A 67,080-nucleotide genomic window follows, 5' to 3' on the forward strand; every position below is an offset into this window, starting at 1 on the left:
TTATAACAATAACAACAGTTCAGTGGGAAGTTTTCATGCTTGTAAACTGTTTAATAAATGTAACCAAACCAGTCAAAGATTGAGGAAAGATGTACACGTTTGTAAGTGCTTGCGTAAGTGCTTTCGCGAATCTGGCCCCCTGGCTTCTTACAAGTCGGTGTTCGATCTCCGGTGATCCAATTGGTTGGGTACCGTTCCTTCCCCTCTGTCCTCATGTCCCAGCTCCTATCCTTTCATCAACTCGTTCTCATAGGCAAAGGTCAAATGACGTTCTAACATTTCTTGAACAGTGCTTCGAAGACCGACCTCTGACCGAACCACAACGCTGTAAATGGTTCACCCACGTATTTCAAATATAAATAATTGCCAACAATAGGTAAACACCTAACTTAACCTAACCTAATCTAACCTAACCTGACCTAACCTAATCTAACCTAACCTAACTTAATCTAACCTAACCTAACCTAATCTAACCTAACCTAATCTAACCTAATCTAACCTGAGCTACCTCTAATCTAACCTAACTTAATCTAACCTAATCTAACCTAACCTAATCTAACCTAACCTAATTTAACCTAACCTAACCTAATCTAGCCTAACCTAACCTAACCTAAACTAACCTAACCTAATCTAACATAACCTAATCTAACCTAACCTAATCTAACCTAACCTAACCTAACCTAACAATACATAGAACGTAAATATGTCATAATAATAATCTTGTATAAATGAGAAACTCATTTTGCTGTCCCCGTATCCGTCCCCAGTGCAGTCCCTCCTCCCGAGGGCCCCCAACGTCAAGAAACTGTCGTACTATGTCGTACTAAAGTGCCCTTATCCTAACCTACCAGAGGACCCAAAAGAGAAAACGGGGACAGTATATCACTCAGTGCCATACCGCCATCCCGACTTAGTGTTTTTCTCCTCATTAATTCCTTCTGGCTATGGTGTATATATATATATATATATATATGTCGTACCTAGTAGCCAGAACTCACTTCTCAGCCTACTATTCAAGGCCCGATTTGCCTAATAAGCCAAGTTTTCCTGAATTAATATATTTACTATAATTTTTTTCTTATGAAATGATAAAGCTACCCTTTTCACTATGTATGAGGTCAATTTTTTTTTATTGGAGTTAAAATTAACGTAGATATATGACCGAACCTAACCAACCCTACCTAACCTAACCTATATATATAGGTAAGGTTAGGTTAGGTAGCCCAAAAAAGCTAGGTTAGGTTAGGTTAGGTAGGTTAGGCAGACGAAAAAGCCTTAATTCATGAAAACTTGGCTTATTAGGCAAATCGGGCCTTGCATAGTAGGCTGAGAAATGAGTTCTGGCTACTAGGTACGACATATATATATATATATATATATATATATATATATATATATATATATATATATATATATATATATATATATGTCGTACCTAGTAGCCAGAACGCACTTATCAGCCTACTATGCAAGGCCCGATTTGCCTAATAAGCCAAGTTTTCATGAATTAATGTTTTTTCGACAACCTAACCTACCTAACCTAACCTAACCTAACTTTTTCCGCTACCTAACCTAACCTAACCTATGAAGATAGGTTAGGTTAGGTTAGGTAGGGTTGGTTAGGTTCGATCATATATCTACGTTAATTTTAACTCCAATAAAAAAAAATTGACCTCATACATAATGAAATGGGTTGCTTTATCATTTCATAAGAAAAAAATTTGAGAAAATATATTAATTCAGGAAAACTTGGCTTATTAGGCAAAAAGGGCCTTGCATAGTAGGCTGATAAGTGCGTTCTGGCTACTAGGTACGACATATATATATATATATGTCGTACCTAGTAGCCAGAACTCACTTCTCAGCCTACTATTCAAGGCCCGATTTGCCTAATAAGCCAAGTTTTCCTGAATTAATATATTTACTATAATTTTTTTCTTATGAAATGATAAAGCAACCCTTTTCTCTATGTATGATGTCAATTTCTTTTTATTGGAGTTAAAATTAACGTAGATATATGACCGAACCTAACCAACCCTACCTAACCTAACCTAACCTATATTTATAGGTAAGGTTAGGTTAGGTAGCCAAAAAAAGCTAGGTTAGGTTAGGTTAGGTAGGTTAGGTAGACGAAAAAACATTAATTCATGAAAACTTGGCTTATTAGGCAAATCGGGCCTTGAATAGTAGGCTGAAAAGTGAGTTCTGGCTACTAGGTACGACATATATATATATATATATATATATATATATATATATATATATATATATATATATATATATATATATATATATATATATATATACGCCTGCATATACGAAGATAACATAAGCATTTTAATGCGACGATGTCACATATTGTGTAGGATATACCAGGAAGTATAAAATCACACCTGCTTCAAATATACGCATATAATAAATATATGCAAAATGCACATACACCTTATATGCAAATAACGATTTTTTTTTTCACAAGGATTTACCCTGTTTTGGTCGATCTGTGAACCCCATGACCTTATGGAAGCGATTGTTTACCTCACTGCGTTAGGATACTTCAGGCACTACGATGCACTAACTAACAATTATTGAAACATGAATTGATGAATTGAGTGAATAATATAATTTCTTATATACATCCTGACGCTTCTGTATTTATCGTCCCCTTTCAAAGTCCAAAACATAAAGCTATATGTGCTACAAGATCGCGCACACACACACACACACACACACACACACACCTCTCATGTGTCTCATATGTCTCACCTGTTGATTGACGGTTGAGAGGCGGGACCAAAGAGGCAGAGGTCAACCCCCGCAAACACAACTAGGTGAGTACACACACACACACACACACACACAAGTGAGGTCCAAGAGCTAAAGCTCGATCCTGCAGACACAAACAGTCGAGTACACATACACATAAACAATCATCCCTAAAGAAACCTCCCTGTACGGGTTACACTATTGAGGTGCCTCGACACCTTCCCCCTATGTATTCCCAAACAAAATCCTTCCTCTCCCAGAACAACACTTTTTGCTACGCTGATTTAGGGCTCTTCGCTTCCTCGTTCTATTTGTTGATGTCACACCCCTTCCCCCTCCCCGAGTGTCTTCAGGGGAGTGCGTCTCAAGGCAGTGACGTCGTCTCTGCTTGCCCTTGACCCTGGGGGAAGGGGGAGGGTTGTTGATCGGTCCCGCACTGACAACAGAATCGACTCTAAATGTCTACCACATGCCTAGTCCTTATGGACCGTATGTCGACGGTATGGTTGGCCTCGCCCCGCTCCCTGGTCGTATCGTATGTCGACTGTATGGTTGGGCCCTCTCCAGGTCGTACTGAATGTCGACTGTATGGTTGCCCCCCCCCTGGTCGTCGTACCGTATGTCGACTGTATGGTTGGGCCCTCTCCAGGTCGTACTGAATGTCGACTGTATGGTTGCCCTCCTCTGGTCGTCGTACCGTATGTCGACTGTATGGTTGGGCCCTCTCCAGGTCGTACTGAATGTCGACTGTATGGTTGCCCCCCCTGGTCGTCGTACCGTATGTCGACTGTATGGTTGCCCCCCCCCCCTTGGTCATATTGTATGTCGACTGTATGGTTGGCCCCTCCTCTCCCCCACCTGGTCGCACCGTATGTCGACTGCTTGTTATGGTAGGTGTTTAGGTTCTGTTGGCGCTTATTTGTAATTTTAGTACATGTGTGAAGCATTTGCAGCGTTGGAATTCGAGCAGGCATCGTCAGCAAAGCACTGTTTGAGAAATGTTCGAATGTCATCAATTGTGAGTTGTGCGTAAACCGTTTTTAATTCATAAATTAGGGGTCTGTTGGCTGGATTAAAGACAATTTAGCCTTTGTTGATGAGGACAGGCTGTAACGCGGGCTGCATTATTGCAACCAGTCCTCAGACCAGGTCTATTCCATCTAGCGGTCGACCCCACAGACGCATTCATCCCTTTTAACGTCCTGTTCATTCAAAATGGGAATTTTATCAAATCTAAATATATATATTTATATATTTATTGTTATATATTAGCATAGTGTCCATATTTAGGCATTGGTTAGATTAGGTTAGGTGTTTAGGTTCTGTTGGCGAATATTTGTATTTGTAGTACGTGGATGAAGCATTTACAGCGTTGTGGTTCGAACAAAATTCGTCAGTGAAGCACTTGTTTCGGAAGTGTTCGAACGTCAGCAGTTGTGAGTCGTGTGTGTAAACCGTTTATCATTCATAAACAGGGGGGGGGGGGGGGTTTGGCGGGTGCATGGAATAGAATTTGCCTTTTGTTTATGAGGACGGGATGACTATTGCGATGAAGATTTGAAGTAGATTCAGAAAGTTCTCGATCCTCGCACTCGCGAGATGTGCGGACTGGATGTCTGTAGTGTTGTAGGTTCGAGCTTCTTTGACCCTGTTGATCCCTGAACTGATGACATTTTCAAAGCTAATGTATCGCAGGCATTTGTGAGTGGAGCTGTTCATTACTTGTCTAGGAATAGCTCATGGGAAAATGTGGGTGGATCTACTGTGCTGGCAGCCTCGAATCATATCACTGGCAACACCAGACGTGAATCAGGCTGGTTTAGACTTCAAAAGCCTTAATAGGGAAATGATGCAAGTTACATCGTACACAGGACGGTTTTCCAACCAAACTTAATCCAACCGAGCCTAACACAGGTTGGATTAATCCAACCCAAGCCATAATCCAACCTAATCCTAACCTAAACTAATGCATCCTAACTTAAGCTAATACAGCCCAACCTAAGCTAAAACAGCCTAACCTAACGATAAATACGGTTTTGACAATCAGAAAACCAGCTGTGTCAATCTGTCTTAGATACCAATGGACTATATCTCACGTGAAAGACCGCAGAACGATGATAGTAGAGTTACCCATCAAAATATATATATAGACCTAACACTCCCAACCTCCGCAAAACAATATTTAACACCACGAGCGCCATCTATTGACGAGGTTCACAACTAATGATGCCTGTTGCTGAGGACAGGACGCCTGGTGCTTCAGCTTGTCTAGGTCAGCGCCTGACCTTCCGCAGGATGTAATCCCCACGACAGATGGTGAACTCCGGGTACCAATTTACTGCTAGGTGAACAGCGGCATCAGGTGCTTGCTTGCTAATAGGTATATATATATAGGCATTAGGTGAGAGGAAACGAACCCCCAATCGTTTCTGTCTCATTCGGGGACAGAAACTGAGTGTATGTACACCAGCTGAGTGCACACGCAGTTAGTGAGTGTACACGACGATGGTGCAAAATGTTATTCAGGTGCTCAGGTCAGTAGTTGCATGTGCACACCGGTAGTCGAGTGCTCAGGTCAGCGGTTTTGGCAACTTCCGCCGCTGAGCTCAGATCCCGGCTCGCTGCTGAACGGTTGCCCTGTGTCTTTGTTCACTTTGTTTCTTTGTTTCAGACAACACTCACCCCCCCCCCCCACACATACACAACACCTCGCCCAACCACTTGGACAGGACGGTAGAGCGAGGGGGTCATACTACATGCAGGTCGACTTTCAATTCCCGACCATCCAAGTGGTTGGGCACCATTCCTTCCCCTTCCCTCCGTCCCATCCCCAATCCTTATCCTGACCCCTTCCCAGTGCTATATAGTCGTAATGACTTGGCGCTTTCCCCCTGATAATTCCCTTCCTCCCTCCATACATCATTTACATCATTTCCAGCATTATCATTTACAGTAGTATACCTAATAGTATTATCACTTACAGTATCAAGTAATGAATCAGGAAGAAAATTAGGAGTACACGAACAAATCCACAAGGGCCGTGACGAGGATTCGAACCTGCGTTCGGGAGCATCCCAGACACTGCCTTAATCACCTGAGCTACGACAGGGTAAACAGAGTTGAAACCGAAGTTCTACGGAACTTATTGGATACCGATTCATTTGATGCATCACGTTAGTGTGATCTCTGTGTGTTAGGAGTACACCTAATAATTCAATAAAATGTACCTTTTCCTCCCTAGTAGCAATATCTGGTTAAGCCCTCCCAGATGAAGCTGTACTGTGCGTAATTACAAATTAAAATCTCTTTTTGTTATTAATTTTTGCAGATCAATATAAAAATTGAGACAGTTGGCCAGGAATACAGAAACAAAAGAGAAGTTTCTGTAATTATCTCTCCTTCCTGAATCATTCGCTGTACTGAGAGAGAGAGAGAAGATTAAGCCACCCAAAAGGTGGCTTGGGCATGAATAGCCCGTAAGTGGTGGCCCTTTTGAGCCATTTCCAGTATCAATAGATGATACTGGAGATCTGTGGAGGTGCGAATGCACCCTGCAAGACGGGAGATGTCTCCCTTGCGAATGTGTTAAGATGAAGATTAAGCCACCCAAAAGGTGGCACGAGCATGAATAGCCCGTAAGTGGTGGCCCTTTTGAGCCATCACCAGTATCAATAGATGATACTGGAGATCTGTGGAGGTGCGACTGCACCCTGCGTGACGGGAGATGTCTCCCGTGATTGACCCATACGTGGCAGCAACTATTAATATCCACCCAAACTGTACTTCTGAACCCCAGTATATATAGTGGGCATCAATCAGTCTCAGGCACCGCTCCTGTGCCTGGTAAGTCCACTACGGCTCACCATAGCCCGTGCTACTTGGAACTTGTTCCGAGTAGTTGAATCTATAACATTAGTCTCAGGAGACTATGGTGTTACGCTCTGGTTGTCGGTCTGGAGTGGCCTCATCAGGGCGCAAAGCCATGGTAGGTTGACATGGAGGAGAAGCTGTTACCCATGCAGCAGCTCACCCCTCTCTACGGCGCCGAAAGTCTCCAATGGAAAGGCAAACGCCAATACGATTGGTTCCAGCGCCGTCGCAGGAACTGTGAGTTCCGGGGTTGACCTCGAAGTTGGTGAAAAAAGGCACAGAGACTCCAAACCCGGAGACCGCCGTGGTCGGGGCCGGGGAAGAACCACCCCATCAAGGGTATGAACGACCCCAGCCTCCTGAAGGAGAGCCTGGGGGGCCGCACGAGCCCCAGGAGGTGGACGTCCCGGTCCCGCACTTACGGGTCCCAGACAGAGATCATCGCAGCCCCTCTTTCACCCGAGGTCGGCTTCCTTCATGACCAAGCAGAAGGAAGAGTGATAATTATTAATTATTTACATTATTATTATAATAATTATTATAATAATAATTGTTGTACTTAATAATTATCATATATGTATATATATATATATATATATATATATATATATATATATATATATATATATATATATATCTGGTTCACGTTTAAACCTTTTTTTTTAACTTTTAAGGATTTTCCCTAATTGAGGGGGGGGGGGGGCCGGGCCTTGGGTGATCACCGAAAATGTTCTCTCGGGTATTGAACACCTCTCTGTTGAATTTGAAAGAATTAATATATGTCTAATGGATGTGTGAATTAATATGGTTAACGTATATATGAATTAATTTGCCTAACGTATATATATATGAATTAATATGCATGTTGTATGTATAATGTATATGTGAATTAACATGTATGATTTTCACGAATTCATGGTGAGTCTGAACACCTTCACTTTGTACTTTATTGTTCATTTTAACTACAAAAGGTGGTATATATATCCTGGAAATTGAAAATACTTCTAATAGATCGGATTCAATGCCGTGAGAATTTTCAGAGCAGAATATAAATGGTCTTCTAAAGCAACACTTTGAAAATACAAAATATAATCGTTCAATGGCTCTTAAATCCTGTCCACTAAATACACTCGTGGTACGGTAAAGTGTACCACTCCTGTGCAAAACGTACCACCAAATACACCCCTGGTACGGTAAAGTGTACCACTCCTGTGCAAAACGTACCACCAAATACACCCCTGGTACGGTAAAGTGCACCACTCCTGTGCAAAACGTACCACCAAATACACCCCTGGTACGGTAAAGTGTACCACTCCTGTGCAAAACGTACCACCAAATACACCCCTGGTACGGTAAAGTGTACCACTCCTGTGCAAAACGTACCACCAAATACACCCCTGATACGGGAAAGTGTACCACTCCTGCGCAAAATGTACCGAAATAAGACTTATGTGTTTTCCCCTATAACATGGAAGCCACAGTACCGCCAGCTTCAAACTGTACCATGCTGGTACAATTGTATCCCAGGTTTACATCAGTCCACCTCCCCCAATATCATCATGAACGGAACCAATTTCAACGCATTTAAGTATAGAACAGCAAATTGAGAACAGAGAAATTGAGTAATAAGAGTTCAAGCCACACAGGTCACAACAAGGGGGCAGAGTTACCCATTGAGTGTGGCAGGACAAAGTTGTCATACATAAGAACATAAGAACAAAGGTAACTGCAGAAGGCCTATTGGCCCATACGAGGCAGCTCCTATTCTATAACCACCCAATCCCACTCATATACTTGTCCAACCCGTGCTTGAAACAATCGAGGGACCCCACCTCCACAATGTTACGCGGCAATTGGTTCCACAAATCAACAACCCTGTTACTGAACCAGTATTTACCCAAGTCTTTCCTAAATCTAAACTTATCCAATTTATATCCATTGTTTCGTGTTCTGTCCTGTGTTGATACTTTTAATACCCTATTAATATCCCCCCGGTTATGTCCATTCATCCACTTGTAAACCTCTATCATGTCACCCCTAACTCTTCGCCTTTCCAGTGAATGCAACTTAAGCTTTGTTAATCTTTCTTCATATGAAAGATTTCTAATTTGGGGAATTAACTTAGTCATCCTACGCTGGACACGTTCAAGTGAATTTATATCCATTCTATAATATGGCGACCAAAACTGAACTGCATAATCTAAATGGGGCCTAACTAGAGCAAGATATAGCTTGAGAACCACACCAGGTGTCTTGTTACTAACGCTGCGATATACAATAGAATGAAAATTAAAAACCCGTGATAAAAAAGTAAACCCGTGTCAAAAGTAAACCCATGTCAAAAATAAACCCGTAACAAAAATGAAACCTGTGCCAAGAGTAAATCCGTGTCAAAGTAAACCCATGCCAAAAGTAAACCCGTACCACAAGTAAACCCGTACCAAAAGTAAACCTGTGTGGAAAGTAAACCCGTGTCAAAACTATACTCCAAAATGAGCTGTGTGTGGGGGGAGGGAGGAGAGCGCATGTGCCTTTTCAATATAAACCAAATATGTAAGTGATCGTCTAAATATTTTTATAGTTTAAAATAATACTCAATTGTAACATTTTTCTTTAATTAATATTTAAGAACTGTTTTGCCTGTAGGCTTGACGCTCGTCCGACAGATTAAAACGTGGAATTAATTTGGCGTAAGGAAAGATGTGATGGGAAAGATGTGTGGCAACTTGAGTGCGCGGGTCTGTCGGACCTTTGAGTGCGCGGGTCTGTCGGACCTGATCAGCTGCCTCAGCGCTCGCTAGTTGGCTGGCAAGGTCGAGCGCCGCTACACGCTTCGGCCGCTGCACGCTGTACCGAGGCTGCACGCTGTACCGAGGCTGCACGCTGTACCAAGGCTGCACGCTATACCGAGGCTACATGCGCCGTCGCACACTGCACGCGTCACACACGCAAACACCCACACACGCACCCCTCCTCACCACAGTACGCCCTCCTTACTCAACACCGCCGGCGACGCGCGAATTCCTTCGCCGATATTCGCAGCGAATCTTTGTTGTCGTAAGATAAAAGCATCAAGAACACGTGTCGTCTCGTGTCGGTGTTGTTTTGTTTAGGAAAGGATGAGACATCAGGGCAGCCACCACAGCAAACTGGGCCTGCCGGTCATGGTGCCCTGGTTGGTGATGTGGTGGGCGGTGGTGGGCAGCCAGGGGGCATCGCTGGGCACCCATACGGCGCCAGCAGGAGGGAGGTGCACGCCTTGTAACGCAACAGTGAGGGTTGAGAGCCGGGACCTTCCTGCCGTAGGGTTCCTCTGTCCCGGCGCGCCCCATCACCATCACCCCTACACCTGTCTCGTCTTCTTCGACCAGCCTCACAACCTCACCATCCATCTCCACCATTTCTACCCGGACCAGTTCTCCGTGAGTTGGGTTCTCTTGCACAGCTGTTGTCGCCAGTTGGGTTCGCCAGCAGGTGTTTAATTGGCTCTACTATTTCGGTGTGATTCTCTAAAATCGGCTTAATTCTCCAGTGGATAGGACAGAATATCGTTTATTTGCAGGGTTCTAATTGAGAGAACCTCGCTTGTGTTCCAGGTGGTGTTGTGTAGCATGATCTACTTCACCTCCTGACCGGATCTGGTGGGTTCGGAGCAACAACACTGCTTCAACATGCAACATCTCATACGGTTTCGGGACGTGGGCCAACCGGTTTACCTGAATATCTCCTCCCTCTCACCAGGCCCCACCCACCACAGCCTCCCAGACCAGCTCCGAGACCAGCATCTGGTCCAGTCCTCCTCCCATCATGGTCAGTCTCTCTCTTTCTCTCTCTCTCCCTCTCTCTCTCTCTCTCTCTCTCTCTCTCTCTCTCTCTCTCTCTCTCTCTCTCTCTCTCTCTCTCTCTCTCTCTCTCTCTCTCTCTCTCTCTCTCTGCCTCCTTGGTAGAGCGTTATTCGGACGTAGGCACCTGTGGTTGGCTGCAATGTTTATCTTTTCCTACACTCGTCTTTGACTGGAAAGATTGGATACATTGTAGGAAGATTAGATTCATTAAAGACCTGAGTAGATGATGGTTTGGAAAATAGGGTTGTTGATTTATGGCATAAGTCACCAGGTAATATAATAGACGTGGGACTGTTGAGTTGTTTCAAGCGTAGGTTAGACATATAAAAGTCTGAGTGGATATAAATAAGGAGCAATCTCGTATAGGCCAATTGTAGTTGTTTTTATATTCTTATGTGTTTATGTTCTTGTTACCCACTTTTGTTGAAACATTTCCACCTTTTAACCTGACACCAGAGGATTATGGTATTCTTATCTCAAACTGCTTCGAGGGTTTGTGGTCAGCTGGCCTCTCTCTCTCTCTCTCTCTCTCTCTCTCTCTCTCTCTCTCTCTCTCTCTCTCTCTCTCTCTCTCTCTCTCTCTCTCTCTCTCTCTCTCTATCTATCTCTCCCTTATACCTTCTCCCTTCAGCTAGTTGGTATATCTACCCTCTTACAGCTGATCTCTCCCCTCAGACACGGCCATAGAGGGGAAAGAATTCAACTTCACCTACGAAATGAGGCAGCTGGGATCTCACGAACCAGCTGTTGAAGGCCTCGACTACGCCCACCTGCAGGACTGCCACTACAACGGCGTTCCTGTCCTCCACCAGCTGTCTGACAGGTGGGTCACGTATCCACCAGCTTTCTTGCAGATGTGTCAAGTCTAAACATCACTTATCCTGAACACATCAGTGATACCAACACCACCAGGAAATATATCACCAACAGGAAACACGGCATCAGCGCCAGACAAAACACTAGCGTCATTGTCAGCTAGCAGAGAGCAGAATAAGCTGAAATATATTATTGCTTGATTAATGCATTTATGATTCGACTCGTCGTGTGTGTGTGTGTGTGTGTGTATGTGTGTGTGTGTGTGTGTGTGTGTGTGTGTGTGTGTGTGTGTGTGTGTGTGTGTGTGTGTGTGTGTGTGTGTGTGTGTGTGTGTGTGTGTACTCACCTATTTGTGCTTGCAGGATCGAGCATTGACTCTTGGATCCCAAAGCATTGATCTCTTGGATCCATTGACTCTTGGAGGTGTGTGTGTGTGTGTTTGTGTGTGTGTGTGTGTGTGTGTGTGTGTGTGTGTGTGTGTGTGTGTGTGTGTGTGTGTGTGTGTGTGTGTGTGTGTGTGTGTGTGTGTCCCCTCGTCCTTGTCCCTCCCATGTACTCTGTTCGGTCAACTTTTTGAGATATCTGGGAATCTTTTACGACGGAATCATATGCCTTCAATGTTTTTTTTTTCCTTCGTTTAGCTGTGTTGGATGGTCGAGTTTCACCTTATTGGACCTGCCTTTCGAGCTGTCGCTAGATACATGGCCTTAACTGCATCCCCCTTCTAACTTATTTTTAATTATTTCCCTATGGCGGTGTGTATTCCCCTTCATCTTTTTAATCTAATTTCTGTAAAATCTTTTATATGTCCCAATCATGCCTGTGTCACGTTTTCTGTAACATTTTGAGGTTAAGGTTCATTTGTCCTCGTATCCCAGACCTTTCTGTTCCGGGACCAGCTTCGAAGCAAGTCAGTTTTTGTATTTATGAGGTGAGGGATCCTTGCCTAGGTGGGGCTTATGCATGTCCTCTCACTTAATGCTTATTTTTTTATAAATTCGACCATGTTTCTTAGATCAACAAAGAAAACGGATTCCATAGATCAACAAAGAAAACGGGTTTCATAGATCAACGAAGAAAACGGTTTCCATAGATCAACACAGATTACGCGTTCCCTAGATCAACAAAGAAAACGGGTTCCCTACATTAACAAAGAAAACGGGTTCCCTAGATCAACAAAGAAAACGGGTTCCCTACATTAACAAAGAAAACGGGTTCCCTAGATCAACAAAGAAAACATGTGCCACAGATAAACACAGATAACATGTTCCACAGATCAACATAGATAACATGTTCCACAGACCACCCGCATTAGTTGTTCACTGTTCTGACTGTAGGGAGCTCTTATTCTGCCAGCTCACATTCTTTGTCAAGTGCTGAGGTTCATGTCAAACAAGCTACGTCAGCAGTGTGTTCAAGTCTGCAGTCGTGTCGTGTTCTTTCTCGTGGAGGTTTTATCGTACTTTTTCCTTGTTCTCATAACATGATGTGTGTGTGTGCGTGTAGGAGAGAGAGAGAGAGAGAGAGAGAGAGAGAGAGAGAGAGAGAGAGAGAGAGAGAGAGAGAGAGAGAGAGAGAGAGAGAGAGAGAGAGAGAGAGAGAGAGAGAGAGAGAGAGAGCACCAGTATCCCAGACACAATACACCAGACCTGTTTATTGCTATCATGATGCTGGATGAGTCTTTGATCAAGTTTGATTAATTTATTAAGTTATATTATAAACAACTCATTGCACCGCGTCTTCCTCACCCCTTCCCCTTGAGCTGTACAGGCAAACAGGGTTATAAATACTTACAAAAATACCCAGAAACTGCAAAGTAGTGGAAACCCTAAGTAGAGGAGCAGAGCACCAAGTGAATCTTTGGGGCCCAGCCTCGTCGTTTCAGATTGGCATCTGCGTTCCCCTGTCTACCATTGTTCCCGTTGAAATTTCGTCGACGTGGCGTGCTTGTTAGAGGATAAAGGGGGTGTTGTGGGGGGGAAGATGGAAGGGGGAGGGGAGATGCTCGTAATGGGGGTGTGGTCCATTGTGGGGGTGTGGTCCATTGTGGGGGTGTGGTCCCTTGTGGGGGTGTGGTCCCTTGTGGGGGTGTGGTCCATTGGGGGTGTGGTCCGTTGTGGTGAAGGGGATCTCTCCCACACTAGGGACAACACTGTTGGGGAGGTGGTGGTGGTGGTGGGGACATGCTGTGTGAAGATGTAATATGCTTGTATTACATTAGTCTGTCTCTGTGGGTCATTCATCAGCGCTTTCCCCCCGTAAGTAGAAGCTCTGTTTAGGGTTGGATCCAGTTAGTTGTTGGGCTGTATGATTTATTTTTGATGTATACACATTTATTTTTTCTAAGGCGAGAGAAAACGGCATGTAATTGCCATTTGTAAACAAATGACAGGATAGCAGGCTGTGATTGGTCAAGAGGTAAACAAAACAAGAGAGATAACAAATCAACAATGAGCTCAATTAAATGTAAACAATACCGGAGGCCAAGCATCTGATTGGCTCTTGGGAATACACTCGATGTCCTACTTCTGATTTTTTTTCCTTTATGAAATTGCTACATTGTAAATGCTGGAATTATGTCCACACCCAAGTCTTTTTTTTTAACTTTACGATTCCTGTGTAATTCTTTTCTCCTTTTAATGTTGATTCACTCTGGTCTCTTATCTAACATTTTTATTTTCATTACCTTACAGATATTAGGGTTGAACTTTAACAGCCATTTGTGTGGCCACTCGTGGAATTTATCAGAGATTTTCCTGCAGCACCTCAATACAGTTCTCCTCTGTTCTTACATTCCTGTTTTATTCCTTGTTTAAAAACTTAAATCGGTAAGGTGGGAAAAATGATAACTTTCAATGGGACTCGTGACCTTGCTAACACACATTGCTTCGTATGTTGTTATAGATTCAGCTACTCGGAACAAGTTCCAAGTAGCACGGGCTATGGTGAGCCCGTAACAGCTGCTTCGTAACGTGGGCAAGCATTAGGGGGATAATTTGGATATCTGTGATTGGCCCAGAGGTGGAATAACAGCTTAGCCAATTATCGTGGAGCTTGATGTCAATGGTTCTCTAGAGTTCACTTGATGTCGCATCTTTGCATGGAGCCCCAAGCACTCAGTCAGGCCATATAAGAGCCCCAAACACTCAGTCAGGCCATATAAGAGCCCCAAACACTCAGTCAGGCCATATAAGAGCCCCAAACACTCAGTCAGGCCATATAAGAGCCCCAAACACTCAGTCAGGCCATATAAGAGCCCCAAACACTCAGTCAGGCCATATAAGAGCCCCAAGCACTCAGTCAGGCCATATAAGAGCCCCAAGCACTCAGTCAGGCCATATAAGAGCCCCAAACACTCAGTCAGGCCATATAAGAGCCCCAAGCACTCAGTCAGGCCATATAAGAGCCCCAAGCACTCAGTCAGGCCATATAAGAGCCCCAAGCACTCAGTCAGGCCATATAAGAGCCCCAAGCACTCAGTCAGGCCATATAAGAATCCCAAGCACTCAGTCAAGCCATATAACAGCCCCAAGCACTCAGTCAAGGCATATAAGAAAACGTCTGATATTACAGTCAATATATAATCGATACGATTTCGACTTAAACCTGAAGGAGAAGAATATTCAGAAGACTTCAGAAGTACTGAAGTTTTCAGAACTGTGCATAAGACGGAGAGGTGTTTCTGAAGACATTTCGGGCAGCGTAGAGGGTCAGAGACACACAGACGTGTATCTGTGTACCAACACTGTTCACCAACTATGTACCAACTGTGTACCAACTGTGTACCAACCATGGCGTTACGGGAACAATGGCCTTACTGGCGTCCTAAGAACCACCCAATTAATTAAGCGTGTTGATGCTTAACTCCATTATAAGACAGACGGGTATATATAAAACTGACGTAAGCACTTGGAGAGGCTTGGAGAGGCTTGGAGAGGCTTGGAGAGGTTTGGAGAGACCTTGATCTCTTGTAGGTGGTGAGAGCATTTATTGTCGCTCTTGTAGGTGGTGAGAGCATTTATTGTCGCTCTTGTAGGTGGTGAGAGCATTTATTGTCGCTCTTGTAGGTGGTGAGAGCATTTATTGTCGCTCTTGTAGGTGGTGAGAGCATTTATTGTCGCTCTTGTAGGTGGTGAGAGCATTTATTGTCGCTCTTGTAGGTGGTGAGAGCATTTATTGTCGCTCTTGAAGGTGGTGAGAGCGTTTGTTGTCGCCCTTGTAGGTGGTGAGAGCATTTATTGTCGCTCTTGTAGGTGGTGAGAGCATTTATTGTCGCTCTTGTAGGTAGTGAGAGCATTTATTGTCACCCCCCAGTCCACATGCTCATGTTGGCCCCCCTGGCCACATGCTCATGTTGCCCCCCTGGCCACATGCTCATGTTGGCCCCCCTGGCCACATGCTCATGTTGCCCCCCTGGCCACATGCTCATGTTGCCCCCCTGGCCACATGATAGGGGTAACTCACCAAGACCTGGGCTTCGTCGTATTGAACCCCTTTATGTATATGAGGGAGAGTCCTCTCCACCTCCCACCTATCCATCTCCCCTTTACTCTCTCCCTTACCCTTTAACCATCCACCTCTCCACCCACCCCCTTTGCCACCTACGATACCCACACACTCGCTGCCTCACTCCCCACTCTTTAACCTTCCAGACTCTGGCCGCTGACGAACGATCTGGATTTTTGTTGATATGTGCAACTAAAGACGCCAGAAATCCTCTCAATATAGTGATAGACGGATCCGGTCCCTCTCCAGAACGGCTGACTGAAGGAATTAGCGTCGGGAGAAGACAGGCGTCTAAGACTATTTTTTTAGACTATTTTTCGGCCTTTAAATATGTGTAAGGCTTTCCAATTCTACCGACTTGTTCCCTATTACAACAAATTGTGTTTTGCGGATATATTAAGGGACCCTGTAGCTCACAGCGCAAAATTAAAAGGAGCCTAAATGTGTTGTGTTTTGAGTTTGATGTGGGATAAGGGGAGCTGTTGCTATGCCGGCACCCATAGGGGGAGAGAGATATGGTGAGGGGTGGCGTGGCGGGGGGGGGGGGTTATTTTGGTGGGGGGGCTGGGCCCCCGGTGGGGGGTCGTAAAGCCCAGCAGGCGAACGCGGATTATTTAAATTTATATCCTGTATTATGCCCTGTATATACTGTATTATGCCCTGTATATACTGTATTATGCCCTGTATATACTGTATTATGCCCTGTATATACTGTATTATGCCTTGTATATATTGTATTATGCGGTGTATACATTCAAATATATCACAAACATACAGATCAAGCTTCATTAATATAAATGGCTTTTGAAGGCCCAACTGAATACCATAAAATAGCCAGAGGCCCGCCCCAACCCGTTATAGTATAGGTATATATATATATATATATATATATATATATATATATATATATATATATATATATATATATACATATATATATATATATATATATATATATATATATATATATATATATATATATATATGTCGTACCTAGTAGCCAGAACGCACTTCTCAGCCTACTATGCATGGCCCGATTTGCCTAATAAGCCAAGTTTTCATGAATTTATTGTTTTTCGACTACCTAACCTACCTAACCTAACCTAACTTTTTTGGCTGCCTAACCTAACCTAACCTATAAAGATAGGTTAGGTTAGGTAGGGTTGGTTAGGTTCGGTCATATATCTACGTTAATTTTAACTCCAATAAAAAAAAATTGACCTCATACATAATGTAATGGGTAGATTTATCATTTGATAAGAAAAAAATTAGAGAAAATATATTAATTCAGGAAAACTTGGCTTATTAGGCAAATCGGGCCTTGCATAGTAGGCCAAGAACTGCGTTCTGGCTACTAGGTACGACATATATATATATATATATATATATATATATATATATATATATATATATATATATATATATATATATATATATATACATATATATATATATATATATATATATATATATATATATATACATATATATATATATATATATATATATATATATATATATATATATATACATATATATATATATATATATATATATATATATATATATATATATATATATATATATATATATATATATATATGTGGTATAGATAGCATAAATTGTATAGAAGACATCTACTGTATGTATCCAGGCAAAGAATTCTCAGTTTCTCCCGGAGGCCATGTGAAGCCTGGCCCACCACCTCCTGCAGGCCCACATATTTGTTTTATTTATAAAATATAAATATGTTCTTACATTTTTGTAAAGACACAAGCACGCGTAGCGTTCCGGGCAGGTCCTTAATCCTAATTCCCCCCCCTGCCCCCCCCCCCTTTGCCCCCCCCTCCCCTGGAAAACGACTCGCTAAATAGCTTATAACAACCAGGTACGCATTCACTGCTGGGTAAACAGAGGCTACAGTTTAAGGACTGGCGCCCAGTCAATCTTCCTCGGGAAGGATGCGAACCCAGGCCAAAGTGCTCGCGAAGTGTTTTACCACCGCGCCACGGGGATATATTTATTACGGTGCAGGGGAAGGGGGGGGGGGGGAGGGGGGGAGGGGGGTGTTCGAACATTAACAGTATTCAATCGTCCCAATGTTCGAATTCAAGTCATGTCTCCTGTTGAATTGAGCGGTTCCATGGAGTTATAACAACTTGCCCACAGTTATTAGATCTTGCGTTAAACTGCCCAATTGCCATGAATTATTGGAACATAGAAGGTCGTCAGCTATTCAGCATATCCTCCCAGCAAGCATATGTAGTATAACCAGAAGAAAAGTGGACGTTTTCGAGGCAAAATTTGACATACTCCTTCAGGAAGTGTCTGATCGACCGAGCTGTGGTGGGTATGTTAACCTGCGGAGCGCTTCAAACAACAGCTTATTGGATCAAGTGATCACAAGTCAAGCCTGCCCCGAGAAATCTCAGAACCCACTTTAAGTATACTCAGTGAGTATACTCCAGGTATACTCAATGAGTATACTCCAGGTATACTCCACGTTTATACATATAAAGGTTTATGTGTACCAAATATTTAAATGTTTGCATGTTGTCCCTTTTTCATATTTTCCTTTCTCTTATTGTTGTTCCTTGCTTCCTATACCTACTTCTGTTCTTGCTTTTCCTCTCTCTCTCTCTCTCTCTCTCTCTCTCTCTCTCTCTCTCTCTCTCTCTCTCTCTCTCTCTCTCTCTCTCTCTCTCTCTCTCTCTCTCTCTCTCTCTCTCCCCCCCCCTCCTTCAGATGTTGCTCTAGCTCCCGTCCTCCTCCTCCTCCTGTACCCTGGAAAAGCCTCTTCCTTAGAGACAGTGTGACATGGAGGCTGAGTAAGCTCTGGGGGTTGAGAGAGAGAGAGATATACATATGAACAATAAGCCCGGGGTGAGGTCTGTAGGTCTGGGAGGCTGGGGCGGGGAGCAGCAGCAAGAACACCTCCCCGTGGACGACAACCATTAATCATGGCCACTACCGCCTCTCCCCATAATCTCCTCCCCCTCCCCAAAGGGGGCGGGCCTCCGGAACGGCGCCCCTAGCAACACCCACACTAGAGAGGGGGGGTCAAAGGGAAAGCATGGAAAGGGAGGGAGAGAAACGAGAGGGAAGGGAATGAGAGAGACAATAATGTAGGGAGAAGACGTGAAACGCAACAATGAATAGACAATGAATGAAAACAGGAGAATTAAGCGTCATTATATACGGAGATTGAAGGGTAGGGGGGGGGGCGAGTCTTAGGCATGATGAATGACCCAGCTTAGCAGCGAATCTTCCTCTTTACAGCTACGGTTGCGCGACAAGCGATAGACCGACGCACTCGCGGGACAAGCGATAGACCGACACACTCGCGGGACAAGCGATAGACCGCCACACTCGCGGGACAAGCGATAGACCAACGCACTCGCGGGACAAGCGATAGACCGCCACACTCGCGGGACAAGCGATAGACCGCCACACTCGCGGGACAAGCGATAGACCGCCACACTCGCGGGACAAGCGATAGACCGACGCACTCGCGGGACAAGCGATAGACCGCCACCCTCGCGGGACAAGCGATAGATCGCCACACTCGCGGGAAACGCGATAGACCGACAACACTCGCGGGACACGCGATAGACCGACAACACTCGCGGGACACGCGATAGACCGACAACACTCGCGGGACAAGCGATAGACCGCCACCCTCGCGGGACAAGCGATAGACCGACGCACTCGCGGGACAAGCGATAGACCGCCACACTCGCGGGACAAGCGATAGACCGACGCACTCGCGGGACAAGCGATAGACCGCCACACTCGCGGGACAAGCGATAGACCGCCGCACTCGCGGGACAAGCGATAGACCACCACACTCGCGGGACAAGCGATAGACCGCCACACTCGCGGGACAAGCGATAGACCGCCACACTCGCGGGACAAGCGATAGACCGCCACACTCGCGGGACAAGCGATAGACCGACGCACTCGCGGGACAAGCGATAGACCGCCACCCTCGCGGGACAAGCGATAGATCGCCACACTCGCGGGACACGCGATAGACCGACAACACTCGCGGGACACGCGATAGACCGACAACACTCGCGGGACACGCGATAGACCGACAACACTCGCGGGACAAGCGATAGACCGCCACCCTCGCGGGACAAGCGATAGACCGCCACACTCGCGGGACAAGCGATAGACCGCCACACTCGCGGGACAAGCGATAGACCGACACACTCGCGGGACACGCGATAGACCGCCACACTCGCGGGACAAGCGATAGACCCCCACCACGCTACTTCAACAATGATGCCAACCTTGAAATGACCGAAAAATTTAAGCTAGTGAACATTTGCCTAGTTCATTGTGTTCATTCTGACCTCAAAGGCGCCCATTGGGATCCACCTCTATAATCTCCACCTGTGGCCATCAGGGGAGACATGATCACCACGTACAAAATTCTCATGGGAATAAAGGGGATAGACACGGGCAGATTATTAAGTATACTGTATTAACTTCGAAATGTTTGGAAAGTGGGGGATTGGGAGCTTGTAGGTGACCCTACAAACATACTTAGGCGAGTACAGTCTCAACAAATATATATATAGGCCCTAACGTCCCCCACACCAAGTCCAGTCCCAAAGCAAGACCGGCCCCACACCAAGACCTACCCCTATACCATATATGTGGGGGCTGGACCCCCACACCAGCCCTTTATCCTTAACTTCTCACCCCCACTCCGTCTCCCCCACCGAACAAGAGCTGGACCTTAACTCCTCCACACACACAAATAGGTCAACTGGGACGCACGCGCGTGCACCATTGACTCCTCCCCCAGCAACAACAGCAACAACGTCTTCCTGGGTCAGGAGTATTAGTTGCTTCAGGTAAAAATAATATTGATATTCCTGTAATTGTTGCCAACAAATTCTAAACGCTCCTTTCTCCAGGCCTTCCCACTGTGGAGGCGTCTCAGTGGGTCCCTTCCCACTGTGGAGGCGTCTCAGTGGGTCCCTTCCCACTGTGGAGGCGTCTCAGTGGGTCCCTTCCCACTGTGGAGGCGTCTCAGTGGGTCCCTTCCCACTGTGGAGGCGTCTCAGTGGGTCCCTTCCCACTGTGGAGGCGTCTCAGTGGGTCCCTTCCCACTGTGGAGTCGTCTCAGTGGGTCCCTTCCCACTGTGGAGTCGTCTCAGTGGGTCCCTTTCCTTCAGTGGCACACCTTAGCTGGGGACCTCTCACCATCTGTCCCACGCCATGTACGGTACAAGTTCTATATTCCTTGTTATAACACTTTCTTGCCTGTTCACCTCTCTCTCTCTCTCTCTCTCCCTCTCTCTCTCTCTCTCTCTCTCTCTCTCTCTCTCTCTCTCTCGCATTCGTCCTTCCTTTCCTCCCTTTTTTTATTTCTATATGAGGAACATCTCACTTTATTCATCTTTCGATACATCTCTGTCCCATTTTCCATTATGTTCCGTTATATCAGTCTCTCTCTTCTCTCGAACACTATTTACACTCTCAGGCCTTCTCTTTTATGTAACATAACCTTCCCTTCCTTTTCCACTGTTGTACCATATCTCCTTCGCTTCCTTTCCTGTTCCATCGCCATTTTTTATATTATTGTTCGCTCCCTTTCCATTTATTTAGTATACTTTCGTTTTTCTTCCTACGTCTCTCTATCTCCCTTTTTTCAAAGAATATCTCCCTTCTTCTCTCTTTTTCACTCGCCTATGCAAACTATTTTCTTCCTTTTTGAAGTGCAAGGAGCTGCACTCGGTGTCGGACGACGGGGTCGAGTGTAAGGTGACACTGATTTGATCGACAAGTGTCCCTTCACTTGAGTGACAGGTAAGGGCTTGGATGGGTAGTTTGCAATGGCAGTTATGACAAGTCGACAGGTGACTGGTTTAGTCAATAAAACTTGTAGGGGCTGCACTTGGCACCACTTGGACTTGGCACCAGCTGGACTTGGCACCAGCTGGACTTGGCACCAGCTGGACCTGGCACCAGCTGGACTTGGCACCAGCGACTACCATCTTTCTTGGTGTAGGTAATTAGTCTCCACCACGACCTCTTGTCTCACCTGTCTCTCTGACGCCGAAAGGTATTGTCCCAAACAATGAAAGGTGTTCATTAGGATGTTATGGCTGTGTGTGTGTGTGTGTGTGTGTGTGTGTGTGTGTGTGTGTGTGTGTGTGTGTGTGTGTGTGTGTGTGTGTGTGTGCTCACCTAGATGCGTGTACAGCGTCGAGCAATAGCTCCCTAGCCCCACCTCCTGATTAGTTAAAGCAATGACACCCATTCCCCCTCCCCCCCCCTCATTTACCTGCCTCGTTTTCCCTTTACAATGCGTAATGAATGTCCCTCAACACTCTTTTTTTTCTGTGTTCTCTCTACTTGCTACTAAAGAAGTTTATCCTGACGGCTCTATCCCAAGACTTATCTTGTCTTATCTTACCTTCTCTTCTCCAGCTCATATGTGTATCCATTACGGGCTATTCGTGCCCGTGCCACCTTTTGGGTGGCTTAATCTTAATCTATCAATCTGTGTATCCAGCTTCCGTGCCTATTGGATCCCCCCTGTTTCTCCTTTTTAGAACTTTGAATCGTGGTCCACCCTCTCAATTCCCTTGAGTATCTTGTACGTCGTTATCATATGTGCTCATGTTAGACTTTGTAACAAGTAACAGCTTTGTAACAAGTCTGGTCGCATATCTGTAATTGTTATTCATTTATTTGATGCCTTTGTCAGGTGTGGATTCCCATGCTGGTGCTGCTTACTCAAGGGCTGGTCTTACGTAGGTTGTATATAGTGCTATGAAGGGGCTCCTTGTCAAGGTGCTTCAAGGGCTATCTTGATATTTAGCAGTTGATTGTATGCCGCTGATGTTATTTTGTGACTGTGTCCTCAGATGTCACATTAAAATAAGGCATGGTGGTGATGATGTGGGTATTGGTGGTGATGATGTGGGTATTGGTGGTGTTGATGTGGGTATTGGTGGTGATGATGTGGGTATTGGTGGTGATGATGTGGGTATTGGTGGTGTTGATGTGGGTATTGGTGGTGATGATGTGGGTATTGGTGGTGTGGATGTGGGTATTGGTGATGTTGATGTGGGTATTGGTGGTGATGATGTGGGTATTGGTGGTGTGGATGTGGGTATTGGTGATGTGGATGTGGGTATTGGTGGTGTTGATGTGGGTATTGGTGGTGTTGATGTGGGTATTGGTGGTGTGGATGTGGGTATTGGTGGTGTTGATGTGGGTATTGGTGGTGTGGATGTGGGTATTGGTGGTGATGATGTGGGTATTGGTGGTGTTGATGTGGGTATTGGTGGTGATGATGTGGGTATTGGTGGTGTTGATGTGGGTATTGGTGGTGATGATGTGGGTATTGGTGGTGTGGATGTGGGTATTGGTGGTGTGGATGTGGGTATTGGTGGTGTTGATGTGGGTATTGGTGGTGTTGATGTGGGTATTGGTGGTGTGGATGTGGGTATTGGTGGTGTGGATGTGGGTATTGGTGGTGTTGATGTGGGTATTGGTGGTGTTGATGTGGGTATTGGTGGTGTTGATGTGGGTATTGGTGGTGTGGATGTGGGTATTGGTGGTGTGGATGTGGGTATTGGTGGTGTGGATGTGGGTATTGGTGGTGTTGATGTGGGAATTGGTGGTGTTGATGTGGGTATTGGAGGTGTAGATGTGGATTTTGATGTGAATGCGGGTATTGGTGATGTGGGTGCGGGCATTGGTGGTGACCGTAGATGCTGGTACTATTATTCAAAATAATCTCATTCTGTGCTATATACAGTTTTTTAAAACAGAGTTATACATTTTACATATAAAACATTTAAATCACATATGTGAAAATTCTCCATTAAACCACACAAATTCTTAAATAAAACTTGGTATCTAAAATGTATGAGAAACAAATATCTTTATGATAGCAATAAGACGGTCAAGATGACCATCAAGATGGTACTAAGGAGCACGTGATTGCATGCCTACGAACAAGCAGGGAAGTTGACTAACAGCCAAACGACCTCTCATCAGGTGTCGAGTGATCGACTGCCCTTAGTTCAGAACTAATGTCCATTAACTTCCTTACAAATACATTATGAGCATTATTAATTCAGTTCAAAAGCCATATGGAAAAAAAATCCTCAAGAATAACAAGGGGGGGAACCTTTGTCAAGCCGCCGGCTTTCTGTCTCCGTCGTGTTCCCTAGAGAGAGAGATGGTGGCCCTTGGGTACCTTGAGGTTACCTTGAGGTGCTTCCGGGGCTTAGCGTTCCCGCGGCCCGGTCGTCGACCAGGCCTCCTGGTTGCTGGACTGATCAACCAGGTAAATAAATTAAGGTAAATTCAGGTAAATGAACTGATAAATAATATCATGACGAATCGATATGATAAGAAACAAAAATAGATGGAGAGAATATTCCCCCCCCCCCCCCCGTCTCTACTTGTGTTGGCTGGCATTGGAGATTTTAGCATGGGAGGGTTGATGGGAATGTGATCAACTATGGATGTGTGGGTTGTGGTGGGTTGTGGGGGGAAGTGCTCCGTCCTGCCCACACACTAATCACATTACCTGACGACGTAAACAGATCCATCTTCTCAGGTGACATCTTCTTCCTCCGTCAGTGTATCTGTAACTATTACTCTGTTTCATCTCTCGCTGCTTCTGTGTCACGCTCGCTATCTGTCTTTCTCTTTCTCTCTCTCTCTCTGATTCTCTCTCTCTCTCTCTCTCTCTCTCTCTCTCTCTCTCTCTCTCTCTCTCTCTCTCTCTCTCTCTCTCTCTCTCTCTCTCTCTCTCTCTCTCTCTCTCTTTCCAGTTATGGCCTCGTTATGTTGCCAAGATACTTTTCAGTATTCTCTCTTTTATTGGAAATAACCACTTAATTGAATGATGAGAGTTTGTGATTTTCTTGCACACACACACACACACACACACACACACACACACACACACACACACACACACACACACACACACACACACACACACACACACACACACTAAAGTTAGCAGGTCGAACTGCTTACTTTAGTGTCTTCTCCTTCAGACACTGGCTGAGCAAACGCAAGTTACCAGCTATAATACATATGTATATACATAGATATATCTATGTATATCAATGCAAGTATATATATTCTATATCCATGCATGCCAGAGATGGAAGCGAAAGATGACCAATTATCTTGAAATAGGCTCGTAGCGCCCGGGCAGCTCGGCTGTCTCCGTCAGCGATCTGGCCGTTTTCTCTGATCGCCATGTTATAGGGGGAAACTGAAGTCACTCACTATACATGATCTATTTGCTGCTGTACACGATCTATATGCTGCTATACATGATATATTTGCTGCTAGGTAGACAGAAGCATCAGATGAAAATAAATATGTCCAACAATTTCTGTTCCTGCCTGGGGATCGAACCCAGGATTGCCAACTGTGAGACGAGAACGTAAACCGTAGGACATTATTAAGTCCCCGTGGCATAGTGATAAGACGCTCGCCTGGCGTTTCGCGAGCGCTTTGTATTGGGTTCGTATCCTGGCCGGGGGAGGATTGACTGGGCTCCAATCCTTAGTTTTAGTTTAGTTAATTTATTATGCATCCAGTCCTTAACTGTAGCCTCTGTTCTCCCAGCAGTGAATGGGTACCTTGTTGTTAAACGATTTGGGGTCGTATTTCGGGGGAAAAATTTCGGATTAAGGACTTGCCCAATACGCTATGCGTGCTAGTGGGTTTACAAGATTGTAAGAACTCTTGTATATAAAATAAATATATATAAACAGTCCTTGTCGTGCATTGCGTTGAAGGTCATAGTTTACCCTATGATAATCCACCCACACGTTTTCTTTGGTAGCGTTGCATTTGATTGGCTGTGCTCCCTAGACCTAAGGATAATTAAATAATAATGATAATAATAATAATTTTAAATTTACCAGAAGGTACAATGGGGTTTGTGAGATTACATATGACTGGTATTTTTACATTCTTGTCGGAGCCACCAGCACATATAACGATTCGGACAGGTCCTTAAAGCTAACTAACCAGGAAAGATAAAAAAAAAGGTACATTGTAGCAAATTTTGTATCGGCATATAACTTCAATATAAACTGACAGAGGTGATTATTCTGAGTTTTACAGCCCCGATCCTGTGCCAGGTAAGTCCACTACGGGCTCACCATAGCCCGTGCTACTTGTAACTTTTGGTTCCAAGTAGCGAATCTTAAACAACAACAACAACGATTATTCTGGTGAAGATATATATCTTAATGTACTAATATTTGGGGAAGTGGGTAGTAAGACACAGTGTGAGTTTGAAGCACAAGGAGGTATAGGCTCTCGTCTTAATTCTCGTTGTCGGGGACAGGAAGGCTGAGCATATACATACACTCTAGACTTGTATCGAGGTCGAGCTACTGAACCTTCCCCCAGGATGCAACCCCCCCACAACAGTTGCCACTTCTATCCCGCCTGGGAATCGAACCCAGCATCTACGATCGTCAGACGAGAACGAGACCCCCTTGCCACCCCCTTCCCCCCCTCATCTTCCCTTTGTCCCCCCCCATCCCCCCATTAGCCCCCCATCCCACATTTTCACTACAAACAAGTGCATCTTTCGCGAAGAATTGTGAAGGAATATGTCTTGGCAGATCTCCATTTTGGGGGACGAAGGGTGGGGGGTAGAGGGGGGAGGGGTGAAGGAGTGGGGGAGGAAGTTAATCAGGAGAAAGAGTAAGATATACGATGCTCTCTGATGACTGGCTAGGGAGACTATGTGTATGGATAGGGAGACTGGTGTGTATGGATAGGGAGACTGGTATGTATATAGAGAGGAAGTGTTGTATGTATACAGTATCAAGTAATCAGGTTCGATAATAATACAGCCCGTCCGCCTAACAGAACGTCGCATTTTGACGTATAGTCCACCTAAGGCCAAAAAATCGTCGTACTAGAAAATGGCAGCTTCTCCCGAAATTGACATACTGTCCCGTTTTCTGTTTTGGATCCTCTGGTAGGTTAGGATAAGGGGGCACTTTAGTACGGCAGTTTCTTGACGTTGGGAAACTATAGGAGGACAGGCAGGTGATAATGATAATGACCCGAAATATTGACCCCCCAAAACTTTTACCACGATAGCACAGCTTCGCCACGATAGCACGGCTTCACCACGATAGCACAGCTTCGCCGCGATAGCACAGCTCCGCCACGATAGCACAGCTTCGCCGCAATAGCACAGCTCCGCCACGATAGCACAGCTTCGCCGCGATAGCACAGCTCCGCCACGATAGCACAGCTTCGCCACGATAGCACAGCTTCGCCACGATAGCACAGCTTCGCCACGATAGCACAGCTTCGCCACGATAGCACAGCTTCGCCACGATAGCACAGCTTCGCCACGATAGCACAGCTTCGCCACGAGATCAAAGTGTATGCGTCTCCCTACAGGAAGTTCCGGTTCACCTGCGAGTGTGCAGCTGGGGCGTCGGGCGCCAGCTGCCAGCTGGGAGGCCTCTGTTCCAGCGACAACCTTCGCAGCTGGTGCTCTGATCACGGCGAGTGTAGGTGAGTACTGACAGTCTCAGTCCCAAGGTGGTCCCCATGGTCTTAGTGGCCCCCCCCAAGGTGGTCCCATGGTCTTAGTGGCCCCCCAAGGTGGTCCCATGGCCTTAGTGGCCCCCCAAGGTGGCCCCCCATGGTCTTAGTGGGCCCCCAAGGTGGCCCCCATGGTCTTAGTGGCCCCCCAAGGTGGTCCCATGATCTTAGAAGCCGAAGGTATTCCCAGTAGTCTCAGGGGCGCCCCCAAAGTGGTAAAAATAGCCTAATTAGCCCCTGGGTAGTCCAACAGCCTTATGAACTCCGAAGAGATCCAGTAGTCTGAGGTCACCCCCGGTGTTCCACTATTCTTATGATCCCCCTGTGGCCCAGTAGTCACAAAAGCCCCCCCCCAAAGTGGCCCACCTGTAGTACACAAGGGAACCCCACCAGGGGGCAGAAAGCACCCCTGGGAGAGAGAGGGGTCACTAATGCTGAGATTGTTGACCTCATCACAGATACGTGGCAGGGGAGAGTATCTGCGTGTGTGAGGGGGGCTACCGGGGCGCCTCCTGCGAGCATCACTTCACTACCATACCTTCCTATGACAGAAGTTAGTGTCTGTTCCTGACTTGTGAGTGGTCTGCGATACTGGTTAGTGCCTCTACTCTCTCGTCGTCCTGAGGGCTTGCGACACTGGTTAGAGCATCTACTCTACTCTCTCTCTCTCTCTCTCTCTCTCTCTCTCTCTCTCTCTCTCTCTCTCTCTCTCTCTCTCTCTCTCTGTCTTTCTCTCTCTCTCTCTCTCTTTCTCTCTCTCTCTCTCTCTGTCTCTCTCTCTCTCTCTCTCTCTCTCTCTCTCTCTCTCTCTCTCTCTCTCTCTCTCTCTCTCTCTCTCTCTCTCTGTCTTATAGAGTACCTTCTCCTCTGTATCTAATGGTTGGCTATATCCACACTAGGTGAGTGGATCAAGGTGCTTAGGATTATATTTTCAGGATCATTGCAACAGCATCTCTCCTTGCAATTCAGGCCTACTGACTCATACAAGGCAGGACTACTAACTCATACAAGGCAGGACTACTGACTCATGTAAGCAAGGCCTACACGCCCATGCAACATAGGCCTACTAGTCCATGCAAGTCAAGTCAAATCTACTAAATCTACTCTCAATTGACCTCACTCATGAATCTGTCTATACCCAATTTTGTTCAAACTTGTCAAGAGAATTACATTGTTTGTTCCACTCGTCTACGACTCTATTGCTAAATCTCAGTTTCATTATATCCTTCACTATATCAAAATTGAACTCTAAAATTATGTTATGAAATCGATTACGATAGTTTCAACACCTTGTTCATAGTCACTTTGTTAACACCTATCATTCATTTAAAGATTTCAGTCGTATAAGGCCAGTCATGTAATTGTACACCTTTTGAAAGAATGCGAATTATAACAGATTATCACAAGTTAAACCAGAGTCATACCGGGCTTGGGGGAGTAGAAGAACACCCAGAAGCCACTCCAGGTATACTCCATATTTAGTCCATTTTCTATATTATCCTGAAAATTAGGATAAACTCTTGTCTTTCTGAGTTGTATGTTTTCAAGAGCATTGACACGGGTGGTGGTGTGTCTGTGACAGCGTGTGGCGGCCTCCTTCAGTGCCACCAGAGCTGTCACCTGCGTGTCGAGGCCCAGGCCAACCTGACCTTCTGCTCCTGCACCGCCGGCTACGTCCCCACCAACGCCACCCACTGCGTCACTCAAGGTGAAATTGAAATTGAAATAGGTTTATTGAGGTAGAATACTACTTGTGAAGGAGGAAATGTACATGTTTATCTCTCAGAATGTTTGGTAACAGGTTTATTGTTTGTGATGTGTGTCTATGTATGTACTAACACGTTGTACTGAACGGGGTGAGAATAGCTTGAGCTACCTCATCCCTTTGTGTGTATTTTACCTCAATAAACTTATTTCAATTTCAATTCAATTTCAATACACACAAAGGGATGAGGTAGCTCAAGCTATTCTCACCCCGTTCAGTACATCGTGTTAGTACATACGTAGACACACATCACAAGCAATAAACGTATTACCGAACATTCTGAGAGATAAACATATACATTTCCTCCTTTACACAAGTCACTCAAGGTGAGGCTGCCAGGATTGTCGGGGCTGAGTGACCTGAGTGTGTCATGGTCCTCCGTGGGCTTTAGAGGGGAACTGTCAAGAGTTTATTGTGCACCTCCATACTCATCCTGTGAGCGGTAGCGCTCACAGGATGAGTATGGGTTAAGACGCAATAATTGTATCATTATCCTTTTGTGTTAATAAATCTCTCTGCTTCTGAGGATGCTAAGCTGAACTCAGCGAAACACATCAGTTTCATTAAAAGCGTGGAATCAGTCTTTTTTTTTTTATCCTTTTTAGCGTCGTTTCGAATGAAAAATCCTGGAAGTACTGAGAAGACTCGTTCCGGAGTCAGTGATGTAGTTCCATAGAATATCTGACAACGAGGCGACTTGTTGCTTTGAAAGTGAAATACAAATCGACGCTGAGGTCAGCAAGTGTGTGTGCACATGACGGCTGCGTGGAGGGGGGGGGGGAGGGGGTGTTTAGGAATTGGGTCATCGCTGGAGCATAGGTCAAACTCCAGGGCACAACGTCACGTCAAGGTTGACTTGACGTCCAGCGGAAGGGCAATAGTGTGTGTGTACTGGTGTGTATATGTGTGTGTGTGTGTGTGTGTGTGTGTGTGTGTGTGTGTGTGTGTGTGTGTGTGTGTGTGTGTGTGTGTGTGTGTGTGTGTGTGTGTGTGAATTCCATTACTTTTAAACCCGAATTCAATTCCTGTCTGTCCAACAGAGTACTGGGACGTGACTGTAAGGATGAAGATACCTGACGGGCGACTTTACAGTGAAGGAGACGTCCTCAATAAAGTAAGTCTCTCCCAATCCTGTCCACTTGGTACACAGGGAGAGAAAAGTCACCAGATGGTAAGTCTCTTTCCCATTGGAGGGAGAAGTCATCATCGGGTGGGTCAGGGAAGTCATCAACAAGGCTAGGAAAGTCATCATACGTTAGGCCTCATTCCCACCAGTAGGAGTCGTGTTGACATGAGAGATAGAGAGAACCAAAGTAGAGTTTCTAAGAGTATAAAGAACCATCTCCCATCACATCTTATTTCTCACACTTAAGTAGCGGGAGAATGTTGAAGTCACGGACGCCTTGGTGTCTTTCAGACGTTGATGGTGGTAACCGCTGGAGGAGGTGGTGTGGTCGACGCCAGGAACCTCTCCATCACCACTAGGTAAGACATCAATCACTCTTTGAGTCTTTTCAGCGGCGTATTACCTCCTGGGGGGTCGCTAAAGGACTTAGCAGCAAAGGCCATAACTATATGTCTTTGAGGACGTGGGTTTGGGTTACATGGCATCATCACTAACTCAACAAAAATCAATTATTAACGTCAAAACATCAATTAACTCCTGAATTTTCCCATAGATTATAATATTTAAATGCGCTTTTAGGCGAAAAGTAGGGAAGAAACACCCCATTTTTGGAATATAATTAGAAAATGAGGTTTATATTCACCGTTCACAGTAGTAATAGGATGATATTGTCACAGGGCCGGGGAGGTGGAGGTGGAAGTGACGGTGGAGGGGACGGAGGTGGCCGCCCGTCTCACCAGCAGCGACCTATGGCAGCGACAGTTTGGTCCAGTGAAGGTGGAGGCCGCCCGCACGCCCCCGCTCTCACTTGGGGTGAGTCCCACGGCCGGCTCACAAACTCCATTGGAAAGGTTACTTGTACAAACATTGTAACAACATAATGACATTATGTAAAAAAATCAAACCATATTCGTAAAATTTTGAGAGGGCTGAACTCGTTTTCGGCTCAATTCGCCTTCATCAGAGCAAGATAGTCACTCTATTTCTTGCTCTGATGAAGGTGACTTGAGCCGAAAACGTGTTCAGCATTATTTTATTTTTCAAAAGTGGTTTTTCCGCATACTTGGATCATTGTTTTTTGTGATCGTTGTTGTATATATATATATATATATATATATATATATATATATATATGCAAACAAGCCTGAATGGTCCCCAGGACTATATACAACTGAAAACTCACACCCCAGAAGTGACTCGAACCCATACTCCCACAACTGGTATGTACAGGGACGCCTTAATCCGCTTGACCATCACGACCGGACATAAGGAAGTGATAGCCGAGGCTATATGAACCACTTCCCCGCCGGCACTCGGATGGTAATCTTGGGCATAGCATTTTATCAAATCACCTCATTCTTTGGGGCACACGTGAGGAACACAAATGCAAACAAGCCTGAATGGTCCCCAGGACTATATACAACTGAAAACTCACACCCCAGAAGTGACTCGAACCCATACTCCCACAACTGGTATGTACAGGGACGCCTTAATCCGCTTGACCATCACGACCGGACATAAGGAAGTGATAGCCGAGGCTATATGAACCACTTCCCCGCCGGCACTCGGATGGTAATCTTGGGCATAGCATTTTATCAAATCACCTCATTCTTTGGGGCACACGTGAGGAACACAAATGCAAACAAGCCTGAATGGTCCCCAGGACTATATACAACTGAAAACTCACACCCCAGAAGTGACTCGAACCCATACTCCCACAACTGGTATGTACAGGGACGCCTTAATCCGCTTGACCATCACGACCGGACATAAGGAAGTGATAGCCGAGGCTATATGAACCACTTCCCCGCCGGCACTCGGATGGTAATCTTGGGCATAGCATTTTATCAAATCACCTCATTCTTTGGGGCACACGTGAGGAACACAAATGCAAACAAGCCTGAATGGTCCCCAGGACTATATACAACTGAAAACTCACACCCCAGAAGTGACTCGAACCCATACTCCCACAACTGGTATGTACAGGGACGCCTTAATCCGCTTGACCATCACGACCGGACATAAGGAAGTGATAGCCGAGGCTATATGAACCACTTCCCCGCCGGCACTCGGATGGTAATCTTGGGCATAGTGCCCAAGATTACCATCCGAGTGCCGGCGGGGAAGTGGTTCATATAGCCTCGGCTATCACTTCCTTATGTCCGGTCGTGATGGTCAAGCGGATTAAGGCGTCCCTGTACATACCAGTTGTGGGAGTATGGGTTCGAGTCACTTCTGGGGTGTGAGTTTTCAGTTGTATATAGTCCTGGGGACCATTCAGGCTTGTTTGCATTTGTGTTCCTCACGTGTGCCCCAAAGAATGAGGTGATTTGATAAAATGCTATGCCCAAGATTACCATCCGAGTGCCGGCGGGGAAGTGGTTCATATAGCCTCGGCTATCACTTCCTTATGTCCGGTCGTGATGGTCAAGCGGATTAAGGCGTCCCTGTACATACCAGTTGTGGGAGTATGGGTTCGAGTCACTTCTGGGGTGTGAGTTTTCAGTTGTATATAGTCCTGGGGACCATTCAGGCTTGTTTGCATTTGTGTTCCTCACGTGTGCCCCAAAGAATGAGGTGATTTGATAAAATGCTATGCCCAAGATTACCATCCGAGTGCCGGCGGGGAAGTGGTTCATATAGCCTCGGCTATCACTTCCTTATGTCCGGTCGTGATGGTCAAGCGGATTAAGGCGTCCCTGTACATACCAGTTGTGGGAGTATGGGTTCGAGTCACTTCTGGGGTGTGAGTTTTCAGTTGTATATAGTCCTGGGGACCATTCAGGCTTGTTTGCATTTGTGTTCCTCACGTGTGCCCCAAAGAATGAGGTGATTTGATAAAATGCTATGCCCAAGATTACCATCCGAGTGCCGGCGGGGAAGTGGTTCATATAGCCTCGGCTATCACTTCCTTATGTCCGGTCGTGATGGTCAAGCGGATTAAGGCGTCCCTGTACATACCAGTTGTGGGAGTATGGGTTCGAGTCACTTCTGGGGTGTGAGTTTTCAGTTGTATATAGTCCTGGGGACCATTCAGGCTTGTTTGCATTTGTGTTCCTCACGTGTGCCCCAAAGAATGAGGTGATTTGATAAAATGCTATGCCCAAGATTACCATCCGAGTGCCGGCGGGGAAGTGGTTCATATAGCCTCGGCTATCACTTCCTTATGTCCGGTCGTGATGGTCAAGCGGATTAAGGCGTCCCTGTACATACCAGTTGTGGGAGTATGGGTTCGAGTCACTTCTGGGGTGTGAGTTTTCAGTTATATATATATATATATATATATATATATATATATATATATATATATATATATATATATATATATATATATATATATATATATATATATATATATATATTATTAAATATGACCGAAAAAGTAAGATTAATAATTCTAACACGAATTTTCTCATAGACTAGAAATAAAAATGAATTTTGGAGAATTGATTTTCGATTTACCTCCAACAGTGAAGCATAATGTACGAAAGATTGAGAAAATTCGTGTTAGAATTATTAATCTTACTTTTTCGGTCATATTTAATAATATATGTCTACAGGAAAGACTGCTACCAAAATATACTAATATATATATATATATATATATATATATATATATATATATATATATATATATATATATATATATATATATATATATATATAGGTCTGAGTAAAAAAGGAAGGGGGTGGTAGGAGAAAAGCACACAGAAACTGTATTGGAGGGGATCTAAACATTCCCTCTAATGCGTTATGCGTGGTTTCCTCCGAGGCTATGGGTCCCCCTTCTTCCAGCTAGAGGTGGTACTCCCTTCCATATATATAAAAAAAAAAAAATATATATATATATATATATATATATATATATATATATATATATATATATATATATATATATATATATATATATATATATATGTCGTACCTAGTAGCCAGAACTCACTTTTCAGCCTACAATGCAAGGCCCGATTTGCCTAATAAGCCAAGTTTTCAAGAATTAATATATTTTCTCTAATTTTTTTCTTATGAAATGGTAAAGCTACCCATTTCATTATGTATGAGGTCAATTTTTTTTTATTGGAGTTAAAATTAACGTAGATATATGACCGAACCTAACCAACCCTACCTAACCTAACCTAACCTATCTTTATAGGTTAGGTTAGGTTAGGTAGCCGAAAAAGTTAGGTTAGGTTAGGTTAGGTAGGTTAGGTAGTCGAAAAGCAATTAATTCATGAAAACTTGGCTCATTAGGCAAATCGGGCCTTGCATAGTAGGCTCAGAAGTGAGTTCTGGCTACTAGGTACGACATATATATATATATATATATATATATATGTCGTACCTAGCAGCCAGAACGCACTTCTCAGCCTACTATGCAAGGCCCGATTTACCTAATAAGCCAAGTTTTCATGAATTAATTATTTTTCGACTACCTAACCTACCTAACCTAACCTAACCTAACTTTTTCGGCTACCTAACCTAACCTAACCCACAAGGATAGGTTAGGTTAGGTTAGGTTAGGTAGGGTTGGTTAGGTTCGGTCATATATCTACGTTAATTTTAACTCCAATAAAAAAAAATTGGCCTCATACATAATGAAATGGGTAGCTTTTTCATTTCATAAGAAAAAAAATAGAAAAAATATATTAATTCAGGAAAACTTGGCTTATTAGGCAAATCGGGCCTTGCATAGTAGACCGAGAAGTGCATTCTGGCTACTAGGTACGACATATATATATATATATATATATATATATATATATATATATATATATATATATATATATATATATATATATATATATATAACTGAAAACTCACACCCCAGAAGTGACTCGAACCCATACTCCCACAACTGGTATGTACAGGGACGCCTTAATCCGCTTGACCATCACGACCGGACATAAGGAAGTGATAGCCGAGGCTATATGAACCACTTCCCCGCCGGCACTCGGATGGTAATCTTGGGCATAGCATTTTATCAAATCACCTCATTCTTTGGGGCACACGTGATATATATATATATATATATATATATATATGACAATGTCAGACCACGGAGGAAAATGAAACAGGAGTTTCCTTAAGTACTTTCGTATATTAAATACATCTTCAGAAGGAATCTTCAGAAGGAATATATATATATATATATATATATATATATATATATATATATATATATATATATATATATATATATAGGGAGTACCACCTCTAGCTGGAAGAAGGGGGACCCATAGCCTCGGAGGAAACCACGCATAACGCATTAGAGGGAATGTTTAGATCCCCTCCAATACAGTTTCTGTGTGCTTTTCTCCTACCACCCCTTCCTTTTTTATAAATATATATATATATATATATATATATATATATATATATATATATATATATATATATATATATATATATATATATATATATTTATATATATATATATATTTACTAGACGGGGTACCTGGTGATGTCTGGGTCTCGCAGCCTCCTTCCCTTTCTTGCTGTCTCTTTCCCTTTCCGTCCCTCTCTCACAATCTCCTCCCTCTTCCCCCCTCCCTTCTCTTCTTACCCCCTACTCCCCTTTCTCCCCCTCTTCTTATTTCTTCTCCATCTCCTTCCCTCTTCCTCCAACTCTTTACCACCTTTTCCATCTTTCAAAATTGACTGTGGATAATAAGTTACAATAATTAGTTAGTTTAGTTCATTTATTATGCACCCCATACCCATTTTGTGGGTGGTAGTGAAAAGGGTTACACAGGCACATGATGGGCTCAGGAACTGAGTGACACTTTGGCACTGTCTAATAATTGTTCGACAACATATGTTGATAATTATCAATATTGAATGCTCATATTACTTTTTTATTTTATTTTAGTGTAAATAATAATCATTAGCCATTTAAATTGAAATGTTATACTCCATCTCACCTTTTTTTCATGAAATATTAAGTATTAATGTGTGGTCAATTATTCACCCCCATAACCCCCCCCCCACCCAACCACTATCAATACCCCCCCTCTTTCCTCAACAACATTTCCTCCCCCCTTCAACACCAATCCACCCCCCCCCTCACCCCTGTGCTCCCCCCTCATCTCTGTCCACCCCTTCAACTCTGTCCACCCCCTCACCACTGTCCACCTTCCTTTTACATCTGTCCACCCCCTCATGGAGGCAGCCCGTGACGGCGGAGTGGGAGGAGGGGTCGGTGCTGGTGTTGACCTGCCCTGTGTATGGCGGTCCCTTGCTGGCTGTCTCCTGGTTCAAGGACGGATCACTAGTCTACAGTCACGCCGTCCCTTACTGGTGAGGCCCTGTGCTTGCCTCCCCTGCCTGGTGTGGTGCCTGTGCTTGCTTTATCTGCCTGGTGTGGTGCCTGTGCTTGCTTCATCTGCCTGGTGTGGTGCCTGTGCTTGCTTCATCTGCCTGGTGTGGTCCCTGTGCTTGCTTCATCTGCCTGGTGTGGTGCCTGTGCTTGCTTCATCTGCCTGGTGTGGTCCCTGTGCTTGCTTCATCTGCCTGGTGTGGTGCCTGTGCTTGCTTCATCTGCCTGGTGTGGTCCCTGTGCTTGCTTCATCTGCCTGGTGTGGTGCCTGTGCTTGCTTCATCTGCCTGGTGTGGTGCCTGTGCTTGCTTCATGTGCCTGGTGTGGTCCCTGTGCTTGTTACACCTGCCTGGTGTGGTGCCTGTGCTTGCTTCATCTGCCTGGTGTGGTCCCTGTGCTTGCTTTATCTGCCTGGTGTGGTGCCTGTGCTTGCTTCATCTGCCTGGTGTGGTGCCTGTGCTTGCTTCATCTGCCTGGTGTGGTGCCTGTGCTTGTTACACCTGCCTGGTGAGGCCCTGTGCTTGCCTAACATGCCTGGTGAGGTCCTGTGATTGCCTGACCTGCCTGGTGTGGTCTCTGTGCTTGCTTGACCTGCCTTTTGAGGCCCTGTGCTTGCTTGACCTGCCTTTTGAGGCCCTGTGCTTGCTTCCCCTGCCTGCCAAAGCCTTCTGCTTGCTTGCCAATATATAAAAGTACAATTTTCCTTCAGAATAATATCTTGAGTTATTGTGAATGAAAACTCAACAGTTATTTGTGTAGAATTTTTTAAACCTTTTAATTCTATAGCAATGAACTTTCAACACTGGTTATACCTCAGTTTCAACAGACATACAATTTAACAGGATCAAGGAAGGTTTTGTTCATGTTTGTTGAAGAGAAGAACATGAAGAAACGGTAGAACATGTCCACGGCCTGCCTAGATCGGCCGCGGATATGTTCTCCGCTGCTCTTCTGTTCTCCAAACAGGAACAAAAATATGCTAGATCATAGCATATTTTTCGTAGCAGATCTAGCGTCTGCTAGACCATACAGCAGACGTAGAACTTTTCTGGGTGACCAGTGTTATAGGAATGATACCGAATGAACTTTGAACTGATAGGACAGTTCAAATGATCATTGCAACATGTGCCATCACGAGCCGTCTGCATTGAACTGTGCAACGTGCATGTCAACACAGCACATGACTATGTCCATGAAGGTTTGTGTAGGCTTTAAAGTTGACCTCTGTATTCATGTCAGAGTGACTACACTCCTTCAGCTTCTTGTGTCAAGCGTTGGGTCAGACAACTGTTTCTTCAACTTCTTGTGTGAAGCTTTGGTCCAGAAAACTATATTTCTTCAACTTCTTGTGTCAAGTTTTGGTTCAGACAAACCATGACAAAACCGCTTAACCCCTAATTAAATTATAACAACACCAGCGGCAAGCTGTGACTCAAAACTCTGACGCACGCGCGTTTATCAGCTCCCTCCAGGAAAGAACTCGACGCGTCCAGCTGTTGGCCAAGCCTGGCGCGGCGGACCACGAGTGTTCCATCATGTTGATCGTCACCCACGCCCTGAGGGAGGACCTGGGCACCTACGTCTGCCAGGTGGCTGACCGGGGCTACCTGGCCTCGCAGGTGGTCATGGCCGGCAGGAACCAGTCGCTCCAGCTGGATATATTTCCCCGGGTCCGCACCGTCTTCCAGGTGGGTACATGATTCGTCTTGATTGTGTTTGGTGTGAGTGTGTGTGTGTGTGGTTGATGAGTGCGTTGATGAATGTGTGGTTCAGCGTGTGTGGTTCAGCGTGTGTGGTTCAGCGTGTGTGGTTCAGCGTGTGTGGACCGGAATGTGGGGTCTAGAGTGCAGTCATGTGAATACTGGTGAACGTTCTCCTGCAGGGGGAAGCAGCGAAGTTCGAGTGCAGCACGAGGAACCGCCGGTGGGCAGACCCCCGCCACTACACGGCCCACTGGCTCCTGCACCCCGCCCACGCCCACACCAACATCACGCCCATACACAGGACGGGGTCCTCTCTCACTATCTTCAACCTCACGGTACGTATTGTCTGAACACCCGCGGACGTTGTGGCGCTGGTAACACACACACACACGCACACACACACACACACACACACACACACACACACAAGTTCAAGTTAGGGGGGACATGATCACCACATTCAAGATTCTCAAGGGAATCGACAGGGTTGATAAAGATAGGCTATTTAACACAAGGGGCACACGCACTAGGGGACACAGGTGGAAACTGAGTGCCCAAATGAGCCACAGAGATATTAGAAAGAACTTTTTTAGTGTCAGAGTGGTTGACAAATGGAATGCATTAGGAAGCAATGTGGTGGAGGCTGACTCCATACACAGTTTCAAGTGTAGATATGATAGAGCCCAATAGGCTCAGGAACCTGTACACCTGTTGATTGACGGTTGAGAGGCGGGACCAAAGAGCCAGAGCTCAACCCCCGCAAGCACAACTAGGTGAGTACAACTAGGTGAGTACACACACACACACACACACACACAGAGTGGTTGAGAGGCAGGACCAAAGAGCCAGAGCTCAACCCCCGCAAGCACAACTAAGTGAGTACGCACACAGTTATTATTGTGTGTGTGTGTGGGGAGGGAGGGGGTCGATTTTCAGTCTTTAGTAAAGTAGCCACAGAAAGCAACAAGGAGCCCAGGAACATAAAACAAGAGGGGCCTCAACATTACCTACATGTGTAAACTAGTGACCTGAAGCCCCCTAGACCATACAGAGAGGCCTCAACATCACCTACATGTGTAAACTAGTGAGCTGAAGCCCCCTAGACCATACGGAGAGGCCTCAACATCACCTGCATGTGTAAACTAGTGACCTGAAGCCGCCTAGACCATACAGAGAGGCCTCAACATCACCTGCATGTGTAAACTAGTGACCTGAAGCCGCCTAGACCATACAGAGAGGCCTCAACATCACCTGCATGTGTAAACTAGTGACCTGAAGCCGCCTAGACCATACAGAGAAGCCTCAACATCACCTGCATGTGTAAACTAGTGACCTGAAGCCGCCTAGACCATACAGAGAGGCCTCAACATCACCTGCATGTGTAAACTAGTGACCTGAAGCCGCCTAGACCATACAGAGAGGCCTCAACATCACCTGCATGTGTAAACTAGTGACCTGAAGCCGCCTAGACCATACAGAGAGGCCTCAACATCACCTGCATGTGTAAACTAGTGACCTGAAGCCGCCTAGACCATACAGAGAGGCCTCAACATCACCTGCATGTGTAAACTAGTGAGCTGAAGCCCCTAGACCATACAGAGAGGCCTCAACATTACCTACATGTGTAAACTAGTGACCTGAAGCCCCCTAGACCATACAGACACTGAAGTATAACTGTTCTTCAGCAGCAGTCGCTTAACGTGACGTGCATCATGACGGAAGAGAAGGGACTGATGTGGACCCCAGTGGACGAGGACGGAGAGGTGGCCTCCACCGTGGCGGTGGTGCACGTCCTCGCCCCTGGCGCCCTCGCCTGCCACGACGACCTGGCGTACGGCGTCTCCTGGCGACTCACCCCGGTTAGTATAGTGATCCTGAAGGATTGTAAATGAAAATCCTGAATCCCACCTCCACTCAACGGCATTTTGATTTTAAGCACTTGCAAGACGGTAAACAATGGGATCCTTGTTTACAATGATCCCATTGTAATGTTTACAATGTTTCTTGTGGCGTTGTATTCTACAAAGCCTCTAGTTGTTGCAGTCTTCAAGCCTCTACAAGAATGCAAAGTGGCATTCTGCAAAGCCTTTAACACGCGTAGCTGGATTTATTCCGTTGTTTTGCTCAGCTGTTGCTCACCTTTCATTAGGATTATATAATGTACTGCGTGGTAGCGACTCTGTGAATACCTTTGTTGCTCTGATGCTCATGGAGGATCTTAGCCACCTTCTGTGGTAGTTTCCTCGCGGCGTTCGCCTCCTGCCGGAGGGATGTTCAAATGTCCAGTGGTTCATTTCTGGATCTAAACGAGGAGCATAACTGTACCAATGGCTTATCACTCAGCTCATGAGTTAAAAATTACTTCTTCTTTTTTTACGCTTATATTAAGCAAACATAGATTAGTCAATACGCACAGAGATCACACTAACGTGTTGCATCAAATGAACAAATCCACAAGGGCCGTGACGCGGATTCGAACCTGCGTCCGGGAGCATCCCAGACAGATTAAGGCAGTGTCTGGGATGCTCCCGGACGCAGGTTCGAATCCTCGTCACGGCCCCTTGTGGATTTGTTCATAGATTAGTCGAAATGTAAACACTGTAAGTGGCCATGAGAATATATATTAGCGCGCATGACGTAGTGTAGCAATGACACAAGAAGGTGGGGGGCTAGATTTACTTTACTTTTTATAGGCTGAGGAGCGGTACGTGGCGCCGTGTCCTGATGACTACGGAGGCACGGCGGCTACTCGCCCGTGCCTGCTGCTTCAGCGCCCTGACGTGCCTCCTGACGGTGGGTCTCTCACCACTCCTAACTCGTCGGAATTCTCTGGTTTACAACCCTCCTGGGACCTTCCGGACTTCTCAGAGTGCCTTTATCGGCCACTCGAGTATATCACGAGGGTGAGATAGACCTTCTCTCGAGGTGCTGCTTGTAAATATGTGTTAAGGAAAATTATATTAAAAGTTAACTTACTTAAGAGTCAGCCTTTCTGTGTAATTGTTGAAACATTTTTCTTATACAGGAAGTATAGAAATACTGTATTTAATTTTTGCTTCAATTATATTCACTTAAAGTAGTGCATCATACGGGTAATAAATTAGCCTGCATGCATAAATTTAGTATTCAGTTATAAATATAAATAAATGTGTATTTATAAATAATAATAAATAAATGTTTATTTAGGTAAAGTACATACATACAAGAGATTTTACAAAGATTGATGGAATTATAGATAGAGCTAGTACATACAGTGCCTAAAGCCACTATTACGCCAAGCGTTTCGGGCATAAATCGTGAGTGAAATCTATCATCTGAGTGAATAATTAGTTAATCATCTCAGTTAATCTATCGTGAGTGAACAGGTGTTTAAAGAACACGTTTAAAGCACACAGTTGTTCATTACATAGTTCCCCGACTCTGCCTCATCTAGCCGCTCTACTACTATAAGAGAGGCTTCAGCTCCCTGCCTGAAGACCTGGAGAGTCTGGCGAAGGATGTCCTCAAGATCCTGCAGGAGAGGGTCTCGCCCGTGCTTCCAGGTGAAGGCGCCAGCATCCTCAACATCCTGGAGATGTTTGAAGCATCAGATCGTCTCATCTCCCTGTCTGTGTTCCTTAGCATCCTCCAGACGGTGGTTCGTCAGAAGAACGCCCTCTCCTTCGCTGTGAGTTTCGTAAAAAGTTTACTCTTTTGGGAAATAGAAAAATGTATATTATATTGTTAAATTTCTTAAGCCCAAAGGGGTCACTCTGCCTACATCTCAGTTCCATTGATGAAAGAGGTGTTACCTGTAATATTTTCACTGGAGCTCCTATGAGGCTGTCGACTATTTGCAGTGTTGAGGTAATTAATATATTATGATAGTGAGCGTCCAATTCCACTAGTATCTCCTCTCTTCACAAAACGGGCGCCGTCACGATACGACTCCACAACAAAGGTGGTTCACACAGGCTGTCTTTCAGTAATATCTCACATGTCTCAGGACTCCTCGGTGAATTTGGCCAGAGTGTTAAAGGGGAGAAGGGAGGCTTAAGCATTGGTTTCACATATCTTAAGGCGCTGGAACTATTTACAAAACATGTTATCGTGTAGAACAGATTCAACACTTAATCTATGGAATGTCTTCAAGGAAAACTACCTTCCAGCAGGCCAGCTGGAGGATGCTGGAAGTTACCAGGAAACACATGAGGGCTATCGTAGCGTCTTCCTTGAGCGAAAGAGAGGTCAAGACAGAGGAAGTCAACCTCCCAGACTTGACAGCAAAAGTGGCCTGTCTTGGACGTCAGCAGCTTATTACAACACTGGATACACAACACATTTCTTTTAAACAGGAAGGGTAATTATGACTGAAAATGTGTTGGCTATTATCATCTACAGTTTTAATTTAAGACAAATTGAAAGCCATTATAAATTTGTCATTTGTTGGCATCGAACCAGAGAATTGTGGAGTCGAACAACATTATGAGTGAATTAATTGCAATTAAATTATTTCCAAACCTGCAGAGAGAAGATATCCCTGGTGAGGGTACTGGTGAAGGCGGTGCCGGAGGGCAGACCGCGGCCGGGGAAGCTGATATCACAAGAGGTACACCAGGAAGTGATGGAGGGAGAGAAGCTATGGAGCAAGAGAGGCCCTCAGAGACTTCAATACTTACAGGGAGAGAAGATCTCCGCAGAATGGGAGGGCCTTAAGAAGGTGCAGCAACAGCAACAACAGCAGAAGCAGCAAGAACAGGAAGAGCAACAGCAGGAGCAGCAGCTGAAGCAGCAAGAACAGGAAGAGCAACAGCAGGAGCAGCAGCTGAAGCAGCAAGAACAGGAAGAGCAGCAGCTGAAGCAGCAGTCAGAGGCGTCGGTGGGGATATTAGCGTTTTTACACTCCAACAACTTCCCCGCCACCAGCCCTCATCACATGTTCAGGTATAGTTCCACCGTCTCGCTTCATACAGGCCGGCGTTCAATTCCCGACCGTCCAAGTGGTTGGGTACCATTCCTTTCCCCCGTCCCATCCCAAATACTTATCCTGGTCCCTTCCCAGTGCTATATAGTCGTAATGGCTTGGCGCTTTCCCTTGATAATTCCCTCCCTCCCTATAAAATCATTCTATTCAATCATTCTCCGCAACATTCTACACGTTATTATCACTGAAAGAACATCTGACACATTTTCTTATTAATATATTTGCCAGCATTAAAACCTCATGCTTTCAGCTTGAAGTTTTCCGGTCCACCGCGAGGTAAACACCGTAACAAAGATGACTTTATAAGGAGATACTCGTGGTCTGTGTTGCTATCTGTGTTCAGGAAGGTCTCTGTGCCACTCTCCGGTGCTAATTAAAATATCTTTGTGTGAATGTTATGAATATCGCTTTCCTCAGGGATGGGAGAAGGGAGGTTGTGACGGTAGCGGCCCCGCTGGTGATGGTGGTGGAGCACCACGATGATGTGTCCACCGTACGAGCCGGGGCGTCAGGAGCCGCAGAGACCGCCCACACCACCCTCACCAACTTCAGCATTGTGTCACGTCTCATTTACTCCTGCCCAGAATCATCTCTCCAGATTGAGAAGTAAATCTTCGAACTGATATGAACTGAGAAATTGGTAGTCTATCTTACTGCTGCGTTAACTAATCAACATAACTATCACAATTCAACAATTTGCAGTTGAAAAGATGATTCCACACCATCAATATGACTCGCGTATAGCGCATTCTTCGTCAACAGGGAGAAAGGGTGGATGGCTGCGTGCGGCCTCGCCAGGGTGGATGAGGGAGCCATCCACTGGGACCTGACACTATGCTCCCTACTGAAGGCCGAAGCAGGTGGCACCCATCACCACAGCAGCGACACTGCTACACGGAGGTGTGAGTGCCAGTGCCGTGGTCAGGGGCTCTTCACGCTTCTCCTGGTTCGAGCAACAACTCCAGAAGTACTGCAGGTTAGATCCTTACTATGTATGACCAAATTGTTATGGTTTTTTAAGGCATTGAATTTTCTGATCTGATATCAAAGTAACGCTTTGTGATGGGTACTCAGGAGGATTCCGCCGGCCCGCGGCGGAAGGAAAGGCTGAGTGTAGCGGTGAGCTGCGTGCTGTCTGCAGCTGCGACGGTGGTGTGTGCGCTGCTGTTGGTCCCCAGAGCCGCCCTCACGACGGTCCAGCTGCGGCTCCTCAAGTGTCTGGCTCTCACCGCTCTCAACCTCACCTTCGCCGTCTTCTCCGTGTGGCCCACCTCACAGGTCAGTATAGAACCTCACCTTCGCCGTCTTCTCCGTGTGGCCCACCTCACAGGTCAGTATAGAACCTCACCTTCGCCGCCTTATCCGTGTGGCCCACCTCACAGGTCAGTATAGAACCTCACCTTCGCCGTCTTCTCCGTGTGGCCCACCTCACAGGTCAGTATAGAACCTCACCTTCGTCGCCTTATCCGTGTGGCCCACCTCACAGGTCAGTATAGAACCTCACCTTCGCCGTCTTCTCCGTGTGGCCCACCTCACAGGTCAGTATAGAACCTCACCTTCGCCGCCTTATCCGTGTGGCCCATCTCACAGGTCAGTATAGAACCTCACCTTCGCCGCCTTATCCGTGTGGCCCACCTCACAGGTCAGTATGGAACCTCACCTTCGCCGCCTTCTCCGTGCGGCCCACCTCACAGGTCAGTAGACGATGGTGATGCCCTCACTATGTGGCCCATTTCATAACTTTTTAAACTGACGTTTCAGAGCCAGTCACAAACCATGTGAGAATACAAAATAGTAATAATAGGCATCCTCGAGGCTGTTCAGATGTACCTTTTGGCAGGTATTTTCAGTGTCCATGAAACAAATGTGTCACTAGCTGCTAGTTCAGGATCAGATCTTATTGTGACACACATTATCACGCTGGAGAAAAAGCTTATAACCTTAAATGAAATCAATAAATCCTCACTACACGTCAAATACGATGTCTTACTAAGTTACGTCTCACTAAGTTACCTCCGCCTCCAGAGGCATTTTCTATACCGTTCAGAATTCATCTCCTGTCGAGGACAGTAGAGATGTTGGCTCTCAGGTAAATAATCGTTAGAGTATCTGTTATTGACTGACTCAGTATCTGACTCACTCTACTGAATACGTCGTCAACCTGCTTCCAACTGGAGCTGTGAAAGAGCACTTGTTGACGGAGGCATCACCAACACCTCGCTTGTACCTGTCAGGTTATTCACTGCTAACATGTAGGTTAGTTCCCTTGATATAGGTCAATTAGTTCCCTTGATATAGGTCAACTAGTTTCCTTGATATAGAATAGTTAGTGCCCTTGATAGAGAACAGTTATAGGTGCCTTTATATAGATCAGTTAGTTTTCTTGATATAGATCAGTTAGTTTTCTTGATATAGAACAGTTAGTTTTCTTGATAGAACAGTCAGTTTTTTTATATAACAGTGTGTTTTCTTGATAGAAAAGTAAGTTTTCTTGACAGAACAGTTAGTTTTTTGATAGAACAGTTAGTTTTCTTGACAGAACAGTTAGTTTTTTGATAGAACAGTTAGTTTTCTTGACAGAAAAGTTAGTTTTGTTGATAGAACAATTAGTTCCCATGCTATAGAATCCCTTGAATTCCCTTGATATATGTCCTTAACATATTCTCCTCTCCTGGCCGGTGGCCCGGGCAGGTGGTGCACGAGGGCGTGCTGGTGACGGGAAGCTCGTGTCTGGTGCTCTGTGTGGGCGTGGGCGGCAGTCAGCAGATGGCTCTGCACCAGCAACTGGCCATCACCACCCACACCACGCCCATATCACCCACCCACACCACCACCATCGTCGTGCTGGGTGCGTCACTTGCTGCCTTGGGCGGGACGGATTCACGAACTCACGGATTCACGGATTCACGAGAACCCCTTACACGAACCACTTACAAGATCCGAGGAGGCAGGATTCATCAAGCACTTACACAACTACTTACGATACCTGTACATCTTTCCTCAATCATGGCGGCTGTGTTTTCATTTATTCAACAGTTTATGAGCTCCGAAACGCTGCGACGTTGTTTATAACTATAATAACACTGGGTTTCAAAATTTCCAAGCTGTTTAATGTAAACAATGCCGCCAAGACTGCAAAAGATGTACAGGTTTCGCAAGTGTTTGCGTAAATTCTTGGGAAATCCTGCCTCTGCTCCTCTCACCTCGATCTCGGTAGATAAGTCTGAATTCATTAGTCAATTTACGAGCCCTCAAGCGCTACGAGGTCGCCCTCAACCCCTGATTATCCTTGTTCCGGACGACCTCGTAATGCCTCAGAGCTCGTAATGCCTCGGAGCTCGTAATGCCTTGGAGCTCGTAATGCCTCGGAGCTCGTAACCTGGGTAGCAAATACTACGCTAGCCACGAGGTACAAATCTTATAAGTGGACACGCAAATGCTATTTAATTCCTTCTGAAATGGGTCCAATCTCCTTGAACATAACTTTATAGTTGAATTTGAATTTTGACATCGAAATAATGATAAAAAACATATTCGAGATATGTTATATGAGCTAATAAGTCTTTAAACTTTACTGATTGCAGTGGGATCATGCTTGATGGGGCTTGGGGTGTGGGGGGTGCAGCGCCTCTGCCGCTACCAGCTAGGGGATCCCTGGCTGCCCCTAGGGGACGCTAGGGGACTGACTGCGGCCGTGTTGGGCTTCCTGGTGGCTGTGACCCTCCTGCTGGCAGCGCTAACGGGCCATAACCTCAGGAAGATTGCTGTTATCAAGGCGGCGACCCGCGACCACCGGAGCGTCGCCCTGATGTAAGTCTCGTCCTAGTAACCGCGATTAACATCTGACTATCCCCCTGATAGATATTAAATTAGGTATCATTAACATCTATGATTAACATCAAACTGGCCAAAGCTGCCCTATTATCTCATTTGCCATGATTAGCATGTCATTTATTATAGCTCATAGTACACCATAATTAGTTTTCAATCTACCATCATCTCGTGAAATGAACTGTTACCGGATCCTTCTGTTATGCATTTTTCCTATAATCATTCTACATCCGTCTGTGGAGTTGATATTTTACATGGATTTTTATATTCACCAATTTTGTGCATTGTTAAGAGGACAACTTTTACGTTTTAATACCCTATTCTTTATATTTAAAGTGACCACAGCTATCTCTAAACTATTTACACTGAATATTCAGTCGATTCACTATCGGCCCAGTTTGCTGGAACGAAAGATTCACCCAGGCATGAGTATCTAGTGAGAACGACCAGCTATCGTTACTGAACAACCAACAACCACAACATACAACCTCTTCACCCCTTTCTCATCCCCTCCTTCTTTCTCATCCATCCTGCCGGTATGGCCCCCTCTCCCTTCACTCCCTCCCACCGTCATCCTCCCTTTCCGCTTATAAACACGCTAATTGTTTATACACGCCCTCACTTTTTTTCACGACCAAAGATCACATTCGCGGCAAAAAATCTACCAGTAGTAGTAGTAGTAGGCATCCATCAGTCTCAGGAGACTATGGAGTTGCGCTCTGGTTGTCGGTCTGGAGTGGCCTCACCAGGGCGCAAAGCCAGGGTAGGTTGATTCAGGGAAGAAGCTGTTACCCAGGCAGCAGGTCCCCCCTCTCTCCACGGCGCTGAAAGTCTCCAATGGAAAGGCATACGCCAATACGATTGGTAATCGTATTGGCGTAAATCTACCACTTACGAGCTATTCATGCCCGTGCCACCTCTTGGGGGTGGCTTAATCTTCATCAATCATCAATCAATCTCTCTCAGTGTTGTTGAACAGATGCGAACGTGTGTGGCAGCTGGCGATGGTTGTGGTTGGCGAGTGGTTGGTCATCACTACCAGCCTGGTCCAGCACCACCACCTCGGACGGCATTTCTTCTGCCTGGCTACCCTCGCTCAGGTAAAACCAAAGCGCACACACACACACACACACACACACACACACACACACACACACACACACACACACACACACACACAATGTTAAATAAACTCAAGGGGCAACAGCTTCTATAAGTCACAATGTAGGACAAGCAAGGAAAAGATGCATTTTAATCCATATAGGTAATAAACTCATTGACTCGTCTGCATACTGAAGCCGTAAAAGCCAAAACAGAACTCTAGTTCAAAATTCTCAAGAATAATGCAGTTGAATTCAAATAAGTTACCTGCTTCCTGTCTCCGTCGAGGCCACTAGGCTTCCTCGGGTAAACTCAGGTAAACTATCATTCTCAACTCTAAAATAATAAATACAGCTCACTTATATTTGATGATTACATCAAACTAACTCTTGTAGGTAAATATAAAGGTAAGGTTAACAAAAGGTAAATATTAAGGCATACCCTCCGTCACTCCCACACCTGCATGAAAACAAGGTTTTTGCATATGTGAGATCTCATAATTTTCTTTCTCCCTAAGGGCGCCCTGGTCCTGGTAACGAACACGTGTACCAACGACGACGTTATTGGTATGGTGTGGTGTCGCCGTGGGAGTCTCGCCTGCGACCCACCACCTCAGGAAGGTAGAATTACTCATCTAATAACTTCATGTTGCGAAGGTCTCATCTCTGGAAGAAATATGCCATAACTTCTCTTTGATTACAGATGTTCTCGATTCCTTACTTATAAGATAGTAATAATAGTAAAACTTAATATGTGAGCAGCTACATTATTAAATATGTAATATCTTTGTCCGGCAGAAGAGGGCGTGTTAAGTACTGTGGGTGTCCAGCAGAATGGCTGTATGGAGGGACTGGTGGCCTGTAGGATTTCCTCTCTTAGAAAATACGAGAGCATTCCGGAAAGAGAATATAGCCATCTCAAAGACGATGTCTCGGAATTTCGAACTCGCGGGGGCTCCTTCTGGTCGCAGACGACGACAACAATGATGCTTCCGGAGAGCGAGATCGTACACTCCCCTACAGACCCTCTTGGTCCCTTTTCCCATCGCCTGATGGAGCCCAGGATCCACCTTCATCGCATCCTGGAACCCAAGACCCTCCTGCCGCTCTACGCCCGTGGCAGCAGCACGGGCACCGCTGGCGACAACCGACCCAGGAACCTGTTTCTTCGGGGCAGCAGCTTGGTGAGTGGGGAAGACACATCGAGTCCTCAGGATATTCTAAGTGTCTCTTCGCTGGTCTATGAAGCGATGGATGCCCGGATGCTGGAGCAGAAGAGGAATATGTCATTCAATGTACATCATCCTGTTATTCACGAGCTGCCTCAAAACCAACGTCTGGTCAACTCATCAAAGCAACTCGCACTTCATCAACGCCTGGACAGAATCCCATCCAGAAATTATCTGAATATGTCATTATCTAAACACAGAAACTGTTCAAAAGGAGAAAATATGCAATCAACCAAAGACACGAAAGAGACTGATGCAAGAAGATACATGAACATTGAAAATGGCGACCCAGGGAGCTGTCACGTGACTGTCAGTAAGACTGCGGCTTGTTATGCTAACACGGAGATCACCAACACTTGCCAGGGTGGTAGTGAGCAGAGCAACTTCAACCATAGCTATCTGCCCATGGCCGGGAAGGGGAAAAGGCAGAATATACAGACACATTGCTTAAGGCGAATCAATGACAACTCGACACTACATCGACAACGAATCAAAGCATTGGGTGACACACACATGGTCACGGACGAACAACGAACATGTAGTGCAGAACAATCCCAGTCACCAATCACGGAATTCTATCCCCAATCACCAGACACATTGATCTACTCCCAGACGCTAGACACATCAATCTACTCCCAGATGCTAGACACATCGATCTACTCCCAGACGCTAGACACATCGATCTACACCCAGACGCCAGACACATCAATCTACTCCCAGACGCTAGACACATCGATCTACTCTCAAGTGCCAGACACATCGATCTACACCCAAACACTAGACACATCAATCTACACCCAGACGCTAGACACATCGATCTACTCCCAGACGCCAGACACATCAATCTACTCCCAGACGCTAGACACATCGATCTACGCCCAGCAACAAGCGTCAGCAATACAAAAATGCAATGATAATCCGGCTTCGTTAGAAGCTGATTCTGGACATAGTCCAGATGAACATATTTATAGCTATTTGGAGATCCCGGAAGCCAACAGTAATACCTCACCATCAGTGATTCGCTCTTCACCATCACCATCTCAGTGCTCACCATCAGCATCTCAGTGCTCACCATCAGCATCTCACTGCTTCTGTGCCAATGCAGTGTTTGACCTGAATATTCATATCTCAGACTTCCCTGGTGGTGAGGCCAGTGTTGGCGAGGCCAGTGTTGGCGAGGCCAGTGGTGGCGAGGCCAGTGGTGGCGAGGCCAGTGTTGGCGAGGCCAGTGGTGGCGAGGCCAGTGTTGGCGAGGCCAGTGTTGGCGAGGCCAGTGGTGGCGAGGCCAGTGGTGGCGAGGCCAGTGGTGGCGAGGCCAGTGTTGGCGAGGCCAGTGGTGGCGAGGCCAGTGGTGGTGAGGAAAGTGGTGACGAGACCAGTGGTGGCGAGGCCAGTGGTGGCGAGGCCAGTGTTGGCGAAGCCAGTGGTGGCGAGGCCAGTGGTGGCGAGGCCAGTGTTGGCGAGGCCAGTGGTGGCGAGGCCAGTGGTGGTGAGGAAAGTGGTGACGAGACCAGTGGTGGCGAGGCCAGTGTTGGCGAGGCCAGTGTTGGCGAAGCCAGTGTTGGCGAAGCCAGTGGTGGCGAGGCCAGTGGTGGCGAGGCCAGTGGTGTGGCCTCGCTACTGTACCTGAGGCGTACATAAAGAAAAGATTCGTTCCTACCGACCGTTATTCATTACGTATGTGTAAAGTGGTACCACATCTGGTGCAGTTGTGGGGACCCATAGCCTCGAAGAAGGTAATAAAGAGCATTCAGAGATAAACTTGTCGTTGGACTCTAAATTACGCATCAGTATTTGCTTCTTCTTCCATATCTCGAACACTGTTTATGTAGGAGAGACGTAAATCGATGTAATTGTGTATGTAGGTTAGATTAGCATTTTAAAATCACTACATTCGCCTTCTGTGGTTGTTTAATAAATTCCTGAACTATATAAATAATATAAATATGTTTATTCAGGTAAGGTATATACATACAAGTGATGTTACATTAATGGATTGATATATAGATAGAGCTAGTACATACAATGCCTAAAGCCACTATTACGCAATGCGTTTCGGGCAAGTGTTATGTCTATATGTTTAACACATCTCTAACGTTGTCCATGGAGGACAGAAGAAAAATGTATATATGCTGGTTAGCATTATAAATGAATGACCACGTCTGTGGTAGAAATATTAATAATAAAGTATTATTATTATTGTAATTCTTCTTCTTCTTATTATTCACTGTATTATACAATACATAGGTAGGATAGGAGGCACCCATCAGTCTCAGGAGACTATGGAGTTGCACTCTGGTGTCGGCCTGGTCTGGAGTGGTCTCACCAGGGCGCAAAGCCAGGGTAGGTTGATTCGGGGGAGAAGCTGTTACCCAGGCAGCAAGTCTTCCCCCTCTCCACGGCGCTGAAAGTCTCCAATCAAGCGCCGTCGCAGGAACTGTGAGTTCAGGGGTAGGTGACTGGTTACAAAATGTGAATAATAAGAGAAAATGAAAGGAAGTGTGTCTCCTATAGGCTGTAGATTTCTTTGAACTCCAGTGCTGGGCAGAAACCGAAGATGCAGCGGGCATTTCTCTTCTGGATCGCCACACTGAGGCGCTGGAAAAGAAAGCTTGCCATTCTTATTGCTTCGATGAGCCTGGAACCCAGATCATTGAGAAACCTCCTTGCACTTTCTCTGGCACAAACTCAACTCTCATACGAGTTACGGTTGATGGTCAAAGGATTAATAATACGGTAAACCAGATATGACAGGTGTTAATCTCATCAAGAACTTTAAAATACTGAGCAAGTTGGACGATAATAATCCAGACCACTTCTTTAGAAGGTCAAATTTTGCTCATACAAAGGGCAACAATTTCAAACTCAACAAGCCACAATGTAGGACAAAACAGGAGATACTTTTTCACCCACAGGGTTTTAAGCCCATGGAACTACCTACCCGCTTTAGTCGTAAATGCCAAAACCCAGCGGGTTTTCTTCCTATTGGGGGGTGTTGAACATGCTGCTATGGCGATATGTTCACTCACAGGATGAGTGGCACTGCCCAATAAACTCGCCCCTTGGGGCAAAATTTAAATCTAAAAATTATGTCAGTTTAAAGACAAGATATAAAAAATCCTCAAGTAACAATTAGGGAACCTGTGACAAGTCGTCAGTTTCCTGTCCCTGTGTGACCACTAGGGAGATAGTGGCTCTCAGGTAAATTCAGGTATAAAATATCGAGACTTCAAAGCCATATATTGTTTAGTGTACTGTTTAAGTATTTACGTTTTCTATTTTACTTCTGTAAAAAAAAAAAACGACAAAAACTAGGAGTAACTCTGAAACAACACCGTACGAGTGACGTAGTTTAATTTTTCATTAACTGAAAGCCTGTCAGGCCAATAATTGACCTTCCCAGGACATAACCCACAACAGTTACCTAACTCCAATGCCTACTTAACGCTAAGTGAACAGATACATCAGGTGTAAGGAAGCGTACCTTAACGTCTCGACCTGGCAGGAACAACTAAATAACCACTTCTTTGAACCAAGAAAACCAAATACTCGTTTGATAATCCATAAGGCTTGAATGGCTTAACGTGGACAAAATATGTTTCATATTTAAAATCTGAATATAGGAAACAGTACTTCTTTCAATATAAATATGAGCAAAACCAAAACCTTTATTACTTTAAATTATCTGTTAGAGTATGGATCTGCCCGTAACGCTGCGCGTACTAGTGGCTTTACAAGATTGTAAATACTATGCTATGTATTATCACAAACCCAATGTACCTTCTTGTATATAAATAAATAAATAAGTAAATAAATAAATAAATACATTGCTTTACTGTACACTATGCTTGCAGCAACTTTATTAATTAAGAGTAACATAGCTGCTCCAAATTATGTTTTATTGGAAGCAATTAAATTAATCATTCATGACATACTCAAACTTATTCACCAACCGCTAATCATACCTGCAAGAAACCCATAAGAATTCCACACTTACAGGGACCTCAAATAATACTAACAGCAGTTACTTAAGTTACCCGTAAGAATGCTTCGAAGCGTTAAGCAAACCTCCCCTCGACCAAGTGAAGAAGAAAACTGGGTTCAACAATAGTCAGGTGGACTCAAATATAAGGCATGCAGCATCTTCGGTCCAACAATCCACAGGGAAATAGCAGTTAGGTTATATAGACTACGTCTAGGTTACAGATGCAACTGGGAGATTGGTGAACCCCGACAGAGAGAGAGTGCATCTTCTGCTAAACTGTCACAGAAAAGCCATTACTTCACTATCTTTTGGAATGTGAAGCAACCAACGATCTTAGAAGAGCTTCAAGAGTCCCTCTCCTGGTCGAAGGAACGAGTGTGTGTATTCAGTGATTAGCTCAGTGACCACTGGGTGGGCCAGGATTGGGATATCTGAACTCTGGGAGTGGATCGGCAATGAAGCGACGGCTTCACGACACCTGAGGACTTGTAACGTGTTACTGGATCATCAAGGACCGACTTAGGAAGCGCGGGAGCCTGACACCATTGAGGGACAGGCATCGTGAGCCAGAAATGTTGAAGGTAGATCAATTTTCCCTCCCATTACCCCTTGTTGAGTAGGCTAGATAGGCCACGAAATTTATATATTTATATATAAATTTATGTATGTTACAGTACAATATTGATGTATTAGTATTAGGATAGGCTGCAGGGCAGCTTGTGTCCAGGACAGTTGAAGAGGACAGTGTGTGTGGACGATGCGGCAGTGGGCCAATGTTGACGAAGTAGCCCTCTCCCCCCCCCCCCTGTGTAAGGGTGATTGATAAAGATTAAGCCACCTATAAGGTGGCACGGGCATGAATAGCCCGTAAGTGGTGGCCCTTTTAAGCCATTACCAGTATCAAGAGCTGATACTGAAGATCTGTGGAGGTGCGAGTGCACCCAGCGTGACGGAAGAGATGTCTCCCGGACCAAATGGTGACCAGATGATCAGAACAGAACAAGCAGGTGGTATATATATACCACCTGCCGATCATTAAAAGGACTGGAAATTGGGCGGCTTTTCCGAGAAACCCAGTCCCCGAATGACGCCAGATGATGGTTACAGACACACACATTTTCTATCAATCATATTTACTAGAGAAAATTCGTGCCTATATATATATATACCACACACTTGCATGAACGCACAAGTTATATTTAACAAACACAACACTTACCCTATCAGAGAATCGAACCTGTGTGAATAGTCAGTGTGCTAACCAATTGATCACCAGCAGATCATTGAAAGGATCATTTCATTGAAAGGATCATCATTGAAAAGGATCATTACAGATCATTGAAAGGATTTTGAATCGGGCGTTTTTTTCGCGAAACTCAGTCCCGATTCTGATAGATTCTCTCAGGGAAAGTGTTCGGTTTGATATTATATATATTATATAAATATATATATATATATATATATATATATATATATATATATATATATATATATATATATATATATATATATATATATATGTGGAGCTTCCAGTCCCCGACAAAATAAATTATTATTTTTCCTGATAATGAGAAGACTATTGAGCATAAACAGTGTAGCAGTGGTTTAACTCTGCATGGATTCCACACTGGCCCTCGCGAAATTTTTTTTGGTTGGAAAAGGCTGTGGATGTGAGGGATAAGGTCATGGTGCCGTGGGGGTCGTGGGGGTCGTGGGGAGGTCGTGGGGGTCGTGGGGGAGGGTCTTGGGGGTGGAGGAGCAGCGGCAGGGACCGACAAATGAGGTAGCGAGGTGAGGACAGCGGTTTTATTACTGCAGGAGACACTGAGCAACCTCTTGAGTCCACTTACACACTGCTCCCTTGCCCCCACCCCTCCCCTTCCCCCCCTTCCTTTCCCTGTTCCCCATCCTTCCCATGCTCCCATCCCTTCCTGGCCCCCATCCCTCCCTTCCTTCCCTTCTTCCCTTCCTCTTGCTTTGGCGCCCTTCAGTTTGTTTTCCTCTGCTTTTACTCTCTTGCTTCTCCTTTCTCTGACTTCCCTTTTAATTTATTTTTCACCCCCACCTCCTCCTTTCCCATTCTCTGGCTTTCCCTCTCTGAGTTGCTTCCTTTCTTTCCTTTCTCCTTTCTGGCTCTTCCTATCCTCCTTTGCTTCTCTTCTTTAACCTATCTCTCTCTCCAATTCCTACCTCTCCCTCCCAAACTCGTGCTTCATGTAATGTTTTGCAACCACAGCTGTCGAGCATGCACGAGATGCTCCTTAGTGTTTCAAGTACCTTGGCTCACTCTACACACACATTTATATGACCACAAACTGTTCACCACTTTTTGTAATCACTGTGTTTTGCTTCACAAGTATTTTTCCTGTTTTGAGCACATTAGCTAAAGGAATTATTCGATCTTTTTTTACCATGCACATTTAAACCTTTGTAGCAGATTTACGTATAATAATTTCCACGTTATAGTAATTCTATTCTGAAGCCTTTTGTAAATACGAAGATTTACGATATAAATAAAAGCGATGAAGGAAAGGGTGCATATCTAGAGAAGCCAAATGGTATTGAACGATGTAAAATATAGCAACGTGAAGGAAAAGAAATTTGCATGAAGAAAAGAGGTATCACAAGAAAGGTTAAAGAAGCAATAAACCAGATGAAACAATGAATAAGATAAACAAAACAGCCAGATGCAACAAAACAAGATAAACAAAAGAACCGGATGGAAAACTGGACAAATTTTGGACGTCTTGGAAGACTTCTTGGAAGAAGAAAACAAAGGAAGGAGACCATAGCAACAAGAAGTTGAATCAAGGAGACAGTGGAACAGGAAAGATGTGAATGAAGGAGCCAGTGAAAAAGCTGAAAAACATAACCAATAAGATAACAAAATAAATAAAATGTGAATAAAATGTTCACAAAGGCGTTTGGGAAATATTCCATCAAACAAACGGAGATAGATAACAGAGATAAAGAAGATAAAGAAGGAGCAGGTAATAACCGACAAATACAAAAGAACAAGAAAAAAAACACCAGAGCTACAAAAGCCCCGAACGATGTCCAAACACAACAGCAGATAAAAACAAAGCAAAAACAGAAAGCAAGCTTTTTTTTCGATAGAAGGTGGATATAAGGGTTCGAGTAGAGGAAGAAGGGCATCACACAGCTTCCCTTAGGTTAGTGGGATGAAGGGAAGGGGTTAGGGGAGGGTTTAAAGGGTTGTTGGGAAAGGGAAAGGGGGAAGGGGAAGGGGGAGGAGGCAAGCGGCGTGTCCTGGGGGGCCCGGCCTAACCAAATTAGCGAGCGATGTAACATGTGGGCCCTCCTCAGCTTGGAGCCCAGCGAACGAGCAGCTTCGCTCGGCCACATGCTCCTCCTCGACACCCATCAACACTCTCTCTCTCTCTCTCCCTCTTCTCCCTCTCCTCTTTCTTCCTCCTTCTCTTCCTCTTCTCTTCTTCCCTTCTTCCCCCCCTTCCCCACCCTCTACCTCCTCTCTCTCTCTCTCTCTCTCTCTCTCTCTCTCTCTCTCTCTCTCTCTCTCTCTCTCTCTCTCTCTCTCTCTCTCTCTCTCTCTCTCTCTTCTTCCCTCCTTTTCCTCCTTCATTCTGCTTTTTTCTTTTGCAATCTCCATTCTAAGTCGTTTTCTCATGTTTCTTTTCTTTTTTCTATTCCATTCGTTTTTCATCGTCCTCTCTGGTTAGATCTATTTGTTCTGATTTGGTGAATTTGTTTGTTTCTCCGTAACTCGGCTGTTAAGATTCAGGCTTTATAAGATTTAGTCTTTCTCAGATTCAATCTTTCTCAGATTCAGTCTTTCTCAGATTCAGTCTTTTTCAGATTCAGTCTTTCTCAGATTCAGTCTTTCTCAGATTCAGTCTTTCTCAGATTCAGTCTTTCTCAGATTCAGTCTTTCTCAGATTCAGTCTTTCTCAGATTCAGTCTTTCTCAGATTCAGTCTTTCTCAGATTCAGTCTTTCTCAGATTCAGTCTTTCTCAGATTCAGTCTTTCTCAGATTCAGTCTTTCTCAGATTCAGTCTTTCTCAGATTCAGTCTTTCTCAGATTCAATCTTTCTCAGATTCAGTCTTTCTCAGATTCAGTCTTTCTCAGATTCAGTCTTTCTCAGATTCAGTCTTTCTCAGATTCAGTCTTTCTCAGATTCAGTCTTTCTCAGATTCAGTCTTTTTCAGATTCAGTCTTTCTCAGATTCAGTCTTTCTCAGATTCAGTCTTTCTCAGATTCAGTCTTTCTCAGATTCAATCTTTCTCAGATTCAGTCTTTCTCAGATTCAGTCTTTCTCAGATTCAGTCTTTCTCAGATTCAGTCTTTCTCAGATTCAGTCTTTCTCAGATTCAGTCTTTCTCAGATTCAGTCTTTCTCAGATTCAGTCTTTCTCAGATTCAGTCTTTCTCAGATTCAGTCTGTATAAGATTCAGTCTTTATTAGAGTCAGCCATATAAATATATATAACGACTATTATCGTTACTGTTCTTTTTGTTGTTGTTGTTACTTTATTGAATCAGTCTTGATTTTCTCTTGTCATTACTGATTCTCCCTTGTCATTTCCCTTTTATATCTTTCTGTACCTTTATTTTTTGTTTATCTTCTTACTGATTCATTTGTGTTCCATCGTGTTCGCCCCGAGTGTTTCTCTCAAGACAGCTTCACTCTTCATGTCCTCCTTCACTCAGTAGCATCTTGGGAGTCAGCAGGTGACAGTCAGTAGCATCTTAGGAGTCAGCAGGTGACAGTCAGTAGCATCGTGGGAGTCAGCAGGTGACACTCAGTAGCATCTTGGGAGTCAGCAGGTGTCACTCAGTAGCATCTTGGGAGTCAGCAGGTGTCACTCAGTAGCATCTTAGGAGTCAGCAGGTGACAGTCAGTAGCATCTTGGGAGTCAGCAGGTGTCACTCAGTAGCATCTTGGGAGTCAGCAAGTAACACAACCTGATATATAATTCACTTCAATGACTTACTGAAATAAGAACCATTTTCTTAAAAAAAAAATGATGAAAATGATCTTGAAAAACATTTTGTTTGTCAAATGTCAAACACAAAATATTTGTATATAATTGTGTTTGACTAATATGCCCTCTAATGACGTAGCTTCATAGAAATAGATATACGAAATAATAGAAATAGAAATAGATATATAGTTACTAGTTTAAGCAGTTGATAATTACTGAGAGAGTACATAGTTATGCCGAAAATATAAGCAATGAACAGTAGTTCACAAAACTATATTGGCGGCTCCTCCCGTGTTCTATAAAACACGATCAAAATGCTTTTTTTTCCCTATAATTGAAAACTCTCATTACATACACTTTTTTAATAAATTAATACTCTCACCTTTTTTATTTGAGGTTAAATATCGTTAAATCATTTATGACTATTTAGTAGAGTATAAAAGCAAATTTGCATTTTGAAAAACAGGAAAAACAAAATTTTGAAAGAAAGTTTTGGTAGCAAAGCTTATATAATAGTAAAGCTTTCAGAGATTTTCATTATTCCATTACAAAATGTTACTTCTTGTAAAACAAATTTGACTTTAACCTTCATTTAATGAAGGATAAAAAAAAAGAGTATAAATAAAATACCTGAACATCCCTCATTCACTATGGAAGGTTATAATTCCTTACAAGAAACATATTTTGGCCTCGAATATAATTGATGACTACAGTAAAATATCACTGACTTGCAATACCGCTGGCTTGTAATACCGTTGGCTTGTAATACCGTTGGCTTGCAATACCACTGGCTTGTAATACCGTTGGCTTGTAATACCGTTGGCTTGCAATACCACTGGCTTGTAATACCGTTGGCTTGTAATACCGTTGGCTTGTAATACCACTGGCTTGCAATACCACTGGCTTCTAATACCACTGACTTCCAATACCACTGACTTGCAATACCACTGGCTTGCAATATCACTGGCTTGCAATATCACTGGCTTGCAATATCACTGGCTTGCAATATCACTGGCTTGCAATATCACTGGCTTGCAATATCACTGGCTTGCAATACCACTGACTTCCAATACCACTGACTTGCAATACCACTGGCTTGCAATATCACTGGCTTGCAATATCACTGGCTTGTAATACCACTGGCTTGCAATATCACTGGCTTGCAATACCACTGGCTTGCAATACCACTGGCTTGTAATACCACTGGCTTGCAATATCACTGGCTTGCAATACCACTGGCTTGCAATACCACTGGTTTCCAATACCACTGACTTCCAATACCACTGACTTGCAATACCACTGGCTTGCAATACCACTGGTTTCCAATACCACTGACTTCCAATACCACTGGCTTGCAATACCACTGGCTTCTAATACCACTGACTTGCAATACCACTGGCTTGCAATACCACTGGCTTCTAATACCACTGGCTTGCAATACCACTGGCTTGCAATACCACTGGTTTCCAATACCACTGACTTCCAATACCACTGGTTTCCAATACCACTGACTTCCAATACCACTGGCTTGCAATACCACTGACTTCCAATACCACTGGTTTCCAATACCACTGACTTCCAATACCACTGACTTGCAATACCACTGGCTTGCAATACCACTGGCTTCTAATACCACTGACTTGCAATACCACTGGCTTGCAATACCACTGGCTTGCAATACCACTGGCTTGCAATACCACTGGTTTCCAATACCACTGACTTGCAATACCACTGGCTTCCAATACCGCTGGCTTGCAATACCACTGGCTTGCAATACCGCTGGCTTCCAATACCGCTGGCTTGCAATACCGCTGGCTTCCAATACCACTGGCTTGCAATACCGCTGGCTTCCAATACCGCTGGCTTGCAATACCACTGGCTTCTAATACCACTGACTTCCAATACCACTTGTGTACAATTGCTAGTTTCAATTAACATCACTAATTACAATGTACACTAGGCCTGAAATATCGTGTACTCGGTACAACAAGTATATACCGTGTATATATACATTGTTCTACAAGTATGTACAACAAGTGTACTGTGTACACACATACACTGTACAATACGTGTATGTCGTGTACACATACACTGTATAAGTGTATGTCGTGTACACATACACTGTATAAGTGTATGTCGTGTACACATACACTGTATAAGTGTATGTCGTGTACACATACACTGTATAAGTGTATGTCGTGTACACATACACTGTATAAGTGTATGTCGTGTACACATACACTGTATAAGTGTATGTCGTGTACACATACACTGTATAAGTGTATGTCGTGTACACATACACTGTACAACGATGTACAGCAATGTATTGATCTGTGTAAGTGCTTTGAGTCCTCGTGGATATTAGTTCTGTTTATAATGTCGAGGTTTCCATTAAATAGACAGGACTATGGGTAGTTTTTTTGGGTTATGTCTAGCTTATGGCTACAGAGAGAGAGAGAGAGAGAGAGAGAGAGAGAGAGAGAGAGAGAGAGAGAGAGAGAGAGAGAGAGAGAGAGAGAGAGAGAGAGAGAGAGAGAGAGAGAGAGAGAGAGAAACGTCTAACTGGCTGAATTATCTCATAAGCTGGCGTCTATACGACGTCGCCTCAGGTAAAGTCCAACAACCTACGGTGGGATCGAACTCCCGTCTCAGGGGCCAGATTCACGAAGCAGTTACGCAAGTACTTACGAACCTGTGCAACTTTTCTCAATCTTAGACAGCTTTGTTTACATTTATTAAACAGTTAATGAGATCCGAAGCACCAGGAGGCTGTTTATAACAATAACAACAGTTGATTGGCAAGTTTTCATGCTTGTAAACTGTTTAATAAATGTAACCAAAGCCGTCAAAGATTGAGGAAAGATGTACTCGTTCGTAAGAACTTGCGTAACTGCTTCGTGAATCTGGCCCCTGGGCTCCTATAGGGGCCTGACAGCTGAGTGGATAACGCTTCGGATTCGTAGTCCTGAGGTTCCGGGTTCGATCTCCGGTGGAGGCGGAAACAAAAATTGGCAGAGTTTCTTTCACCCTGATGCCCTGTTCATCTAGCAGCAAATAGGTACCTGGGAGTTAGACAGCTGCTACAGGCTGCTTCCTGGGGGGGGGGGGTGTGTAACAAAAAGGAGGCCTAGTCGAGAACCGGGCCGCAGGGTCCCTAAGTCGCGAAATCATTTCAAGATAATCTCAAGATACCCTCAAGATAACCTCCTCATTCGCGTACATTTATAGTGGGCTAAAAAGCATTTCCATTTACATGTTTTTTTTTAACAATTCCATACATAACGAAAGTGATACATTCACAAAATTTATTAAATATGTATAACTTATCCCGTAAATATACAAATGAAAAAAAAATAAAACAATTACAGAGTAGCAAAAACGCAGCAACATCGAACGACAAATCCACCGGACAAGAAAATGCTTTGAGACGTGAACAAAAACATTCTTGTCTAGGGTTGTTGGTGGAGTTGTGTTGTTGTTGTTGGTGGCGGTGGGGGTAATGTTGAGAACGACACCACGACCACGACGAAGACGACTACAACGACGACGACGACGACCACGACGACGACGACGACCACCGCCAGCCTTCTTCTACCCCTCCGACGCCGTAATATTTGTGGCGACACCTTCAGGTGGGGATTAATTTAACGCCAAGGTTCTCATTATCATAAAGAGAGCCGGTGATGGCTCCTTCGGGGAGGGTGTGGTGTTTGCCTGCCACCACGCCATGCTGCGATACCTTCCCCCTTCCTCTATACCACACTCCCTCCCTCTATACCACACTCCCTCCCTCTATACCACACTCCCTCCCTCTATACCACACTCCCGCCCTCTATACCACACTCCCTCCCTCTATACCACACTCCCGCCCTCTATACCACACTCCCTCCCTCTATACCACACTCCCGCCCTCTATACCACTCTCCCTCCCTCTATACCACACTCCCGCCCTCTATACCACACTCCCTCCCTCTATACCACACTCCCTCCCTCTATACCACACTCCCGCCCTCTATACCACACTCCCTCCCTCTATACCACTCTCCCTCCCTCTATACCACACTCCCTCCCTCCCTCTATACCACACTCCCTCCCTCTATACCACTCTCCCTCCCTCTATACCACACTCCCGCCCTCTATACCACACTCCCTCCCTCTATACCACACTCCCTCCCTCTATACCACACTCCCGCCCTCTATACCACACTCCCTCCCTCTATACCACACTCCCGCCCTCTATACCACTCTCCCTCCCTCTATACCACACTCCCTCCCTCTATACCACACTCCCTCCCTCTATACCACACTCCCTCCCTCTATACCACACTCCCTCCCTCTATACCACACTCCCTCCCTCTATACCACACTCCCTCCCTCTTTGGCCTCTATACCTCCCTCTGTGTCCCGTTCCCTCCCCCTATACATCCATCTTAGAGCACTTTCTTCACTTGCAAGAGCTTTATTCTCTTTTGTTTTGTATTGGAGCCTCTCGTAAGAGGAAGGTGTCTAAGCTAAAGACTTTCCACCAGTCAAGGAATATACAGCCCACCCTTTTCTCTCCTGTTTTAGCATTGTTATTTCCTTAGAAAACTCAAATAATTTGATTCCTTAAACACGATCTTTCTTCACTAAACATTTGTTGGCATTTAGAGACGAGAAAAAACATGAAATAGAGGATGCAATCATTTCTTCTTATTGTTATCAATGGCATTTAATCCGGATTTGTTTACTAATCAGTTGTGCCTCTCCTCTTCCTTCTTTTCATGCAGTTTTCGTAGATGTTATCAAGCCCTTGGATATATGCCAATCGTTAAAATATCCAGATAATTCTGTTTACACCGTCTCATGTTCCATATTGTCTCAATCAGTTCATTGGTTTTATTCGTCGCTCAATCCTCATTTGTGTAGGAAGTGTTGACGCTCTTTGTCCGTATTATGCCAGTGATGGTCATTGTTCCTCCGGGAGGACTGTTGCATGTTTAGGAAAATGGGAAAGGAATGCATTATAAAAGTGAAGGTAGGGTACAAAAGGATGGAGGATAGGGAGACTGTCTTGGGGAAAAAAAAGGGTAGAAAGTGAGCATTGCTTGGTTAAAAGTGAGAGTAGTGTGGCCTGGGCTGGCTTTGGGCATCAGTTTTTATTATTATTATTTTCTACCACAGACGTGGCCACACATTAACAATGCTAACCAGCATATATACATTTTCTTCTGTCCTCCGTGGACAGGGTTAGAGATTTGCTAAACATATAGTTCAGGGATTTATTGAACAATCAACCACAGAAGGTGATTATAGTGCTTTCAGTGAGGGTCGGGGTTAGTGTGAATGTTGTTGGTAAGGGGGCGCCAGAGTGTAAATATGGGGTTTGTTTTGATTTAGTGTCGCTGTGGAGGGGTAGCGGAAGGAAAGTGACGTTGTAGGGGCGAGGAAGCAGTCCCCGTGGCGCAGTGGTAAGCCCAGCGCTTCACGAGCGCTTTGGCCGGGGTTCGTATCTTGACCGGGGAGGAGTAATTGGGCACCAATCCTTAACTGTAGCCTCTGTTCACCCCAGGAGTGAATGGGGTACCTGGTTGCTAAACGATTTAGCGGGTCGTATTCCGGGGGAAAACATTAGGATTAAGGACCTGCCCGAAATGCTATGCGTCCTAGTGGCTATACAAGAATGTAACAACTCTTGTATATATATATATAAAAGGAAAGGTAATGAGAGAGAGAGAGAGAGAGAGAGAGAGAGAGAGAGAGAGAGAGAGAGAGAGAGAGAGAGAGAGAGAGAGAGAGAGAGAGAGAGAGAGAGAGAGGAGAATCCTGAAGAAGGACTTCATTCTCTGGCAAAGAAGGATTGCTTGTTAGAGGGACAAGAGGTGGGGAAGGATGGTCCCATTCTCTATAACCCGGGGAATTGGGCAGGTCTACACCCGGAAGGGGGAGGGAGGAAGATGGAGGAAGGAGAAGGAAGGGGGAGAGGAAGGGAAAGAGGAAGGGGGAGAGGAAGGGGGGGGGAAGCAGCTCCTACACTGAGGTGAATGCCATGCCACTCAAGTTTGCATTGTTTCACTGTTGGCACTCTATTGTTATGTTGCCTTCGTGGCTTAGTGGTCTCCATTCCCCTCAGTTACCTGCTCTCTCTTGGCTACCAGAGGCACCACCTACATGCTCTTGAATACTAAAGAGCCTCCTTAACAAATTGCAATATGCAACATTAATGCAAATAATATGCAAGACGCAATTATAAAAACCTTAATATGAAATGCAAACTGTATATCAAAGACGGGATTCCACGTTTCAGTGGAATACACATCTTTGTGTATTCTATTGAATTCACAAGAGTATTGAGTGGAATATATTAAATTGTCTTCAGAAATACTCTGATCGTTAAGTTCCGGACAATGTTCAGGACTAGAGTATAGTTACAAGTTGGTCAGTATAGGCTCTTGTGGTGGCCTTAATAACCCTCCAGAGGTTGATAGGCCTTAATAACCCTCCAGAGGTTGATAGGCCTTAATAACCCTCCAGAGGTTGATAGGCCTTAATAACCCTCCAGAGGTTGATAGGCCTTAATAACCCTTCAGAGGTTGATGGGCATTAATAACCCCTCCATACGTTGATGGGCTTTAATAACCCTCCAGAGGTTGATAGGCCTTAATAACCCTCCAGAGATTGATGGGCCTTAACAACCCTCCAGAGATTGATGGGCCTTAAGGCCAACACCAAACCAAAGCCTCCATCACAGCCGCACCATTTCCTGCACCCGGGACCATAAGAGAGAGGCCCATCACAACATCCACGGCACGGACTTCAAAGCCAAAGGCAAAAAATAACAACTCTGTTTTGAATGACATAAGCAAAACACCCCACACACTGTAAGATAGAGAGGCAGTAACCCCCCCACACACACTGTAAAAGAGAGGCAGTAACCCCCCCCCCCTCACACTATAAGAGAAACAGTAGCTTACGACCCCCAAAGAATAAAGAGTGTGAGAAGCACCCCGCGAGGTTTCGTACATGCGGAATGGCCAGCTTAATAAATGATGCAGCAAGTACGAAAGGTTTCTGTTATGCAAATTGGTACAAAACTCAGATCCGATTACTAACATCTGCTGCACTTGTCGGTATGGTCATATCGCGGCCTGTACAGCCTGTCGCACGATGTTGACAGCCTGTAGCACGATGTTGTTGGGGCCTGTAGCCTGTCACACGATGTTGTTGGGGCCTGTAGCCTGTCACACGGTGTTGTTGGGGCCTGTAGCCTGTCACACGGTGTTGTTGGGGCCTGTAGCCTGTCACACGGTGTTGTTGGGGCCTGTAGCCTGTCACACGGTGTTGTTGGCGCCTGTAGCCTGTCGCGCGATGTTGTTGGGGCCTGTAGCCTGTCACGCGGTGTTGTTGGGGCCTGTAGCCTGTCACACGGTGTTGTTGGCGCCTGTAGCCTGTCACACAGTGTTGTTGGCGCCTGTAGCCTGTCACACGGTGTTGTTGGGGCCTGTAACCTGTCACACGGTGTAGTTGGGGCCTGTAGCCTGTCACACAGTGTTGTTGGCGCCTGTAGCCTGTCACACGGTGTTGTTGGGGCCTGTAGCCTGTCACACGGTGTTGTTGGGGCCTGTAGCCTGTCACACGGTGTTGTTGGCGCCTGTAGCCTGTCACACGGTGTTGTTGGGGCCTGTAGCCTGTCACACGGTGTTGTTGGGGCCTGTAGCCTGTCACACGGTGTTGTTGGGGCCTGTAGCCTGTCACACAGTGTTGTTGGCGCCTGTAGCCTGTCACACAGTGTTGTTGGCGCCTGTAGCCTGTCACACAGTGTTGTTGGGGCCTGTAGCCTGTCACACGGTGTTGTTGGCGCCTGTAGCCTGTCACACAGTGTTGTTGGCGCCTGTAGCCTGTCACACAGTGTTGTTGGCGCCTGTAGCCTGTCACACGGTGTTGTTGGGGCCTGTAGCCTGTCACACGGTGTTGTTGGGGCCTGTAGCCTGTCACACAGTGTTGTTGGGGCCTGTAGCCTGTCACACAGTGTTGTTGGGGCCTGTAGCCTGTCACACGGTGTTGTTGGGGCCTGTAGCCTGTCACACGGTGTTGTTGGGGCCTGTAGCCTGTCGCGCGATGTTGTTGGGGCCTGTAGCCTGTCACACGGTGTTGTTGGGGCCTGTAGCCTGTCACACAGTGTTGTTGGCGCCTGTAGCCTGTCACACAGTGTTGTTGGCGCCTGTAGCCTGTCACACGGTGTTGTTGGGGCCTGTAGCCTGTCACACGATGTTGTTGGGGCCTGTAGCCTGTCACACGGTGTTGTTGGGGCCTGTAGCCTGTCACCCGATGTTGTTGGGGCCTGTAGCCTGTCATACGGTGTTGTTGGGGCCTGTAGCCTGTCACACGGTGTTGTTGGGGCCTGTAGCCTGTCACACGATGTTGTTGGGGCCTGTAGCCTGTCACACGATGTTGTTGGGGCCTGTAGCCTGTCACACAGTGTTGTTGGGGCCTGTAGCCTGTCACACGGTGTTGTTGGGGCCTGTAGCCTGTCACACGATGTTGTTGGGGCCTGTAACCTGTCACACGGTGTTGTTGGGGCCTGTAGCCTGTCACACGGTGTTGTTGGGGCCTGTAGCCTGTCACACGGTGTTGTTGGGGCCTGTAGCCTGTCACACGGTGTTGTTGGGGCCTGTAGCCTGTCGCGCGATGTTGTTGAGGTCTGTGGAGAACAATTTGTTCTTTTTAGCGCAGTT

At 45.2% G+C, this 67,080-nt stretch overlaps 1 protein-coding gene across 2 annotated transcripts; it reads left to right on the forward strand.

Annotated features, from left to right (window-relative positions):
* Positions 1-9,919: 9,919 nt before the first annotated feature.
* On the forward strand, positions 9,920-51,623 carry LOC123754031 (uncharacterized). Of its 2 annotated transcripts, none has more exons than XM_069307015.1 (25): positions 9,920-10,055; positions 10,230-10,443; positions 11,154-11,301; positions 27,237-27,353; positions 27,842-27,936; positions 28,966-29,091; positions 30,189-30,262; positions 30,566-30,633; positions 30,952-31,087; positions 36,444-36,571; positions 38,053-38,278; positions 38,473-38,628; positions 39,982-40,152; positions 40,987-41,196; positions 41,727-41,960; positions 42,442-42,632; positions 42,800-43,216; positions 43,674-43,862; positions 44,019-44,232; positions 44,331-44,534; positions 45,948-46,104; positions 46,841-47,066; positions 48,067-48,187; positions 48,706-48,808; positions 48,986-51,623. In XM_069307015.1, the coding sequence occupies exons 2-25, from the start codon at positions 10,305-10,307 to the stop codon at positions 51,055-51,057; spliced, it is 5,922 nt and encodes a 1,973-aa protein (XP_069163116.1). In that variant the 5' UTR covers positions 9,920-10,055; positions 10,230-10,304; the 3' UTR covers positions 51,058-51,623. The 2 variants fall into 2 exon arrangements, with proteins under 2 accessions (XP_069163116.1, XP_045592109.1); XM_045736153.2 differs by having other exon boundaries at positions 42,445-42,632.
* The last annotated feature ends 15,457 nt before the right edge of the window (positions 51,624-67,080 follow it).

The sequence above is a fragment of the Procambarus clarkii genome, chromosome 6 (genome assembly GCF_040958095.1).
Source record: "Procambarus clarkii isolate CNS0578487 chromosome 6, FALCON_Pclarkii_2.0, whole genome shotgun sequence".
Taxonomy (NCBI): Eukaryota; Metazoa; Arthropoda; class Malacostraca; order Decapoda; family Cambaridae; genus Procambarus; species Procambarus clarkii.

What these genes read in the sequence shown, in the direction of transcription:
- LOC123754031 (XM_069307015.1), top strand. Translation starts at nt 10,305, where the DNA reads ATGCAACATCTCATACGGTTTCGGGACGTGGGCCAACCGGTTTACCTG. An exon ending in CGCCCCCGCTCTCACTTGGG is followed by an intron (nt 31,088 to 36,443) that starts GTGAGTCCCACG and finishes TCATGGAGGCAG; the next exon opens with CCCGTGACGGCGGAGTGGGA. An exon ending in AGCCCTCATCACATGTTCAG is followed by an intron (nt 43,217 to 43,673) that starts GTATAGTTCCAC and finishes CGCTTTCCTCAG; the next exon opens with GGATGGGAGAAGGGAGGTTG.